The sequence below is a fragment of the Lutra lutra genome, unplaced genomic scaffold, assembly GCF_902655055.1.
Source record: "Lutra lutra unplaced genomic scaffold, mLutLut1.2, whole genome shotgun sequence".
NCBI classification, from domain to species: domain Eukaryota; kingdom Metazoa; phylum Chordata; class Mammalia; order Carnivora; family Mustelidae; genus Lutra; species Lutra lutra.
In genome coordinates, this window is record NW_025923841.1 from 257,726 (window position 1) to 329,814 (window position 72,089).

General features: G+C 39.1%; 1 protein-coding gene across 1 annotated transcript; it reads right to left on the reverse strand.

Moving 5' to 3' along the window:
• Positions 1-26,485: 26,485 nt before the first annotated feature.
• Positions 26,486-28,012, reverse strand: LOC125092682 (peptidyl-prolyl cis-trans isomerase-like 1). The gene has a single exon (XM_047717042.1). The coding sequence runs from the start codon at positions 27,997-27,999 to the stop codon at positions 27,499-27,501; it is 501 nt and encodes a 166-aa protein (XP_047572998.1). The 5' UTR covers positions 28,000-28,012; the 3' UTR covers positions 26,486-27,498.
• Positions 28,013-72,089: the final 44,077 nt, after the last annotated feature.

Here is a 72,089-nt window from a genome sequence, read left to right on the forward strand (position 1 = left end):
GACAGGTTTACCTTGAGGGTGTGACAGCTCCCTGAGCGATGAGTGACATCCCACTTCACACAAGCACCAAGCCTCTCTCCTGCATCTCTTCCCTCTGCCAGGCATTTGGGGGCTGCTTCCTGATGGCACTCAGGAGAAGAATGAGGAACAAACAAGTCACCTGGGAGAGGGAGGGAGCAGGGACGACAGCTGAAAGGACTGTCACCCCAAAAAACTCCTCAGTCCCGTATTTATTAGATACAGGATCACAACCAACAAAGGAGGAGGTTATACATTAGTCATGGGCCTTGTAGGTCAACCAGAAGGAATGGGAGTCCTACGTCGACCATAGTCTTGTAGGTAAACAGAGTAGGTTGTGCCTGGCCCAGCAGCATGGAATTTTTGGCTGAGCAAGGGCACATAAAGGGATTACTCTATCAGCAGGCTTTAATGGGGCAGGGGAGACAACGAAAAGGGAAACAGGCGATGTTCCACCCTGAGCGACCAGGGCATCCCCAGCTGCTGGGCTTCAAGGACGTGTATCCTCCTCTCCACCAGAGGCCTGCTGCTGGTACAGGTTTTCTCAAGGTCATCATCAAGCATGCTTGCGCGAACAGTACAATTTCTCATTAGTGGTATTTTAATCAGCCTATCATTCTGAGGGATGGTTCCACTTCCCCCTCTTCGTTAATGCAGAAGCAGCAACATCCATTTTGCAAGTTCTTGAACCATTAGTCGTCAGAAAGATTTTCGTGAGCATCTGAGGACTAAGCATAAAAAGATTATAGCAATAAAAAGTGTCATCATTCCACCTATAATGCCAAGACCAGTTTTTGGATCCAAGCAAAGGGGTTTACATCAGACAGGATATGATTAATCCTTTGTGTGAAACTCACTCTTGGAACTGATTGTGAGGATAGCGAGGAATGCCCTGAATAGTATCTTGAAGCTGTTTAATATCCACATTTAAATTACTGCCATAATGACTAGTAATATGTCATTATGTTGTTCCACGGTATTTCTTGTTCCACGGTATTTCTTGTTCCACGGTATTTCTCATTCATTATAGGTGTAGGGAGTAACACAGAAGGAAGAAACATTCTAATCCCACAGAAGGTGAAGCCTTATGTTTGGAAGATCCTCTCTCCTGTATATATTACGGCTTCTTCTAAATCAGAGACTCTTTCATGAAATCTTTGATCTAGGACTGTTTGTCGATTCCAAGCCTTGCTAGCATTCTCGTGCCATTTTTGCACACATTGTGTGGTTCGTACGGTCTGATGCAAGGCCATTCCCTCAGTGGTAGCCGTAACAGTAATGGCTCTAATTCCTAGAATAGTTCGGTCGGAGGCACAGGTGACAACCCAGATTTGTGATTCTTTTCTGAAGTGTGTAATATGTGTGTGGTGGGGCAGAGGTTGGGGGGACATTTTTGTGGGACTGAGCCCCTGCTATCTCCAGGTATCTATGTCCACATAGATAGTGTCAGATTTGAGTTACATTGTAGCACACCTAGCTGGTGTCAGAGAATTGTTGGTGAGTGGAACACCCTTCCCACACCCGTGGTGGAATTAGGAAGAGAACCCTTATGATTTCAAATATGAGAATGTACAAAAACAAAACAAAAACTTCGCACTTTTTACTAGTTTGGCTAAAACAGAAAGTCTAAAAGCCTGGTTTACAAATACACGATGTTATGAGAAATATTGTTTTATGAAGGTTTCATTTCACAGGCATGATTGATTACATTATTGACTATTTTCCATTGACCTTCATGTCCAGCCATCTTCTTTCCCCAGAGGTCTGGCTGGTGGGGCTCCAGGGTCCATGCCTCTAATCACAAGTTGACCCCACTGCCAACCAGCCCCAGTTCCTAGGTGAGATCCAAAAGCCACCTCATTTTCATAACAAAAGAAACCTTTACTGCTATCCTCATTGGAATTTACAGAGGTTTTGTGCCCGAAATGGAGACACAGAACAAATAGTTCTTTTATATTTCTATTTCAGAGAGATAGAAAGCCAAGGAATAACCTAAAGAATCTAAAAAAAAAAAAAAAAAAAAAAAAAAAAAACCCTAGATCAGTGAATAAACTTGATGTATTTTTCTAAGTTTTCAATAACTTTCTTTTTGTAGCATGCTTATAACATATTGTAAATGTAAATATAATCTCATTTGGTTATCAGTGATATTTAAAACACAGGGATATGAAGACAATATTAATTTAAATATTGTCTTAACTCTCCAGATATTTTAGTCCAAGAACATCCATTCTTAATTATATATGTTGTTTTCAAAATTTAACAACTGAACTAAGAAAAGAACTATGAGTTCTTTCAACAAAGTGAATATTTTGTTGGGAAAAAAAAAAAGACTAGAAAAGGTATATAGTATTATATACCAAAATCTTATCTCATAGAACTTACCAACTTAAAAATTCTTAAAAATTTAGAAGATTAAAAAAAAAAATTAAAGTGTGCCTGGGTGGCTCAGTGGGTTATAAGCCTCTGCCTTCAGCTTGGGTCATGATCCCAGGGTCCTGGGATCAAGCCCCACATTGGGCTCTCTGCTCTGCAGGGAGCCTGCTTCCCTTCCTCTCTCTCTGCCTGCCTCTCTGCCTACTTGTGATCTCTGTCTGTCAAATAAATAAATAAAATCTTAAATAAATTTAAAAGATATCTTTGATACTTTTATTTGTAGCTTCTTTTTATGAAAAATTAATTAAAAGTTACAGGGAGGGTTTTTTCACATGTACTTTTAAAATGACAGAGACTCCAGAAAATAATTATTTGAGATCTCCCATTCAAAGACGTTTAGATTTCAAATTTCCTGGGACCAAATGAGAGAAGAAAGCAAGATCCTTATATTTCTGAAAACCATCTTTGAATCTTCTTATTCGCTTAATAAAAATATAAATAGACTGAGTCCATCTCAAATGGGAAAACATAGGAAGATGGCAGAATTTTCTTCAAATATTCAAAAGTAACCAGAAATGTCAAAACTGCTAAGCAACAAACATTGAAATGAGTCAGTTTTAGAGATCTAATTGGTTTTATCAAATGATTCATGAATCAGCCAATATCCTATCTAACACTAGAAAGGCAATCCAAAGTCTACAGATAGGGAAAGGTTTTTAAAGACAAGTCAAGTCATAATTTTTTTTTTTAAATAATTGCTCCGGGTGAAGTCACCTTCCTTTTGAGGATAAAAGGGTATATTACGGGGATTACTTCATTTTCTTTTGAAGGATGGAAAGGAGCCATGTGGCAGATTACATTATTGGTGCTGACCATAAAATTCCACACTGACCAGTTAAGACTACATTTCTGAGGGAGGTTGAAACAGGAATTAGCTTAAGATATTAAGTCTTGGTGGGTCTAGCACAAATGACTCCATTTTGGGCCTGCTATTTTTTTTTTAAACAAAACCTTTATGTGTGCATTCTCGAAGCATGTAGTAAACAGTATACAATAATGAATTTTCTCCAGGACAGATTGTTTCTTTTTACAGATAAAAGGCCTTTGAAAATCAAGAATTGAAAACCAAGGGGGGGCACCTGGGTGGCTCAGTGGGTTAAGCCTCTGCCTTCAGCTCAGGTCATGATCCCAGGGTCCTGGGATCAAGCCCCACATCACGCTCTCTGCTCAGAAAGGAGCCTGCTTCCTCCTCTCTCTCTGCCTGCCTGTCTACTTGTGATCTCTGTCAAATAAATAAATAAAATCTTAAAAAAAAAAAGAATTGAAAACCAAACTTGAAACAGCCACAGTGACTTGTACTACTTTTTTAGACAAATAATTAAGCCTCATCGTTGTTACCTTAACTGTATCTGTGACAGTAAATAAACACAAAATCCCACTGGTTGAACAAAATAGATGTTAGTCTCTGGATGCTGCCTTCTGAGCACAACAGGAACTTTCCCCATCCTCCCTCCTCCCCATCTAGGTCTCTCATCTCCTCCTCCTCCTCCTCTTCCTCCTCTTCCTCCTTCTTCCTCTTCCTTTTCTTATTCTTTTCTCCTTCAGATTTATTTACTTGTTTGTTTGTTTGTTTGTTTATTTATTTTGGAGAGGGTGGGGAGGGCCAGAGGGAGAGAGAGTCTCAAGCTGACCACCTGCTGAGTGGAGCCCAACTTGGGGCTCCATCCCAGGACCCTGAGATCATGACCTGATCCCAAATCAAGAGTGGAACCCTTAACCAACTGAGCCACCCAGGTGCCCAACTAGGTCACTCTTTTGGAGGAGAGAGTGAGAGGAAATCTCAGAAAGCTGGTTTCAGTAAGATACCAACAGTGACAATAATAATGCAAATACCAACAAGAGGACATTTAACTGTCATCTTGCTATTTTAAGCACTTCATGTATATTAATTCACCCCTCTCTTATGTCTACCCCGGGAGGTAGGTACTATTATTATCAGCATTTTTCAGTTATAGAAAGTGGGACACTTAAATTGGGTAGCTCACTAAGGTCACAAAGGAAATGATGGGGCCAAGATTGGAATCCTGGTGGCCTGGATCCACAGTCCATTCTCCTAGTCACTATGCAAATGGCGCCACTCGGGGGAACAGTTGGCCTGGGTCACGCGTCATCCTCAGGGACCTCTGGGTCCCTGGGGCAGCGAGGTGGGAGGAGGCTCAGGTTACGTCTAATATATTTTCATCCTTTATTGTCCTTTTATTTCTGCCTGTGCAACTATTAATCTACTCTATACCATTTGATATGTTCTTGAAATATCTCTGCATTCCTCTACTGAGGCTTTTTCATAATCTCTTTTAGGATTTTAATTTACTGAGAGATGATAGCTGCTATTATTGTAGTGAGGACATTGGAGTCTGCATTTACGAGTGAGGCTGAGGGAGGGAGTCTTTCTCTACTTGGCTGTGTCCCGCAGCCTTCGTGATCCAGGCTACAGGGTTTCATTCCAAGAAATCGGGAGGTTTCCTTCCTCCTCTGGGTCTGGAATGTATCACATAGCACAGCATGGCCTGGGACTTGAGCATAAGTAGAAGTACTTGACTGTGACATTTAGATATGAGGAATGTGGCAAGTCTCTGGGTTTCAATGATATTTCTATATCCATCATTTTCATATATTCTCTACTCAATTTTAGTTAATGTCTAAATCTGCACTCTCATTCTATCTGTCCTTTTTTTTCCCTTGAGATTTCTTTAGATTGAGATCCTCTGTTTCTTGATCAAATAAATAAATTGAATTTTTTGTTTAATCATCAGTTAAAAGGGATTTTAACTTTCCCCGGTGCAAGTTTCCTGTCTTCATAAGAAAAATTTTAAAATACCCTCTGCCATATTAAATTGCTGATTTTATCTGAATTGCAACCCAGATTTCCTAATTTAAATGAGAATTGGTTGAACAAGCATTTTCTTGTTTATTTTTCATTCAATTTTTCATTTCATTTCATTTTTCATTTGCAAGCAGTCTGCGCTTTGGGTTCATCCACTTGTTCTGCTCTATTTCTCCTATGTAGCTGACATAGGATGTGGCCTCTTATCAGTCCACTTGGGAAATAATGAGGGCTTCTTGTGGCCCTGGGGGAACATGGCAAACTACCCGAAGCCTCCCTAGGACAGAGCTGTGACAATGCAGATCCACCATCTGGACCACTGAGTGGTGTTTCCATTCACTGGGGTGGGAACTGCCGATCTGTGTGGTCTAAAGTTGTTTAGGTCAGAAAGGGCATCTAACTTGGATCCTCATTTCCCAAAGAAAGGAAGGAGTTAAATCAATGGAACTAAGTCAGGAGGAGAAATTGAATGTGTATTAGTTGGCATTCTCCACAGAAACAACTGTTTATACCTACATCTCCATGTCATCTCTCTCTAGAGAGGGATTTATTAGAAACTGGCTCACGTGGTTATGACCGAGGCAGGAGAATACCAATGTCCCAGCTCAAAGACAGAGGGTTAGAAAGAGGGGCGTCTCCCTTACTCAGCCTTTTTGTTCTGGCTCAACCAGTTGGATGAGGCCCAGCAACATTGGGGTGGCAATCTGTTTTACTGTGTAACCAATTCAAATGTTAGTCTCATCCAGAAACACTCTCATATGCCCAAAGTTTCACCCAATTGGGACCTTGTGGTCCAGCGAAGCCAACACAAAAAAATGAACCATCACAGCATATTCCACAAGAATGAATGAAGCTTCTGGGTCATGGGGAAATAATACCAAATGAGGTCACAGAGGAAGAAAAGAGAGATTCCCATCTAGGAGGCTGTGCAAGTACATTTGAGGACCTTTTAAGTGCTTTGAAATTTCATGGAGAGTTTTATCCACATTTTCCATGTTCTAATCCTTGTGGCATCATTGAGAGTACCTTCAAATCTGCCTTCTAGTTAATTAATTCCTCTGTATCTGCTTAGCCATCTAGCTGAGTTTATAATCTTAGTTATTTCATTTGTCAATTCTAGAAGTTCCTTTTCAATGTCTGGACATTTTTGGTAATCTTTCATCTTGATGTCAATACATTCTTTTGAAAATATGCAGAGTTTGTTATTTGCAGTATGTAGTCTTTGCAAGCTTTTCTTCTCCTTCTCCCGCCCCTCTCCTCCCCTCCCCTCCCTGCCCCTGTCCCCTCCTCCTCCTCCACCTTCTTCTTTGGTTCACATTCTTCACTGTTGTGTGGATTCTGATTATTTCCTAAAAAGTTTTTCAATAGGAATATATTAATGCCTGGCTTTAAAGCACATTCCTGTAGAGTAAATTTTATACGTATTCCTCTAGGTACCTCCAATGCGAGTAGATGTAGTAAACTCACATTTTGGCTCAGATTTCTCAGTCCACACAGGCAATGTGTATTTCAGGCTATGAAAATTAATAAAGGGAATTTATAAATAAAATGAATGGAAATTGATATGTAAGGGCTTAATTGTTCATGTTAAAAATAACCATGCTTTGGGAGAGGAGTGGTTTCCCAGTGCATTTAAGGGGATGACCTTAAGCATCCCATCTTGCAACCTGGAGATCTTGTCTACTGGAAAAGAACTCCAGAAAAAAAAAAAAAAAAGCTTCTTCAAGCCCTTTGGAAAGGCCCATATCAGGTCTTGCTAACCAACCCTGTGCTGCCAAACTCCAGGGAATAGTCTCTTGGATCCACGTGGCACATTTGAGGAAATCTCCAGATTCTGTGGGACCTGCACACCATGCAATAACCTGAAAGTACAGATTTCCCAGCACTGAAGTGGATGGCATCTCAAGAGACAGCTTTGCCACGATGCCTGGAAGAGACCCATGTACCTTTTCTCACCCTTTCTTCCTCTGTCCTTCGTGGAAAGACAGTGCTCCATCCCACATTTACCAAACCCTTGAAAAAGGGGGCCGCATTTTTGTTGTTGTTGTTGTTATGATCTTTCAGAAACAGCCTCCTCATAATGCCATGACAAGTCAAAGTTTTCCCTTGTTTTTGCTGGAGGGCAGAAGTTCCTGAATCCACAAAAGTCTTTCTTTCATTGGAACCACTAACAGACTCTGGGTTCTTAGCCACATTCACGGTCTCCACATTTGCACACTTACAGGCTGTATCATTGGATAACGGTTTCTAAACAGTTCTTTGAGATAATACAATTCTAATGCAGCTTTGACATCTTGCTGTTTTGCAAATAGTTGTCCACCTGTTGTGTCATGTCTATACCTGCGCTGCATCTTCCCGAGGGCACTCAGTTAATTCTCTGATGGGCTGCTTGCAGGGCCCACTATTCTGTTTTCATGACTGTTTGAAGCAGGGACTCCAGGAGGCATGCATGGCTCTGTCTGGGTTGGCCTCCATAGGGAGAATAGTTCTCTCCTAAGTCATAGTAAGTGCCAATAACCATTTTCAGTTGGCTACTTTCTGACCTAGGGTCCTGATTTAGAACCACAATACAATTTGGAATTTTCATGTGAATTGTTATTTTTCTTACAGATTTTATTTATGTATTTATTTAAGAGAGAGAGAGAGAGAACATATGCAGTGGGAGTGGCAAGCAGAGGGAGAGGGAGAAGCAGACTCTTCTGCTGAGCAGGGAACCCAATGTGGGACTCTATCTGATCCCAGGACCCCAGGATCATGACCTGAGGTGAAGGCACATGCTTAACCAACTGAACCACCCAGGGGTCCTGGCTTTATTTATTTGAGAGAGACTGCATGTGCTAGCTCTTGTGTGAACAGAGGAAGGTACAGAGGGGGAGGGAGAGGAAGAGGGAGAGAGAATCCCGAGATAATGAATGATCACCCATGACAGAACAGGAACTACTTACTGACAACAGGAGAGTGAGTCAGGGGGGCACCTCCACCCCCTGCATTTGGCAGACTCAAGTCAAAGGCAGGCGGAGGAGCGGGAACGCTTTTCGGTGGTGAAAGGAGAAGGTCAGATGACAGGTTTTTGGGGTGGGGGAGCAGGACAGGAGCTGACAGAAGAGGGCTGTTCTATGTTATAGACCATATCTGAAGAGAATATCTACTTCCCCTCTTGGTCTCAAGTTCATGGGTGTGTGTGTGAAGTTGGGAGCCAGAACAAGAAAAGCTATCTGGGGCCAATCACTGCAGAGATGTGGCTTGGCTTTCCAGGAGGGCCTCTGCAGAGCTTGTGGGTCCAGTCCTGCCTGGTTTCTTGGAAGATTTAGAAAGTTCTGTAGGCTGGAATCTCTCTCCAAAGCTATCTTCAGACAACTGAACACCTTCTATGGATAGAGAAACTGTATTTCATAACAACTATGATCAGTACTGTACATAATAATGACAATAATGATCAATAATAATTATAATCATCTACATATCAATGTATAAATATTAATATGTATGAAATTATATAATCTATTTATCATGCTTATAGCATGTATGCAATTATACATAATATAATAATTATGATAACATAAGTGATAAACTAAATTAAAACATAATAAAGTAATATATTAACAAAGTATTAAATAATAAAAATTTTATGATAAAAATGATTGGCTCACTGGGAGCCAGAGATGCTCCTTTTCCTTATTGTGAGCTGGTTGCAATGCTTTAGGCTGCCAGGTGTCTGATCTCCAGATAACCGCTTGTTTCTGTACACGGATTATCAGTGTTTTAGAGCACTCTGTGCAAGGGACCATCACCTGCATGACCAGACTATGATCTTTGTGTGGGCCCCACGAACTCTGGCAACTCTTCTGATGTCAAAGGTCCTCAGTGAAAGCCCTGAGAATTTGATCTCAACTTGAAAAATTGTGTAATGAAAAATCAATGCACAGAGGCATGAGGGACAATGTTGGATTGACAACAGATTTTAGTATTTAAAAGCACTGGTATTATCCATTCATCCGTTGAAGGTCATCTTGGTTCTTTCCACAGTTTGGCAACCGTGGCCATTGCTGCTCTAAACATTGGGGTACAGATGGCCCTTCTTTTCTCTACATCTGTATATTTGGGGTAAATACCCAGTAGTGCAATGACAGGGTCATAGGGAAGTTCTATTTTTAATTTCTTGAGGAATCTCCACACTGTTCTCCAAAGAGGCTGCACCAACTTGCATTCCCACCAACAGTGTAAGAGGGTTCCCCTTTCTCCACATCCCCTCCAACACAGGTTGCTTCCTGTCTTGCTAATTTTGGCCATCCTAACTGGTGTAAGGTGATATCTCAATGTGGTTTTAATTTGAATCTCCCTGATGGCTAGTGATGAGGAATCTTTTTTTCATGTGTCTGATAGCCATTTGTATGTCTTCATTGGAGAAGTGGGTGTCTGTTCATATCTTCTGCCCATTTTTTGATATGATTATCTGTTTTGTGTGTGTTGAGTTTGAGGAGTTCTTTATAGATCCTGGATATCAATCTTTTGTCTGTACTGTCATTTGCAAATATCTTCTCCCATTCTGTGCATTGCCTCTTTGTTTTCGTGACTGTTTCCTTTGCTGTGCAGAAGCTTTTGATTTTGAGGAAGATGTGGTCCATATACACTATGGAGTATTATGCCTCCATCAGAAAGGATGAATACCCAACTTTTGTAGCAACATGGACGGGACTGAAAGAGATTATGCTGAGTGAAATAAGTCAAGCAGAGAGACTCAATTATCATATGTTTCACTTATTTGTGGAGCATAACAAATAGCATGGAGGACATGGGGAGTTAGGAGAAGGCAGTTGGGGGAAACTGGAAGGGGAGGTGAACAATGAGAGACTATGGACTCTGAAAAACAATGAAGGGTTTGAGGAGGTGGGGGTGTGGGAGGTTGGGGGAACCAGGTGGTGGGTATTAGAGAGGGCACAGACTGCATGGAGCACTGGGTGTGGTACAAAAACAATGAATACTGTTATGCTGAAAATAAATTTTAAAAAATGATTAAAAAAATAAAAGCACTGGTATTCTAGAATGCCATCTTGAGGGGTGTCTGGCTGGCTCATGGGTATAGCATGTTCCTCTTGATCTAGGGTTCATGAGTTCGAGCCCCACATTGGACGTAGCGATTACTTAAAAAAATGCCATCTTGAATGTAAAAGAACTTGAAGAGACTGATAATATCTGGAATACTACCAAGGATCTCAAGGGATCTGGAAATGCTAGAAAAGGACTCCAACTCAGCTCTTCAGCGCCCATGGTTAAGAGCTGTATCCTTTTTACTTTTTTAAAAATTTTTTAAAATAATTTTTTAATAAACATATAATGTATTTTTATTCCCAGGGGTGCAAGTCTGTGAATCACCAGGTTTACACTTCACAGCACTCACCATAGCACATACCCTCCCCAATGTCCATAACCCCACCTTTTTACTTTTGCACGTCATCAAGACAAGCCATCTGCTCACTTAGTACAAGAGACCAAAAGCTACTTGGAATCTGAACCACTTGCATGTGGAAAATGCTAGATCCTCATCCTTACTTGCTGGATGACTCGCATGTCCTGCAAGACAGCTTCTCTCAGGTGAGGAATTCGTTAGAAGGAAAACACAGGTTTGAGGCTGTGAGAAAATGAAATCTAATGAACACAATGGTTTCCCAAAGGCCTTGAACCTATTGTGATCTTTTCTCATTGCTATTTTATTTTGGCATCAAGTCTATAATAGCTCCAATATTCCTCTAGTTATCTCAGACTCTCCTTTCTAGTCAAGTGAATATTCTGTAAATCAGAAGAATGATCATTGGCCTTCACATCACGCACACACAACTGAGAGAGAATGGATTCTCTGTTTACCACTGGATTCTCTGTTTATCCTCAAAGCCTGCTTCCTCCTTCTGTTCTAACTGTCTCCTCTATATTCCGTGTGAAAGTGGATGGAATTCATGGCTCAGGGAAATCAATCCCTTATGAAAACTCAGCCTGAGTCTGAGGGCAGAGTGCTGTGTCACTGGAACTTTCCCTAAGATCTCTATCAGTTCCAAGATCTAAGGATTTTATTTTATTGTGTGTGTGTGGTGGTGGTGGGGGGGGTGTTTGTTTGTTTGTTTGTTGTATACTGGCCTTATACATTGGGGGAAAAAATAAGTACCAAAAACTTCAGTTAATCTCTTTAACAGAAAGGAGTAACCTGCCAATGTAAAATTAACCTAAAAAACTTAAAAACAACATGTATGTTTCTTTGATGACATCTGAAGCCTCATCCCACTCTTAAGAGCAAAGACATTGTTTTAGTTTTTGAGAGGAATTAGATGAAATTTAGGCACAGTGCAGGCATCACTGATTACTATTCTATCATTTTCAAATATTTTTAATGGAAGATTACTGTATAAAATCAAGATACAACATAACATAGGTATATTTTCCTACAAGTCTTAAGTGTTTGAAAAAAAGAAAAGCAATTTTCAGGTAATGGATACAAAATTTTCAAGCCAGCCAAAGAAGTATAGTTTATACCAGCTAAATGCAAGCTGACATGAATTTCACAAGATAAGAAAGCCCAGAATCATCTGTATATTCATCCATTAACTGCTCATGTGTCTTGAGCTCGCCTGCCCACACCAGCCATAAAGATACAACCCCAGCCACAGACGGAACCTTGGAAAATTTGTCCACAGGACTCTGGGCCAGGGATATCCGTCAGGTGAAGGATGGGCTCTCCCAGGCACCTCCAGGGCCAGGCTTGGCCGGTTCTGGGCTCCAGAGTGGAGTTGAAAATTTCACTAGGGGCACCTTGCCTGGGCTCCTCTCAGGCAGTGTGAGCGCTGCTGGTCTCACAAGTATGATTCAGAAATATCTGTGGACAAAAACCCATCCTACCTTTGTGGTCCTCAGTCCATTGGGCACCCTCTGTGGATAGAGGAACTATTCAAAAAATATAACAGTGGGGCACCTGGGTGGCCCGGTCTGTTAAGCACCTGCCTTCTGCTCAGGTCATGATCCCAGGGTCCTGGGATTGTGCCCTGAGTTGGGCTCCATGCTCAGCAGGAAGTCTGCTTCTCCCTCCCACCACTCATGTTCTCTCTCTCTCTAATACATAAATAAAATTTTTTTTAAAGATTTTATTTATTTATTTGTCATAGAGAGAGAAGCGAGAGCGAGCACAGGCAGAGTGGCAGGCAGAGGCAGAGGGACAAGCAGGCTTCCCGCCAAGCAAGGAGCCCGATGCGGGACTCAATCCCAGGACGCTGGGATCATGACCCGAGCCGAAGGCAGCTGCTTAACCAACTGAGCCACCCAGGCGTCCCAAAATATTTAAAAAAATAATAAATAGGTCAACTAATCTTCAACACAGCAGCAAAAATTACCCAATGGAAAGATAGACTGTCTCTCCAACAAATGGTATTGGAAAAATTAGAGAGCCACATGCAGAAGAATGAAACTGGACCATTTCCTTTCAGCAGACACGAAAATAGACTCAAAATGGGTGAAAGCCCTAAATGGGAGACAGGAATCCATCCAAATCCTGGAGCAGAACACAGGCATCAACCTTGGTGATCTCAGCTGCAGCAACATCTTGCTAGGCAGGTCTTCCAAGGGAGGGAAGGAAAGGCAAACCTGAACTATTGGGACTTCATCCAGATAAAAAAGCTTTTGCACAACAAAAGAAACCGCTGACAAAACCAAAAGACAATGGCACAGAATGGGAGGAAATGTGTGCAAATGGAAAATCAGATAAAGGGCTAGTATCCAAAATTTATAAAGAACATATCAAACTCGACACCTAAAGAACAAATAATCCAATCAAAAAATGGGCAGAAGACACCAACAATCATTTCACCAAATATGACAACCAGATGGCCAACAGACATATGGAAAAAAAAAAGCTATACATCACTCAGGATCAGGGAAATACAAATCAAAACCACAATGAGCTGACCACCTCATACCAGTAAGAAGGGCTACAATTAACCAGTCAGGAAAGGACAGATATTGGAGAGGATGGGGAGAAAGGGGAATCCTCCTCCACTGTTGGTGGGAATGTAAGTTGGAGCAGTCACTCTGGAAAACCATATGGCGGTTCCTCAAAAAGTTGGAAATAGAGCTACCCTACCGCCCAGCACTTGCACTACTGGGTATTTACCCCAAAGATACAAATGTAGTGATCTGAAGGGGCACCTGAACCCCAATGTTTATAATGTTTATAGCAGCAATGTCCACAATAGCCAAACTATGGAAAGAGACCAGATGTCCAATGACAGTTTAATGGATAAAGAAGATGTGGGATACACACACAAACACACACATACACACACACACAATGGACTATTGCTCAGATATTTTAAAAAATGAAATCTTGCCATTTGCAATGATGTGGATGGAACTAGAGGGATTTTGCTAAGCAAAATAAGTCAATCAGTGAAAGACAATTACCATATGACCTCTCTGATATGTGGAATTTAAGAAACAAAACAGAGGAGCATAGGGGAAGAGAAGGAAACAAGATGAAATCACAGGGAGACAACCCTTAAGAGACTTAATCAGAGGAAGCAAACAGAGTTGCTGGAGGGGAGGGGGATAGGATGGGGTAACTGGGTGATGGGCATTAAGGAGGCATGTGATGCAATGAACACTGGGTATTATATAAAACGGATGAATCACTGAATTTCACCTCTGAAACTAATAATACATTATATGTTAAATAATTGAATTTAAATTTAAAAAGAAAAAATAATAAATTTATCCATATTATTACAATAATGGTTAAAGCAATGACAAAAATATAATTATTCACTATTTATAGTAGCTCAAATTTATAGTTAACTTTATATTATAATTCATATATATGTAAAAAAATTTTAGCACTGGTGTCCTTATAATACTTTATGTTTCTATAAAAAGTATCATTGCTGTGAATCTCAGGACACCTATTCCTATTCCATCTGACAAACACCACAGATTAACCTGTTCATTTGGGGTTCCAGTCTGTCCATCTGGTTTACCCTCCGTGACACAAAAGTGTTCCAGCCCTCATTTTGGCGCCAGCGACCAAGTCCATTTATTCCCACGGCATCTTGGTGCCAGTTTTTAAGTCCGATTTTCCAGTCAATGGGGGGGGGGGGGGGAGGGGGGCTCTCATATCTGAAACCGCAAATTGATCCAAAAGCAATCCTGAGGTCCTGCTGGTCAACCTGGACCCCAGAAGGCGTCAAGACCGCTACCAACCGGCTCTTTCCTCACGCTCACTGGGTGCCCCAACACTTGGCCCGCCTCCCCCTTGCTCATCGTCCCGTTGCTGGCATCTCCCTGGGAAAGGGACTGCGAGAGTTGCCACGTCCTATCGCGTTTCTCGGTGTTTCTCACTGCTTCCTAAATCTGTCCCTGCCCTCGTTGAGACCTGGCGACGTCCTTTGCAGGTATGGGCGATGGTAGCAATCCACAGGGAACCATGGAGAACCCATGGCACCCTTTCCGCACTGCCAGGTCCCTATCTCTGGGTCCTGGGAGGCCCTCTCCCCATTACCCCGTGGCCATCCAGTCATTTCCTGCTGGCGGTTGGGCATTGGCACGTGCTGGTTGACCCCTCTGCGTTGCCCCACAACCCTCCTGGGAAATGCGAGGCCCGCCTCCTCCCCAGCAAACCTACTGGTATAACCCTCAGCGGATTGGAGACCTGCAGACACCGCGGCCCCTAAAGGAGATCCTGGGAGAGCTACGAGCCTTCTGGAATGCTGCTTTGAGAACTGCAGCCAAATCCCATGCCTTACTCCAGAGGAACACCATGATGGCGACACCAGGTGGCGCCAGACAACAGGCGCAAAAGTGTGGGCGCTGCTCCGGGTCACAGGTGCGCCAGGGGGCACAGGCCGCAGGCCGCAGGTTGGATCACGTCTGGTCTGGCTGGGGTCCCGCTTCTCAGCGCGAGGAGGGCATAGGGCGCTGGTCGTGGACCAGGATAGCCTGGCTTGGAGTACAGGGCCAGCGGGATCAGCAGGCCTGGCACCGTGCAACTCCAAATACAGAAGGAGGGCTTTGACTTTTTATCCAAGAGGTTTCCTGAGACAGCCTTTGCCTGCCCAGGACAGAGAAAGAGAAGGGGGCGACTCTTGGCGACTCCTGTGCCAGCAGAAAATGTCAAAGTTTCCTGGAGATGCCAGCAGCCCCCATGCCCTACCCCAGCTTCCCAGAGTGACAGCAGTGCTCCTCGATCTCCAGGGTGGACAGAGAAGATTCCACGGGGGCCCGGTGGGCCTGCCTGTGAAGCTGAAACCATGAAAATACTGGGCGAAAACGTGGATGGATCCATTTCAGTGTATGACGTTGGAGTGGACAAGGTCTTAAGAAGCATAAAAATAAGTCCAGAATCCATAAAGGAAAAATAATTGATCAACTTGACCACCTGAGTAAATACAGTTTACCTTTGCATAAACCACAAGGAAAGTCAGCAGACAGTAAATGGGTGCGGGGAGCATTCGGGCATATATGGATGTACTAAGAATATTGATTTCAGCATTCCTTGTTACAGGAACAAAAAGTTGGGAAAAAATAATAGCCATTCAGAGGAGCCAGATGAATCTCTGGTGTGTCCATACAATGCAGTAGTATCCGTGTGTGTTCTGGTTTATGAGCAGTCCAACTCAGTCAGCTGTGACAAGTGACTAGAAACCGGGTGACTTTAAAACAACAGAAATTCATTTCTCCCATTTCTGGAGGCGAGAAGTCCAAGGTCAGGGCACTGGCATGGTTGGGTGAGGGCCCTCTTCTGAGTCGCAGACTTCCCTTATAATCTCATATGGTGGAAAGATCTAGGGAGCTTTATGCAATATCGTTTATTTTTTATACTTTATTTTAATTTCAGTATAGTTAAGTTTCAGGTATAAAATATGTGGTTCAGTAATTCCTTACATCACCCAGTGCTCATCAGGACACGTGTCCTTCTTGGTCCCCATCACCTACTTCAACCACACCCCCCCACCTACCCCTGCTCTCCTCACCATCAGTTTGTTCTCTATAGCTAAGACTCTGTTTCTTCGTTTGTCTCTCTCTCTCCCCCACTTTGCTCATTTGTTCTGTTTCCTAAATTCTACATGAGTAAATCATATAGTATTTGTCTTTCTCTGACTTATTTCACTTAGCATTATATTCTCTAGTTGTAGCCATGTCACTGTGAATGGCAAGATTTCATTTTTGTGGTTGAATAATATCCCAATGTACATATATATGTCCCATCTTCTTATCTATTTCTCTCTCGACGGACACTTGGGTTTCATTCATCGTTTGGCACTGTAAATTTTAAAGAATACTACAGTAATCACAGGGATGTGTGTGTCGCTTTGAATTAGTGTTTTTGTATTGTTTGGGTAAATACCCAAATAGTGTGATTCCTAGATCAGAGGGTAGCTCTATTTTTAAATTTTTGAGGAAACTACATATTGTTTTCCAGAGTGGCTGCACCAATTTTCATCCCCCCCAACAGTTCAGGAGGGCTCCCCTTTCTCCCCATCCTCACCCAACACTTGTTTCTTGTGTTGCTGATTTCAGCCATTCTGATGCATGTGAAGTGGTATCTCACTGTTTTGCTTTGCATTTCCTTGATAATGAGTGACAGTGAGCATCTTTTCATGTGTCTGAGTCCATCTGCATGTCTTCTCTTGGAGAAATGTCTGTTCATGTCTTCTGCCCACTTTTTAATTGGATTATTTGTTTTTTTGGGTGTTGACTTGTATCAGTTCTTTATAGAGTTTGAATGCTAACCCTTTATCAGATTTGTCTTTTACAAATATCTTCTCGCATTCAGTAGGTTGCCTTTTAGTTTTGATGATTCCTTCCACATGCAGAAGCTTTTCATTCTGATGATGTCCCAATACTCTACTTTTGTTTTTGTTTCTCCTGCTTCAGGAGACATATCTAGAAAGAAGTTCCTATGGCCGACGTCAAAGAAGTTACTGCCTGTGCTCTCTTACAGGATTTTTATGGTCTCAGGTCTCACATTTTGGTCTTTAATCCATTTTGAGTTTACTTTTGTGTATGGTGTATGGAAATGGTCCAGTTTCATTCTTCTGCCTGTAGCAGTCCAGTTTTCCCAATACCATTTGTTGAAGAGACTGTCTTTTTCCTCTTGGGCGTTCTTTTCTTCTCTGTCAAAGATTAACAGAACATGTAGTTGTAGGTGTAATTCTGGGTTTTCTATTCTGTTCTATTGGTCTATGTGTCTGTTTTTGTGCCAGGACCAGACTGTTTTGGTTTCTACAGCTTTCTTCTATAACTTGAAGTCTAGATCCAGGGTCTCTGTTTAAAAAGCACTCATGCTACCCACAACTTGTACAAACATGAACTCCAAATATATCACATACATAAAGGTAAAAGGTAAAACTATACAACTTCAAAGAAAAAATTATAATAAAAATATGTGGACTCTGGGGCTAAGCAAAGAGATTTTAGAATTGACAAAGTGTGATTTATATAAAGGAATGCATCAGCTGGAAATCACCAAACTTAAAAATCCAGGCTCTGTGAAAGGGACACTTGAGAGCCTGAAACCAAGACTGAGAAAATATACATGATTTTATATATATATATATATATATATATATATATATATATATATGTAAACTCTATCAGTTTCCATGATAGCCTTGAAATACATGATTTTATCTCTCTCTCTCTATATATATATATATATAAATAGAAAGAGAGCAGAATCAGAGCACATATATACATATATATATAATCATATGTATATATAATCAAATCAAATCAAATAATTTAAGAACTCAATAGCATCAATAGAAAGTTGGGGCTATAGCTAAAGTTCTTTCCTTGCATTACAATGTCATGTACCTTTAATTGTTTTGAACCAAATAATACTTTCTTCAATATAAAAAATTCCAAGAGTCTTATTTACCTTCTAGTAAAGTACCTTCTAGTAAAGTAGTCATTTATCTTGAATTGTTCAATGGTAAAATGAGATATTCTATAGAAAGTACAGATGGATGAATGATAAGTACTAGGGTGAATGGAAAACATCTCAAGGCAAAAATGCAGAAGCCACACATAATAGAATAGGATGTTTATGGAACATAATCAATGACGTTGTCTTGAATTCTGTGTCTGAAAGAGAAATGTTCTTAGTAGAGGTTTCAACTAGAGACCATATATTGTCTACAGTCACTGCTAAACTTTCCATGGATGAGGACTCAGATTTAAATTTGATTAAATCAGATTTCACCCTTTAGTTAATTCTGACCCATACAGTATCATAAATGCAAAGCCTTCAAGTACTTTCTAAGAATACTCTTTGAACTATTATTTTTTAAGGATTTATTTATTTATTTATTTGACAGAGAGAGAGAGAGATCACAAGTAGACGGAGAGGCAGGCAGAGAGAGAGAGAGAGAGAGAGAGAGAGGGAAGCAGGCTCCCTGCTGAGCAGAGAGCCCGATGCGGGACTCGATCCCAGGACCCTAAGATCATGACCTGAGCCGAAGGCAGCGGCTTAACCCACTGAGCCACCCAGGCGCCCTGAACTATTATTTTTTACTTTTAACCTATTATCCCAAATTTATTGCTTTCTGTGTCTCAATATGACCACACATATGTAGATCAGAGATTCCCTTTCTATGTAAATGTATGTACATATGTATATGCGATCATACATAACACATATCATTAATTTACTATACTGTGTATTGTACTAAAATGGTTCTTGCTTTAAGGAGTAGCAAAGTAACCCAGCATACCTCAAAACAAGAAATTGAAAGAAAGAAAGAAAGAAAGAAAGAAAGAAAGCTAAACAGCAATCCCACCTTGCAAAATTAAAAAAAAAAAAAATTAAGCAATGGACGGTGTATTTGGAAAAACAAAGGCAATTTAGGAGTATTTTTTATACCTCAAAACTACAGGTAGAGCAAAAACAGTCATGATTAACTCCTTTAGCCCACTGGAGCCAATTTAGCTTACATGAGACAATTGTTAAATTCTCAGAAATTTGGACAGCCATTATTAAAAAGTAAATTGAAGCTTACAATTGAATAAGATATTAAAAACAAAGGTGATAGAAACTAAAAATTCATAAAATCCTAGTTATTTTGCTACATTTTACTATTATCAATGTGTTTGAGGTGGTTTAAGTCAATTATTATACCAGCCCCGGGGAAACACTCTATAATCATGTGTCACTTAACATCTCTTGGCAACACCTCTTTCACTGCTTTTAGTTGGTGCCTTAAAATCGACCATAGTGGAAATACTTAAGCCACAGAAATCAACTAAAGCTGCAATGCAAGGTGTTTTATCCCCCTCCATCCCAAAGGCAGCTGCTGCTAAACATTTAAAAGCACACCACTGATACTCTGAACAGGGATGAATGCAGCTTCATGGTTCACAACACAACCTCTGAATCTGAACGTGTCCATTAATATCTGTGTGCTCTTGCACATTGTTCTTAAATAAGTAGTGACCTAGTCTCTTCGTCTGCAAAATGGTTTATAAATCTTTTGAAGCACTTAACACTGTGTCTGGATTGGAAGTTTAAGTGACCAGTAAATGCTAACTGTAATCACTATCAACCACAAGATGGAGCAATGAACCACAGAAAGGGCCAGCAGAAAGGGTCTTATTCATGAGAACTGGTAAAATAGACAAATTAGGTTTTTTCATAATTTACAGAGTTCTTTATATAGAATTGTATGCCTGAGGAGCCAGAGTATAGGGAGAAATCAATTGCATTCTCTGAAAAACCTACAAAGAATAGGGTTTTTATACTTGTATAAAAACATATATGCTTTCCTAATATTTATTTTTTTATTTATAGGTTATTTTTAACTTTTAATTTTAATTCATAGGGTTCTTTAACTTTTAAACTTTTTTAAACTTTATAAACAGCATAAATCATCTAAATATATATGTGTATATATATATGTATATGTATATATGTATATATAGTAGTAATTTAACCAAATATCCATCATGATCCAGTAGAAAGGTTCTGACTCCAGGGCTTTGCAGAACTAACATTTTTATATTGATTCTGTTTTAATTTCCTGCATCTAGCAGAGAAAACCATCTATCTACCATGGATGGCCTCCACTTTCCTCAACTTTACGTTGAAGTTATTTTATAAGGTTAGATTAGTGGCTGAACTTGACTCCATCTTATTTTAAATTTTTGATTTATTCATTTGAGAGAGAGAGAGAGAGAGAGCACAAGTTGGGGAAGTCAGTGAGAGAGGGAGAAGCAGATTTTTTACTCTGTTTAGCCCTTAGAGACGAGTTTCAGTTTGACTATACTTTTTCTTTAATTCTAGTGTACTATGGTATTCTCTACTGCTTATTTTCACTCTCAATTTGTTTTATTCTCTCCTTTTAGAGTTCCCTTTTTAATTTTATTATTTTTTAATTAACATATAGTGTATTATTTGCTTCAGGGGTACGGTCTGTGAATCCTAAGGTTCAAGATGGTGACTTCGAAAGATCCTGAACTCACCTCCTTCCCCATACACTGAGTCTATATATGAAACAATTTCGGGGGAGGTGGGTTTAAAGGGAAAGTAAAAAAAGAAAAAGAAAAGAAAAAGAAAAACAAAGGAAAGAAAAGAAAGCCTAAAATCTGGCTGAGTAATATGAACACACCAGGTTAATGAGAAGAAAACCACATCAAACAGGGTGGGAGAGGCTGGGTCAAAATCCCCTAAACCCCCGCACAGGCAGCCACCTGCAATCAGGAAGGAGCTCAACACCCAAACTTCCCGGAGTATCGAGGGGTTTGAACCCCACACTGGGCACCCCAGCTTTTAAAGCCTGCACCTGAGAGGCAAACCCCCAAACATCTAGCTTTGAAAAACAATGGGGCTTCTGTCTAAGAGAACACAAGACTGCGGTGATCTAAGAAATGGGTCTTAAAGAGCTCTACCCAGGGACGCCTGGCGGTGGAGTGGGTTGAGCAGGAGACTCTTTAGTTTTGGCTCAGGTCTGGATGGAGCTCGCTTTTGCCGCAGCTTAGGACCAGTTTGCTTAAGATTCTCTTCCTCTCCCTCTGCCCCTCCCATTCTTGCTCTCTCTCCCTCCAATAAATAAATCTAAAAAAAAAAAAAAAAAAAAAGACCTCTCAGTCAGACTTACCCACCCAACTTCCTGTGAAAGAGGCTCCTTTGCTTAAAGGAAAGCATTGGCCTGTGGGGTCGCCTAATCCAGCACAAAGGCCGAGGCCTGCAAGAGTACTCCAGGGAAGGAAGCTGGTGAGGGCCAATTTTCCAGTTTTGCTCTCCTCCTCTGCCTTGATCTAGGTGGTGAGTGCCATTTTTTTTTTTTTTAAGACCTTTTTTCTCTGTCTCTCTCTCTCTCTTTTTGGGGCAGGTGGCATCTTTGCTTTCCCGCCTCAGGGTCACCATAGCCGGTGGGCGCCATCTTCCTGCTCTCACTGGGCTGTGCGCTGGAGCCCCCGTAGGTCCTGGAAGAGACTTTCCGCATGTGTTTGGCGCCTGGATTTTTATGGCTGCTGCCAAAGGGAACCTCCTTGCTCCCCTGGTTCTGGTTGACTGGGAGGGGCTTGGGTCCCACGGGATTATGACAATCACCAAGACAGCTCTTGGCAATTTAACCACCCTCAGGCTGCTGCCGAGCGCATGGACTAAACCACACCTGTTTCTCTGTAAAAGGGCCTGATTGGCTGCCCTGGAGCTTCGGCCTGAGGGACGGCTTCCTGCTCTGCACACACAGCTCCTGGTCTGGGGAGCTGCTCTCAAGCAATGTGGAACAGCCATTCATGCATCCTGCAGCATCCTGCTGTATCTCCTGAAAAGAGCGTATCCACTTGTCTGAGCCCTCCAGAAGACCACCGCCAAACCAAAATGCCACCGCCATCCAGAAAATACGTCCAGAGCACCTGGCTCTGCAGGCCAGGAAGACTGAGGCTGGTGGTCCCACCAGAATGCATAGATTTGCATACTTTTTTTTGTTTTTTTTAGAGATTTATTTGTTAGAGACAGAAAGGAGAGAGGGCATAAGCAAGGGAGGCAGCAGGTAGAGGGAGAAGCAGCCATCCTCCCTGAGCAAGAAGTGGGACGTTGGACTCTAGCCCAGGATCCCAGGATAATGACCCGAGTGGTAGGCAGCCAATGAAGGAGGGAGCCACCCAGGTGTCCCAGATTTGCATACTTTAGAAACCATTGTCTGAGGGTCAGGCTTCCAATCAGTCTGAGTCTGGGTTCTGGACATCCTCCCTTTTGTGGCACTAACAGGTCTTGGCATGCTTTCAACTGCTGGGAGCTATGAAAACAATATAATAGATGGCTTGGACAATCACAGAGGTGTGAGAGTCAACCAAGAGCTGGGGCAGGGTTGAAGGACAAGTTTCATCTCAAGGCCATTCCTTCAGGACTGGGAGAAGTGGTGATTTCATCTAATGCGTGGAAACCAACAGAGCCAAGTAAATTGAAGAAGCAGGAACATGTTTCAAACAAAAGAACAAGGTAAGACTTCAGAGTGGCTCTTGAATAAGCATTATAATTTCCTTGTCTACCTTTCATATTCTTAGCTTTACTTTCTAGACATTTTTATTGTTAAAAAAAAACAAATAGAAAAGGTTGAAAAAAGAACCTCATGTCCTTGGTTTGGTTTTGTGTGTGTGTGTTTGTGTGTGTTACGAGTTCTGTTTGTTTGTTTTCCTTCTATCACCTACTTGTGCATCTTTAAACAATATAGCCTAGCTTTTCCTCTTTTGGAACTTTTACATAAAAAGGAATAAACTGAATCCATTATTTGTTTTTTTTTTCCTCTATACATTGTATAATATGTTAAATTCAATCGTATTGTTGTATGTGCCTGCCATTTGTTCATTTTTATTGTTTTACAGTCTACCATTTTATAGTATACCAAAATGTACTGTCGACTGGCATCTAGTAGTTTCCAGTTGGAGATGACAAACAATGCTGCCATAAACTTCCTGGTTCATGCATCTTCATGCACATGAGACTTCACCGGTCTAGTCCATAGTTCTCAAATTCTTGCATGTATCAGAATCATCTATATAAGTTTTAGTCAAATAGATTGCTGGTCACACAGGTGACCATATACAGTTTATCCTTTTCTTACTCTATATTTGTTTCTTTTGTCAACTCTCTCGTGGATTTATTTTGCTCAACTTTTTTCTAAGGTCCTGAGACAAATTCTCTGCTAATCAATTTTTTTTTTAAGATTTTATTTATTTATTTGACAGACAGAGATCACAAGTAGACAGAGAGGCAGGCAGAGAAAGAAGGGGGAAAGCAGGCTCCCTGTGAGCAGAGAGGCTGATGTGGGACTCAATCCCAGGACCCTGGGATCATGACCTGAGCCGAAAGCAGAGGCTTAACCCACTGAGCCACCCAGGCGCCCCTCTGCTAATCAATTTTTAACCATTCTTCTCTTTAGTGTGCATTTTAGGCTGTAGGTTTCTCTGTATTGCTTTAACTGCTCAAACAATTTTGAGTAGTTTCTATTATCTTTGACTTCAAGGTATTTTCTACTTCCCATTAACATTTATTTCTAGATACACTGAGTTTTGTGCTTGTTTGTTTGGTTTTTAAACCTTTTAATTTTGAAATAACTATAAATTTACAGAAAGTTGCAAAGATAGCAGAGAGGTATAATTGTCACCCAAATTTTCTTAGTTTTTATATCTAATGTAACTTAAGTATCCTATGAAAACCAGGAAACTGATATTGATACAATATGTTTGATTAGTCCTGTGCCCTTTTTTGATCTCGTATGTAGATTGGTTTAACCATCACTGCAATCAAACTACAGAATAGTCCTTCACAGCAAAGATCTTCCTGCTGCCACTCCTTTATAGGCTAACCCGCCACTCATGCTCCACAACTACTGATCTGTTTTCAATCTCTACAATTGTGTCTTTGGTAGTGTTACAAATAGGGAATCTTATGATATGTGGGCTTTAGAACTTTTTTTTTTCCTCAGCATAATGTCCTGAGATCCATCCAGGTTGCTGCATGTATCAATAGTCCATTCCTTTGTATTGCTGATTATATCCCCTGGTATGGATGAACTACAGTTTATTTACCCACTAATATGTCAGGAGACTGTATCCTAAAGGGTTTGGGTATTGTGATCTGAGACTCTGCCTTCTATTTCAGTCTTTTGTTTAGCAGACACCTCCTGATAGTACAGTTAAGGGAAAGGTGGAAAAGATATCCCGGATTCTCACTTATTTTCCTTTCAGGCTCTTGGGGGAAAGGATACGGAGGTGGAAGTTCAGGATCCCCTTGAGGCCTCTGGTTGCATTACCCTGGCTGGGAAAGGTGCCTTATTATTGTTTCCACATGATCTCCACTGACACCCTTGTGCGTGTGGGTTTGGAGCAGAGGAGGGTTTCTCACCTTCAGGCTGGGATGAAAGTTTTGCTTTTCCACTGGGTCCTTTGTAATTGTCTTGAAGGGAGGAGAAGAATCATATTACAGTGGGATAATAGTAAAAGTCTAGGCTCCCACTTGGTCATGATCTTGGGGTCATTGGATCGAGCCCTGCATAAGGCTCTGTACTCAGTGTGCAGTCTGCTCGTCCCTCTCCCTCTGCCCCTCACCTACCCTACTGTCTCTCTATCTCTAAAATAAATAAATCTTTTAAAGAAACTGAATTTAAAAAAACACATACATATATATATAAATAAATCAAAACATGCATAAGTTCTATATGCTGAAAACTAAAAAAAAGTGATAAAAGAAATAAATGAGCCTTATCATGTTCATTAATCAGTAACTCATTAAAGATGCAAATTCTCTCCCAAATATTCTGTAGATTGAATACAGTTCCTATCAAAATCCAAACAGGATTTTTTTCCCCCAGTTATAAACCAACCAGTTCTAAAATTTATAAAGAAAAGCAAAGGAACTAGAATGACTAAAAGAATTATGAAAGACAAGAATAAAGTTGGAGGGGGGTACCTGGGTGGCTCAGTCATTGGGCATTTGCCTTCAGGTCAGGTCATTGTCCCAGTGTCCGGGGATCAAGCCCCACATGGGGTTTCCTGCTCAGTGGAAGGACTGCTTCTCCCTCTCCCACTCCCCCTGCTTATGTTCCCTCTCTGGCAGTGTTTCTCTCAGTCAAATAAATAAATAAGTAAATAAATAAATAAATAAATCTTAATTTAAAAAAGAATATAGTTGGAGGAGTTACACTGGCAATTTTAAGAATTACTACAAAACTATAGTAATTAAGTTAGTATGGTATTGGTGAAAGGATAGACATATAAATAAGAAAAACAGAACTGAGATATCACCTCACACCGGTCAGAATGGCTAAAATTAACAAGTCAGGAAATGACAGATGCTGGTGAGGATGCTGAGAAAGGGGAACCCTCTACACTGTTGGTGGGAATGCAAGCTGGTGCAACCACTCTGGAAAACAGCATGGAGGTTCCTCAAAATGTTGAAAATAGAACTACCCTATGACCCAGCAATTGCACTGCTGGGTATTTACCCTAAAGATACAAACGTAGTGATCCGAAGGGGCACGTGCACCTGAATGTTTATAGCAGCAATGTCTACAATAGCCAAACTATGGAAAGAACCTAGATGTCCATCTACAGACGAATGGATAAAGAAGATGTGGTATATATACACAATGGAATACTATGCAGCCATCAAAAGAAATGAAATCTTGCCATTTGCGACGACGTGGATGGAACTAGAGGGTATCATGCTTAGCGAAATAAGTCAATCGGAGAAAGACAACTATCACATGATCTCCCTGATATGAGGGAGAAGAGATGCAACATGGGGGGTTAAGGGGGTAGGAGAAGAGTAAATGAAACAAGATGGGATTGGGAGGGAGACAAACCATAAGTGACTCTTAATCTCACAAAACAAACTGAGGGTTGATGGGGGGAGGATGAGGGGGAGGGGGGTTGGGAGGGGGGTGGGATTATGGACACTGGGGAGGGTATGTGCTATGGTGAGTGCTGTGAAGTGTGTAAACCTGGTGATTCACAGACTTGTACCCCTGGGGATTAAAATATATTATATGTTTATAAAAAATAAAATTAATTAAAAAAAAGAAAAAAAAAACAAACACATGCAAAATACTTACTGTATCTGAAATTCTCACATGATACTAATAAATAAAATTTCCATTAATTACTCAGAAAAAAAAAAAAAGAAAAACAGAACTGAGATTCCAGAAATAGATCCAAATAAATATGACCAATTGATTTTTTTTTTTCAACCATCAATGGCATTTTATTTGGGAAGTTTCTATGTATTCCATAGACATTCACTTCCTTTCTCTTACCACTCTCCCCACTCGTAAAAAAAAAAAAAAAAAAAAAAAAAAAAAAATCATAAAGACTTAAAAAAGTTAACATAAAAAATCTCTTATCTAGTTTCTCTAGTCTTAGGTTAAAAAATCTTCAGTGGGGCCTCCCCTTTATGACAATACTGCTTTTTAAGGAGAATTCATAGTCTGTCCTTAAGCTCGCTACAGATTTCTACTCCTTCCTAGGGAAAAAGTGGTCAATGTTTCTGCTGCCTTTTAATAAATTCCTTTCTTGATTATTACACATTATCATTCCCCACTTGACACCTTCTTAGAAACTTGATTGTTGGATGCATTTTTCATTTGGCAAAAATTCAATGTGGCTTTGCGTGGGATGTCTCAGTGTCAGAAACAGCAGTGTTGACGTTCTGGTTTTGAGAGGGAAAATATATATAGAGATGCATACATTCCCGGAAGAACAAATGTAGGAGACTGAAATAGGGTGTGCACAGAGTTAAGAAGGCTGATAGACACTACTTGGTTTTGAATTCTGTGGCTGTCAGCCACCAAAGCCTGCGGTGTAGGCCAGAATAGAAATCCCTGCAGGAAGAGGTTTGGTTCGGGACTATGGAATGACAGAGTCGGCTTCCTCTTGTTCCAAGTGCATCAGCACAGACACGCGTGAGGAGGAGCAGTATATGCTCATTTACAATGAGCGGTTCACTGTAAGTGATCACTTATGAGCATTTCTGCAAACCCTCTGTCAAACCTAGGCACTGGGGAAAGAGAAAAGAAGCATCCTCTTAAAATATACTTCCAGCTCTAACTCACCCAAGACCCCAGGTCTCCTTAGCTCTGTGATTCGCAAGGCCAAAATGAAGTTTAAGTACATGTCACTCTAGGTCATCCAGAAGCTGGTTCACTGGGGCCATCCCGGAAGATCCAGGGGTGCCCTCAAGAGCAGCAAGCCTACCCAGAAGGGTACGCCTTAACGATCTTCACATCGTCCACAGGGCGGTCCTGGGAGTTTGTTTCCACCATTCCTACTCGATTCACCATTCCTATACCTTGGCAGACGCGGCCAAAAATGGTGTGCTTGCCATCAAGCCACTGGGTAGGGGCAAGCGTCATGAAAAACTGGCTGCCGTTGGTGTCTGGCCCTGCATTGGCCATGGCGAGGATTCCAGCCCCCGTGAATTTCAAGTCTGGGTGAAGTTCATCCTCAAACTGCTTGCCATAGATAGATGCACCACCTCGACCTGTTCCTGTTGGGTCACCTCCCTGGATCATGAAGTCTTTGATGATCCTGTGGAACTTCGTGCCATTGTAGTAACCTCGACGTGCCAACTCAGCAAAATTCTTACAGGTCTTCGGAGCATGCTTCCAGTACAACTCCAGCACAATGATCCCCATGCTGGTCTCCAAGTATACGTTGGGAGGCTGCCAGGAGTCTGGGGGGATCGCCGCCATAGCGCAGCCGACGGAATCTTCTGACCAATTGATTTTTGACAAAGGTGCAAGAGCAATTGAAGGAATAAAGACTAGACTTTTCCACAAATAGTGTTGGGACAACTAGAGATTCATAGGCAAAAGAAATGAACCTTGTTCTAAATTTAATATCTTATACTGAAATTGCTCAAAATGAATCATATATAAATGTAAAATATCTAAAACTTTTAGAAAGATAACGGAAAAAAATCTGTATATTAGGTTTAGACATAATAATAAAAAATAAAATAAAATAAAATAAAAACCCAAACCTCCATAAAAGACATTGCTGAGAGGTTGAAATGTTTAGCCACAGAATGGAAGAAAATATTTTTATATCACATACCCACAAATAACTGGTGTACAGAGTATATTTAAAGGAAGCTCAAAACTCAAAAATAAGAAAACACATTCCAGTTTAAAAATTAGCAAAAGACATGAATACCCACTTCACCAAAGAGATAAAGATTAACAAAAAGGATAGTCAACATTGATAGCCACTAAGGAAATACAAAATGAAACATGCTGAGATGCTACTACACAACTATTAGACGGCTTAAATTTGTATGTATGTATGTATGTATGTATGTGTGTGTGTGTGTGTGTGTGTGTGTGTTTCCATGTATGTGTTTAAATGTTCACAGTGTGACAGTATACACAGCAACTGGAACTTCCACAACACTGCTGGTGGGAATACACAATGGCACAGCCTTTTTGCAAAAGGTTTGGTAGAATGGTAAACATAAACTTACTTGTGACCCAACAACCCCATTCCCCTCCCCACTTTTTTTTTTTTTTTTTTTGTGAAAGAGAGCATGTGTGTGTGTGTGTGCTCAGGCACATGTAAGCAAAGGGAGGAGCAGAGAGAAATGGAGAGAGAGAATCTCAAGCAGGCTCCATGTCCAGGGCAGAGTCTCACACAATCTCAGGACCCTAAGATCATAACCTGAGCCAAAATCAAGACATGGAGGCTTAATCAACTGAGCCTCCAGCAATCTCATGCCCGAGTGTCTATTCTAGAGAAATGAAAATGTCCGTTTATGCATTAACTTGAACACAAATATGCATAGTGGTTTTATTGATAACTGACAAAAGATATCAACAACCCAAATGTCCTTCAAGGAATGGATGAATTGTGGTTTGTTTATCCATGCAGTGGAACACTATTCAACAAGAAAAAGGAGTAAGCTTTTGAAGTATGCAAGACTTGGAATGTATCTCAAATTGTTAACACTGAATAAAAGAAGTCAGTGTCAAAAGGTGTGATTCTAATATTATAGCATGATTGAAAAGTCATATCTATTGAGATACAGAAGCAATCGGTGATTGCTAGGGACTATGAAAAGTATGATGATCTTACCTTAAATATATGATAGTTATCTTAAATATATGATACCTTAAATATATGATAGTTCCAGAGGGATTTTTAGGGGGTGAGTCAACTTTTATGTAACTGATTAGGATGGTGCTGACATGAATCCAGTCGTGTTAAAATGCATAGAACTCTACACCAAGGAGGGGAAAAAAAAAAGTTTTACTCAAGGTGAAAAAAGCAAGATGATTTTTAAGTATAATTAAAATGTTTATTTTTCAAATCTGAAATATATTGTGATTTTTTAGTTATCTGTTCTTCTGACATAATTGAATTGTGATCAGAGAATATATTTTATAATGAAACCCATTCATTAGAATTGATGGAGAATTGCTTTACAGCCCGGATGTTATCAATAGTTCCAAATACTCTGTGTATATTGATAGAATGTCTATCTATAAATGTTTAATTCAACAATATATGACTTTCATTAGAGAAGTTTTTGAAACTATGTTAATCAATGTCCTTGTTAATTCTGTTGCTGTTTCCTCTTCTGTTACTGAGGGGGATAATATATTCTTTTTCTTTTCATATTTTATGCAATGTTATTAAGTGGCATACAAAGTTAAAATGGTATAGCTACTTGGCAATTGACTTTTTTCATTAGAAAACAATTCTTTTTTATCTCTGGTAGACTTGTTGTTTCTTATTTTGTTTTAAAGCCTTTTCTGGTTTGCTGTTAATATATCTGTACTAGTATTGTTTTATTAATGTTTGCATGATATATTTGTTCTGTCCTTTACTTTCAGCCATTCTGTTTTAAAACATAAATAGCATATGAGTTTTATTTCCAAGCTGTTTATCTTCTCATTTAACTGAAGAGTTTAAGCTTTTGCATTCAATAAATTTTCTAATATACTTAAACTTAGATCTGCCTATTTGTTTTTTTGTGTTAGCATATCTGTTCTAGTTTGTTTTTCTCTTAATTTTTAACACTTATGGTTGATTGTTATTCTATTTTTCTTCTCTTGTTTGGAATTTCTATAGTCTTTATTGTTTTAGGATTACTCTTGAAATTATAACATAATAATTATCAAATGTAATTATCCAATGTCGTTAGTGTCTCTTCAGGTTTCTCTAACAAAATAATAATAGGTAGCTTATGAACAACAGAAATTAATGTCTCACAGTTCTGGAGGCTGGAAATCTAAAATCTGGGTGTCAATGCAGTCAGATCATATGTCTGGTGAGAGCCTGCTTCCTGATTGATTCATGGCTGACAGTCTTCTTGAAGTAACCTCACATGGTAGAAGGAGCAAAGGAAATTTTTCTTGGTCTCTTTTATAAGGTCACAAACCTACCCATGAGGACTCTGCCCTCATGATCTAATCACCTTCCAAAGGCCCTACTTCCTAATACCATTGCATTTGGCATTAGGTTTCCACATATGAATTCTGGGGGACACAAATAGGCCTTCCTAATACTGTTGCATTGGGCATTAGGTTTCAACATATGAATTTTGGGGGACACAAATATGCAGGCCACAGCACTTATATTATTTAACCTAGCATCTTACTATTAATATTTTTTCAGGAGTAACCACAAATATATAACAAAGTCTTCATCACAGTGCTATTCAATAGTGTAAAAAATTAAAAAAAATTAAATATCTGGTATCAGGTGGTTAGTTAAATAAAACTTTACAATGAAATAACATTCTGCCATTTAAACTTGTATTTTAATTTTTATTTCTTTACTTTTTAAGACTTTCAAATTTATTTTGGAGAGAGAGAACATGCACTGGCACACACATGGACAGGGGTAGGAGCAGCAAGATGGGGAGCCCAAAGCAGGTCTTAATCTCATGACCCTGAGATCATGACTTACGCTGAAAATAAGAGTAAAATGCTTAACTGACTGAGCCACCAAGGCACCCCAAAATTGTATTTGTAAATGATAAATAATAAAATAACTGTTATCATAATAAAACATTAACAAAAAAGGAAAGGAAAAATCCAGCTTAATTTCAATGCATGTAGATGCCTACATGTGTATGCATATGCATACAGGAATGTCCATAGATGAATATACACATGCATTTGATACATGAAGATCATAGGAAAAATATTACTACTAATAACTATCACATTGTGGGGAAGTTAAGAGCGATACAGTTTTTTTTTTTCCATTTGACCAATATTTTATATATTTTCTAAGAGAATACACTTTTGTAATAACAGAAACAGTCATAAAATACTATTAGGAAATACAGAGCACAGAAGAGTGTTAGCAGTAAAAGTGTAAGTGAAAAAATGTTAATTCTGTCTCCACTATGATTACAGCAATCTAGATTCTGCATATGCATATGAAAAATACATTTCTGAAGAATGCAGAAAAAATGAAATTAATTTTGTGTGATTTTTAATTGCTTCCATTTTTCAATTTTTTATTATTTTTTTTAAATTTTTTTAGATTTTATTTATTATTTGACAGAGAGAGGGACAGCAAGAGAGGGAACACAAGCAGGGGGAGTGGAAAGGGAGAAGCAGGCTTCCCACTGAGCAGGGAGCCTTACGTGGGGCTCGATCCCAGGACCCTGAGATCATGACCTGAGCTGAAGGCAGATGCTTAACAACTCAGCCACCGAGGTGCCCCGCTTCCATTTTTTAAACAGAAACAATTGCCTTTCCTTAAAATATAAAATAAAGCACAGACTTCACTGACAAGAGACTATGATGACAGCCCAAGCACCAGAAGGGGACATTGTATATAGATCCAGTATAATCCAACTTCAAATACAGAGTTTCTCACTGCCCACATCCAGTCCTGTCTGTCAGATACAAACTGTTATTGTTATCATTAGCCAACAAGTAAATCCTTGATAAATTAGCATGCCAGAGGGTGCCCCTTCAGTCATCTTTGGCTCATCCCTGCCATTAATCTCAGAAAGACTTTTCTGTGATCTTGCAGCCCTACTCATGTACTGTGACCTTGGGCTACAGACTCTGACATTGAACTTAGAACAGGAAACTGAGGTTTCCTCATTGACTGAGAATTCAGGCTTGACATAACTTTTGTGAATCATTTTACCTACTCTTTTTTTAAAAAAGATTTTATTTGTTTATTTGACAGACAGAGATCACAAGTCAGCAGAGAGGCAGCAGAGAGAGAGAGAGGAGGAAGCAGGCGCCCCGCCAGGCAGAGAGCCTGATGTGGGGCTCGATCTCAGGACCCTGGGATCATGACCTGAGCTGAAAGCAGAGGCTTTAACCCACTGAGCCACCCAGGCACCCCCATTTCACCTACTCTTAAGTCACAGCTTCCATTTCTGTTCTAAGCACTTCCACAAAAGCACACAAATGTAAACATACCCAAATCATTCTTGGCATAGAAACAATGAAAGTCTTGGAAAATGTGAATGGCAAGAAATAATATTCTTTGATTATTTTTGTGTTTTTGACCTTTGTCTTGATGGGTGTCTTGATGTGTGAAAAACTACTTCTAACTTGACCCAAAATCTGAATGTTAAAATGAAAAAAGAAAAGAAAGAAAAGAAAAAGTTATTTATGGATTCCCATTTTACTTCCAGAATTACCTGGTTATTATCTAAAAACAGTACATTCTAATTTTTTTTTCAGTAGAAGTTATCTGAGAAGAAATGTTTCTCATCAGTGATTCTAGACATTTCTTATCTGGTGAAAATAATTTAAAAATATAAAGCCCTCACAAAACTAAATGCCTCCTATGGCAGGAGACCCCAAGGAGAACCCATTGAATTCTAGCTCCTAGTGTTCACTCCTTTGTCTAATTCCATCCCTGTGAAGATTATTTACATGTCAACTTGCCTGAGCTATGGTAATACATTATTTGGTCAAACATTAATCTAGGTGTTGCTGTTAGGGTATTTTGTAGATGTGGTTGACATCTATATATAACTAGTTGACTTCGAATAAAGCCAAATACCTCCACAGTTTTGGTGGACCTTGTTTAATTAGTCAAAGGTTTTGAGACCAAAGATGAGATTTCCTAGAGAAAAAGAAATTCTGCCTGAGGGCGCCTGGGTGACTCAGTCGTTGAGTGTCCCACTCTTGGTTTCAGCTCAGGTCCTAGCCTTGGGGTCTTGAGAACAAGCCCAGTGTTGGGCTCTGTGCCTAGCACAAAGTCTGCTTGAGAGTCTCTCCCTCTCCCACTGTCCCTCCTCCATCCCTGGGATAAATAAATAAATCTTAAAAAAATAGAAATTCTGCTCAAAGACTAATATTCCAACTGAGTTTCCAGCCTGCTAGTTGACTCAAGCCCTACAGATTTCAGATGTGTCAGCCCCACAGTCTTATGAGCCATTTTCTTAAATTTTCTCTTTCTTTCTCTCTCTCTCTGGGTGTCTGTGCATACACACACACACACACACACACACACACACACACAATGTATAAAATATTGTGTATATATAGTATATACCTATATTCTATTACTGCTGTCTCTTGGGAGAACTCTGGTTTATACAATGTGTACATATATTTTTTTTTAAATTTTTAATAATGTCATTATAACACATAATCAGTGTCCCAGGTCTTGTTTACTAATTCATAGTGTGGTTTGGACACCTATTTATAAATCAGAATGTACATATCTGCCTTACTACTACAGATGGTCAGTGGCCATCACACTTACAAACCATGATTTATCCATTAGCATGGATAAAAACGTAAGCTTAGTTGGTCTTCCAGCTTTTCATTTTCAGTTTTAAATCTTAATTATGACCTAATTAATCCAATATAAGGTTAAAAGTTTGGAGATAGGGGGGCGCCTGGGTGGCTCAGTGGGTTAAGCCTCTGCCTTCGGCTCAGGTATGATCTCAGGGTCCTGGGATCGAGCCCCGCATCGGGCTCTCTGCTCATAGGGAGCCTGCTTCTCCCCCTCTCTCTCTCTCTGCCTGCCTCTCGGCCTGCTTGTGATCTTTCTCTCTCTCCATCAAATAAATAAATAAATCTTTAAAAAGTTTGGAGATAGGATGTTTTAAGTTGTAATATGTCTAACATGGGATAATTTAGCTTTAGTGATACATTCTGGGTTTTACCTCCCCCAGAAGAAAATGAAAGTTGGGTGTTTTAGGGAGAGTCAAGATTTCATTTTTTTCTCTGCTGTGACCTTGTTTTGAACTATCTCACAGGAGTTGTCTTGCCCAGAGGTTGTTCTTTGCTTTGCAAACATTTTTCTTTATTCACAAGATATATACTCTTAGGAGGTTGAGACCCAGACATCATTTGTATCTTCTCTTTTTCCCAACATTGTTATGCATAAGATAAAAGTCATTTTATAAAATATCATTTTAAAATTAGAGAAGTATGTTACAGTTGGGATAAAAAAATACCTAAAATGATCTTGGATAATCAGGAAGTGATTAGTTCACGCAATGGAACATAAAATGCTAATGTTTAAGGCTTGAGAAAATAACATAAAAGTTAAAAAAAAAAACAATAAAATGGAATAAGTTTTAAATTTGTAGATTGACAACTTCCAAGATGTAAATTTATTAAGACTTATCATAGCATGAACTTTCTCTGATTATACTATTCTCTTTTTTACTAAGAGATTCCATTTATGTATTTTAATTTCAGAGTCACAATGACTACCATATGTGAAATACACTTTCTTGAGTGTTCTGAATTCCATTTGTTATAAAAAGGCAAAAAGAAGAAACTTGAACAATAAGATACATATGCTGCAGGCCCTCCACCCTGGACACAAGATAGGACCCTTGAATTCCCTGTAATATGGCTTTGGGATGATGCCAGTGAGGTTTCCCAGTTCTCTTTGCCTGAAAACCTCCTATGCAGTCACCCCAGCTTCCCAGTTCTGTAGCTTTTGCTTGACAGTGTGAATCCTACTTGTGAATTCAAAGTGGGAAAGTGGGTTAGTAAGTATAAAGTATAAATTCCTCAGTGTAAGGTTAGAGCATGAAGGGGGTTTCTGTAAGTGATTGTAGGAGGCACTGTCTGTAAGGAGATAAAATCAGTCAAGAAGTTCAAGTCATAAATGGGGAAGGCACCAATGCACATTAAATTTGAAAGATGAAGCATGGCTTTAAAAGGAGAAAATCATGGAAGAATTTGTGGATAAGACATGAGAGACTAGAAGACTTGCAGAATATAGGAGTTTTGATGGTTGAGAAATTTGGGAAGGTGGACAGTACTGCTTAAATGATCTGGACCAAATATTCTTTATTCTCTTTCCTCCTTTTAAGGTCTGTTTCTAAGCAGGAAAATTTGGAAGAATTTTTCAATCTATTTCCAAGATACTGACTGTCTCACCTGGTGTCTGGAATATAAGAGTAATCCATTAGAGGAGTATTAAGTGAATTTTCACTAAAGTGTGAGTGATTCGTAACCATATTCCATAGGAATTTATAAAACTAAAGGGAGTTAGAGGTGTTGGAGAGGGTTTAAAGGTCTAAAATCTTGTGAGGCTCCCTACTACCATGATGGAATCTCAGATATTCAGAAGCAGATGGCCAGCATGTATTTTGAAATGAAAGATTATGAATTCACCTATTTAGCCAAGAGATGAATGATAAGTCACTGCACCCAAACTTCATCAAGTCAATATCATTGCTCTCCAGAAAATAACGCAATAACGACTATGTCAAAAATAGAGATTCTGAGGATACCTGTGTGGCCTAGGTGGTTAAGTGTCTGACTCTTGATTTCAGCTCAGGTCTTGATCTCGGGATGCTGAGTTCAAGCCCCTGCATTGGAGCAGAAAGGAAGGAAGGAAGGGAGGGAGGGAGGGAGGGAGGGAGGGAGGGAGAAAGGGAGAAAGGGAGATAGGGAGGGAGGGAGGGAGGGAAGGAGGAAGGGAGAGGGGATGAAAGAGAAAGAAAAAGAAAGGAAGGAAGGGAGGGAGGGAGAGGGCCAGAAAGAAAGAACATAGGGATTCTGGACCCATTTGACTGCTTGTCATCTCTAGATTGGTATTATAATCTCTACTTAAAAAGATAATGAAATTAAAAAAATATAAATGATGAAATAATGATCAGCATTCAAATTTATAGGTATATGCCTTCATGCTCCTTCCACTACACCACTATCAACAAATAGAAAGGAAAAAGGATATGGAATATTTTTGCCATAAGCCATGGAGTTTATGTTAACATTCTGAGAATGATCTATATTGAACACCATTAACATGTACCTGGAGCCCAGTAATGTGATTTCAAAGACTTAACTCAGAAGAAAAAAAAAAATGCACATACAATTCATGCCAAAAAGTGACAGATGAGTGAATAAAGACTCACCTAAATGGAAAGGACATGTGAGGACAACATCTCTAAGGCTCTGTGACATGATGAGAGGAACTCACTTGAGTTTGTTTTTGGCCATGAATGATCAATGTAGTTTTAACAATACGTTTCAGCTAGGCAAATTTAAAACTATTTCTCACGCATCTATGTGTTCATGCATGTACATATTTGTCTATGGACATATATGTGCATAATTTGTACCTATTTATCTATCCACATGGTATGTAAAGATATATGTTTGTATGCCTGATGTGTTGTTAATGAATATTGCCTGAATTAACATTCTGACTGTTAGAACAGTAGTTCTTAAATATTTTTTGTGGATTTTAAGTTTTGAGATACATGTGATTTAACCAAAGTGCACTTTTAAAAGCAGGTATTAACTAAGAATAAATGTAACAAGATGGGATTGGGAGGGAGACAAACCATTAGTGACTCTTAATCTCACAAAACAGAGGGTTGATGAGGGGAGGGGGGTTGGGAGGGGGGGTGGGGTTATGGATATTGGGGAGGGTATGTGCTATCGTGAGTGCTGTGAAGTGTGTAAACCTGGCGATTCACAGACCTGTACCCCTGGGGATAAAAATATATGTTTATAAAAAATAAAATTAAAAAAAATAAAAGCAGGTATTACTTAGTAAGTGGATTATAGTTGACCAAGAAAAAAACATATTTCCTTCCTAAAGTATTCCTAAGGTTGATTAAGTGGCATTTCTCAAATTATAAAAACAATTTACTACTGGCTGACAAGACAGAAACTTCCCCAAACCAATGAAATCCCAAGAAAAGACCCAAGTGAAACATGACACATGGGTATCGAATTGTTTGAACACATCAGTTAGAATGAAATGGAAGCATTTAGAGTATCCTACAAAATGGCCACTTCTTATTCTAGTTGCCCTATAGAAACTCAGCACTGGAAGTTACCCATTGTGCTTAATCTCCAATGAGTGTTTCCATAACTTAGAAAACTAAGCACTTGGTTTAATTATATAATCTCTCAAGAGATAGTAGAGTACTCTTTAGTATGAAAGTTCTTAATTTCAGAACTTTTAGATTTTTCAAATTTCTTTCATACCCATCTCAAATGACTCGGAATAGCTTCATGAGGAGGGCAGGTAGAGATCATTATCAGTATTCTGAAGAGGAAAATAAAAATCAAGGCACACATCTGTGAAGATAGTTGAAAACACAAAGTTTAAAATTTGCTTTTTGTGTTAGTGGATCTATTTTTTTTTTTTCCTAACGGATTATGAAAAAGTGCTTTTCTCAAAATCTTTGGCACTTATAGTTGTCAAAATAATAACTGAAGCAATAAAAACAACCTTCAAGCACAGAAAATAAGTTTTCCCCAACCTTCAAATTAATATAAAACGACACTAAGTTCATAAGTGTGCCTTTTAGGGACAAAAATTAAATATATTGTCACACTTAAAAACATGTTAAAGACACATGATTTCTCCATTATTGTCTTTAAGTTCTTTACAGGAATCTTGAGCTTAGGCTATTCTTTTACCCTAAACTGATAAATACCCACAAATAATAATTAATTCTAAAAGTAATGACAAGATGTAGCTTGCTGCACATGCACTAGACTCCATAACCGTTGCTTCCTGCCCATCCAATAATTGCCTATTCTTTGTTTTTCACTGATTATCCAGAGGGAGACAATGGATTACTTCTTTTTTTTAAATGCATATTTAAATTCTGTATAGTTAACATACACCATATTTTTATATTCTGGGTAGAATTTAGCGATTCATCTGTCTTAAATAACATCCAGTGCTCATTCCATCAAGTACCCTCCTTAATGCCAATCACCCAATTACCCCATGCCACCACACAGTTCCCCTCCAGAAACTCTCAATTTGTTCTCTACAGTTAAGAGTCTGTTATGATTTGCCTCCCTCTTTGTTTTCATCTGATTTTATTGTTCCTTCCCTTTCCCTGAGTTCATCTCTTTTTTCCCCCTTATATTCCACATATGAGTGAACTCATATGGCATTTGCCTTTCTTTGTCTTACTTACTTCGCTTAGCATAATACTGTCTAGTTCCATTCACATTGTTGCAAATGACAAGATTTCATTCTTTTTGATGGCTGAGTAATATTCTGTGATGTGTGTGTACATGTATATACCACATTCTCTTTATCCATTCATCTGTTGATGGACATCTGGGCTCTTACTTAGTTCAGCTATTGTGTGTGTTGCTGCTATAAATATTGGGATGCATGTGTCCCTTTGTATCCCTATGTTTGTTTCCTTTGGATAAAGACTTTGTAGTGCAATTGCTGGGTTGTAGGGTAGCTCTATTTTTAACCTTTTCAAGAACCTCTATACTGTTTTCCAGAGAGGCTGCACCAGTTTGCATTCCCACCAACTGCGTAAAAGGGTTCCTCTTACACTCTGCATCCTTGCCAACACCTATTGTTTCTGGAGTTGTTAATTTGTTCTGGAGTTATTAATACCGACTGGTATGAGGTGGTATCTCATTGTGGTTTTGATTTGTATTTCCCTAATGCCAAGTGATATTGAGCAGTTTTCCATGTGTCTGTTGGCCATTTGGGGAATGGTCTTCTTTGGGGAAATGTCTGTTCATGTCTTCTGCCCATTTCTTAACTGGATTTTTGGTTTTGGGGTGTTGAGTTTGATAAGTTCTTTATAGATTTTGTGTTACTTCTCTATACATGTTTAGTTAATTTGAGCCTTTGTTCTTTGCTCCCACTTGGGATTCTGAAGAGGTGGGAGAATGTTATACTCCTGTCAGTTTCAATTTCATACCTATCCCTGATAACATGCAATAACTAGAAGTCTTAACTAAATTAAATATATGGGTGAATTTGATTGAAATTGATGTTGATATCTTCCTTGTTTTGAAATCACAGATACAGAAGTCTTGGTATCATATACGATAAAAAGGGCTTTCACAGTAGTAATAAACCAAATAACTAAAACTAATATTTGAATGAAGAGGTGCAATAAAACTTAGCCTAAGTAATATACTATGAAGCTGGAAGAATTGCTTTACCTCTTGTAAGGTTCTCTGAAAGAAACTTATACCCTTACTACCAATGCCTCCTCATCTATACATGTATTTCAGTATGTAGTCAACGGAATAAGATCTTTTTTTAAAAAATTGAAAAATGGTGGGCCCTGTGTATACCAGAAAAGTATAGGAGACAAACACAAAAAGATTAGTTTAATTATAATGGACAAAAATAGGAAACTCCATGCTTAAACAGCAAATCCAGTCTGGGGCACCTGGATAGCTCAGTGGGTTAAAGCTTCGGCCTTCGGCTCAGGTCATGATCCTGGGGTCCTGGGATCAAGCCCTGCATTGGGCTCTCTGCTCAGCAGGGAGCCTCCTCCCCCACCCCTGCCTGCTTCTCTGCCTACTTGTGATCTCTCTCTCTCTCTCTCTCTGTGTCAAATAAATAAATTAAATCTTTTAAACAACAAACCCAGTTAATACAAATTGAGATATGTGCTTAATTATTCATGTATTTGTGACTGGTATTTATATCTTCTATGTGCCGTACATTCTGCCTCCTTGGTGCCAGAATATTAAAATATATTAGTTATGGTCCTGGAGTTGAGGTCCTCAGATGCTGGCCGGGGCCCAGGTAAAAACAATAACAACAACACTGAACCATAATAAAATGAGGAGACACATATGAGATGGCCACAGCAAAATGGATGCAAGGAACAGTTGGGAGTAGTGACTTCTTATAATAACTGCATCAGGGGCTGGCATTAAAAAGAAATGAAACTGAGGGAGAAGTCAAGATGGCGGAGAAGTATAAGGCTGAGACTACTTCGGGTGGCGGGAGATCAGCTAAATAGCTTATCTAAAGATTGCAAACACCTACAAATCCAACGGGAGATTGAAGAGAAGAAGAACAGCAATTCTAGAAACAGAAAATCAACCACTATCTGAAAGGTAGGACTGGCGGAGAAGTGAATCCAAAGCGACGGGAAGATAGACCGCGGGGGGAGGAGCCGGCTCCCGGCGAGCGGCGGAGCAACGGAGCACAAAATCAGGACTTTTAAAAGTCTGTTCCACTGAGGGACATCGCTCCAGAGGCTTAACCGGGGTGAAGCCCGGGTGGGGTCAGCGCGGCCTCAGGTCCCGCAGGGTCGCAGAAGGATCGGGGGTGTCTGAGTGTCGCAGAGCTTACCGGTATTAGAATGGGGAAGCCGGCTACAGAGACAGAGCTGAGGAGTGACTCTCAGCTCGGGGTTGCCTTGAACTGGTCGCAGGCTCAGTCAGCACAGAGCGCGGCTGGAGGCCAGGGTGATGGGAGTCATTGGGTGCTGTTCTCTGAGGGTGCACTGAGGAGTGGGGCCCCGGGATCTCGGCTCCTCCGGGCCGGAGACCGGGAGGCCGCCATCTTCATACCCGTCTTCTGGAAATCTACGGAAAGCGCTCAGGGAACAAAAGCTCCCAAAAGCAAACCCAGCAAACCCGAGCGGATGACTCAGCGCGGCCCCGGGTAAGGGTGGTGCAACTCCGCCTGGGGCAAAGACGCTTGAGAATCACTACAACAGGCTCCTCCCCCAGAAGATCAACGGGAAACCCAGCCAGGACCAAGTTCACCTACCAAGGAGTGCAGTTTCAATACCAAAGAGAATGGTAGAATTCCAGAGGAGAAGAAAGCAAAGCATGGAACTCATGGCTTTCTCCCCATGATTTTTTAGCCTTGCAGTTAATTTAATTTTTTTTTCTTTTTCAATTTTTTTTTCTTTTTCTCTTCTTCTGCTAATTTTTTTTAACTTTTACCGTTTTCTTTTTTAACGTTTTTTATATAGTTTATCTAATATATATATATATATATATATATTTGCTCTTTTTATATTTTTTATCGGCTTTCTTTTTTTAATAGTTTCTTTTTTTTTTCTTTTTTTTTTCTTTTTTATTTCTGAACCACTTTTTATCCCCTTTCTCCCCCCTCACGATTTGGGATCTCTTCTGATTTGGTGAAAGCATATTTTCCTGGGGTTGTTGCCACCCTTTTAGTATTTTACTTGCTCCTTCATATACTCTTATCTGGACAAAATGACAAGGCGGAAAAATTCACAACAAAAAAAGAACAAGAAGCAGTACCAAAGACTAGGGACCTAATCAATACAGACATTGGTAATATGTCAGATATAGAGTTCAGAATGACGATTCTCAAGGTTCTAGCCGGGCTTAAAAAAGGCATGGAAGATATTAAAGCAACCCTCTTGGGAGATATAAAAGCCCTTTCTGGAGAAATAAAAGAACTAAAATCGAACCAAGTTGAAATAAAAAAAGCTATTAATGAGGTGCAATCAAAAATGGAGGCTCTCACTGCTAGGATAAATGAGGCAGAAGAAAGAATTAGCGATATAGAAGACCAAATGACAGAGAATAAAGAAGCTGAGCAAAAGAGGGACAAACAGCTACTGGACCACGAGGGGAGAATTCGAGAGATAAGTGACACTATAAGACGAAACAACATTAGAATAATTGGGATTCCAGAAGAAGAGGAAACAGAGAGGGGAGCAGAAGGTATATTGGAGAGAATTATTGGAGATAATTTCCCCAATATGGCAAAGGGAACAAGCATCAAAATCCAGGAGGTTCAGAGAACCCCCCTCAAAATCAATAAGAATAGGTCAACACCCCATCACCTAATAGTAAAATTTACAAGTCTTAGTAACAAAGAAAAGATCCTGAAAGCAGCCCGGGAAAAGAAGTCTGTAACGTACAATGGTAAAAATATTAGATTGGCAGCAGACTTATCCACAGAGACCTGGCAGGCCAGAAAGAGCTGGCATGATATATTCAGAGTACCAAATGAGAAAAACATGCAGCCAAGAATACTATATCCAGCTAGGCTATCATTGAAAATCGAAGGAGAGATTAAAAGCTTCCAGGACAAACAAAAACTGAAAGAATTTGCAAACACCAAACCAGCTCTACAGGAAATATTGAAAGGGGTCTTCTAAGCAAAGAGAGACCCGAAAAGTAGTAGATCAGAAAGAAACAGAGACAATATACAATAACAGTCACCTTACAGGCAATACGATGGCACTAAATTCATATCTCTCAATACTTACCCTGAATGTGAATGGGCTAAATGCCCCAATCAAAAGACACAGGGTATCAGAATGGATCAAAAAACAAAACCCATCTATATGTTGCCTACAAGAAACTCATCTTAAACCCGAAGACACCTCCAGGTTTAAAGTGAGGGGGTGGAAAAGAATTTACCATGCTAATGGACATCAGAAGAAAGCAGGAGTGGCAATCCTTATATCAGATCGATTAGATTTTAAGCCAAAGACTATAATAAGAGATGAGGAAGGACACTCTATCATACTCAAAGGAACTGTCCAACAAGAAGATCTAACAATTTTAAATATCTATGCCCCTAATGTGGGAGCAGCCTACTATATAAACCAATTAATAACAAAATCAAAGAAACACATCGACAAGAATACAATCATAGTAGGGGATTTTAACACTCCCCTCACTGAAATGGACAGATCATCCAAGCAAAAGATCAACAAGGAAATCAAGGCCTTAAATGACACACTGGACCAGATGGACATCACAGATATATTCAGAACATTTCATCCCAGAGCAACAGAATACACATTCTTCTCTAGTGCACATGGAACATTCTCCAGAATAGATCACATTCTTGGTCTTAAATCAAGTCTCAACCGGTATCAAAAGATTGGGATCATTCCCTGCATATTTTCAGACCACAATGCTCTGAAGCTAGAACTCAATCACAAGAGGAAATTTGGAAAGAACCCAAATACATGGAGACTAAACAGCATCCTTCTAAAGAATGAATGGGTCAACCAGGAAATTAAAGAAGAATTGAAAAAATTTATGGAAACAAATGATAATGAAAACACAACGGTTCAGAATCTGTGGGACATAACAAAGGCAGTCCTGAGAGGAAAATATATAGTGGTACAAGCCTTTCTCAAGAAACAAGAAAGGGCTCAGGTACACAACCTAACCCTACACCTAAAGGAGCTGGAGAAAGAACAAGAAAGAAACCCTAAACCCAGCAGGAGAAGAGAAATCATAAAGATCAGAGCAGAAATCAATGAAATAGAAACCAAAAAAACAATAGAACAAATCAACGAAACTAGGAGCTGGTTCTTTGAAAGAATTAATAAGATAGATAAACCCCTGGCCAGACTTATCAAAAAGAAAAGAGAAAGGACCCAAATAAATAAAATCATGAATGAAAGAGGAGAGATCACAACGAACACCAAAGAAATACAGACAATTATAAGAACATATTATGAGCAACTCTACGCCAACAAATTTGACAATCTGGAAGAAATGGATGCATTCCTAGAGACATATAAACTACCACAACTGAACCAGGAAGAAATAGAAAGCCTGAACAGACCCATAACCAGTAAGGAGATAGAAACAGTCATCAAAAATCTCCAAACAAACAAAAGCCCAGGGCCAGACGGCTTCCCGGGGGAATTCTACCAAACATTTAAAGAAGAACTAATTCCTATTCTCCTGAAACTGTTCCAAAATATAGAAACAGAAGGAAAACTCATTCCAAACTCATTTTATGAGGCCAGCATCATCTTGATCCCAAAACCAGACAAGGATCCCAACAAAAAAGAGAACTACAGACCCATATCCTTGATGAACACAGATGCAAAAATTCTCGCCAAAATACTAGCCAATAGGATTCAACAGTACATTAAAAGGATTATTCACCACGACCAAGTGGGATTTATTCCAGGGCTGCCAGGTTGGTTCAACATCCGCAAATCAATCAATGTGATACAACACATTAATAAAAGAAAGAACAAGAACCATATGATACTCTCCATAGATGCTGGAATGCATCTATGCATCTATGCATCTATGCAAAATGCATCTATGCAAAATGCATCAAAATGCATCATTCATAGATGCTGAAAAAGCATTTGACAAAGTACAGCATCCCTTCCTGATCAAAACTCTTCATAGTGTAGGGATAGACGGCACATACCTCAATATTATCAAAGCCATCTATGAAAAACCCACCGCAAATATCATTCTCAATGGAGAAAAACTGAAAGCTTTTCTGCTAAGGTCAGGAACACGGCAGGGATGTCCGTTATCACCACTACTATTCAACATAGTACTAGAAGTCCTCGCCTCAGCAATCAGACAACAAAAGGAAATTAAAGGCATCCAAATCGGCAAAGAAGAAGTCAAACTATCACTCTTCGCAGATGATATGATACTCTATGTGGAAAACCCAAAAGACTCCACTCCAAAACTGCTAGAACTTGTACAGGAATTCAGTAAAGTGTCAGGATATAAAATCAATGCACAGAAATCAGTTGCATTTCTCTACACCAACAACAAGACAGAAGAAAGAGAAATTAAGGAGTCCATCCCATTTACAATTGCACCCAAAACTATAAGATACCTAGGAATAAACCTAACCAAAGAGACTAAGAATCTATACTCAGAAAACTATAAAGTACTCATGAAAGAAATTGAGGAAGACACAAAGAAATGGAAAAATCTTCCATGCTCCTGGATTGGAAGAATAAATATTGTGAAAATGTCTATGCTACCTAAAGCAATCTACACATTTAATGCAATTCCTATCAAAGTACCATCCATTTTTTTCAAAGAAATGGAACAAATCATCTTAAAATTTATATGGAACCAGAAAAGACCTCGAATAGCCAAATGAATATTGAAAAAGAAAGCCAAAGTTGGTGGCATCACAATTCCGGACTTCAAGCTCTATTACAAAGCTGTCATCATCAAGACAGCATGGTACTGGCACAAAAACAGACACATAGATCAATGGAACAGAATAGAGAGCCCAGAAATGGACCCTCAACTCTATGGTCAACTCATCTTCGACAAAGCAGGAAAGAATGTCCAATGGAAAAAAGACAGCCTCTTCAACCCTCAACTCTATGGTCAACTCATCTTCGACAAAGCAGGAAAGAATGTCCAATGGAAAAAAGACAGCCTCTTCAATAAATGGTGTTGGGAAAATTGGACAGCCACATGCAGAAAAATGAAATTGGATCATTTCCTTACACCACACACGAAAATAGACTCAAAATGGATGAAGGATCTCAATGTGAGAAAGGAATCCATCAAAATCCTCGAGGAGAACACAGGCAGCAACCTCTTCGACCTCAGCCGCAGCAACATCTTCCTAGGAACATCACCAAGGGCAAGGGAAGCAAGGGCAAAAATGAACTTTTGGGATTTTATCAAGATCAAAAGCTTTTGCACAGCAAAGGAAACAGTGAACAAAACCAAAAGACAACTGACAGAATGGGAGAAGATATTTGCAAATGACATATCAGATAAAGGGCTAGTGTCCAAAATCTATAAAGAACTTAGCAAACTCTACACCCAAAGAACAAATAATCCAATCAAGAAATGGGCAGAGGACATGAACAGACATTTCTGCAAAGAAGACATCCAGATGGCCAACAGACACATGAAAAAGTGCTCCATATCACTCGGCATCAGGGAAATACAAATCAAAACCACCATGAGATATCACCTCACACCAGTCAGAATGGCTAAAATTAACAAGTCAGGAAATGGCAGATGCTGGCGAGGATGCGGAGAAAGGGGAACCCTCCTACACTGTTGGTGGGAATGCAAGCTAGTGCAACCACTCTGGAAGACAGCATGGAGGTTCCTCAAAATGTTGAAAATAGAACTACCCTATGACCCTGCAATTGCACTGCTGGGTATTTACCCTAAAGATACAAACGTAGTGATCCGAAGGGGCACGTGCACCCAAATGTTTATAGCAGCAATGTCTACAATAGCCAAACTATGGAAAGAACCTAGATGTCCATCTACAGACGAATGGATAAAGAAGATGTGGTATATATACACAATGGAATACTATGCAGCCATCAAAAGAAATGAAATCTTGCCATTTGCGACGACGTGGATGGAATTAGAGGGTATCATGCTTAGCGAAATAAGTCAATCAGAGAAAGACAACTATCATATGATTTCCCTGATATGAGGGAGAGGAGATGCAACATGGGGGGTTGAGGGGGTAGGAGAAGAGTAAATGAAACAAGATGGGATTGAGAGGGAGACAAACCATAAGTGACTATTAATCTCACAAAACAAACTGAGGGTTGATGGGGGGAGGGGGTTGGGAGAGGGGGGTGGGGTTATGGATATTGGGGAGGGTATGTACTATGGTGAGTAGTATAGTAGTAGTAGTAGTAATAGTATGCTGTGAAATGTGTAAACCTGGCGATTCGCAGACCTGTACCCCTGGGGATAAAAATATATGTTTATAAAAAATTGGTTTACCTAAAAAAAAAAAATTGTTTTACCTATAGGGGTAGCATTGATTGGGGAAAGGGGGTTACCTTGAAGTTTAACTCTATATGAATATTAGAAAATAAAAATTAAAAAAAGTAAACTAGACTTAACTAAACTAAAATTTAAAATAAAAATTTTTTAAATAGAAAAGCAAAAGAAAAACACGGGTGTATGTATCAAAAAGTTCAGTTTAGAAGGTTATTATGGAATTTGATGTACTGGACATCTCACTGTGATGGTAAATAGGTTAAAAATTATCTATATTAAAAACAATGAACCAGAATATTGATAACAAGTTAAAGATAAAAGTTGTATCTATGAAGTAGTGGTGGTTGTTCTCTTGTCATTTTTTTTTTCTTTCCTGGTTTGTTTTCTGGGGAAGGGCCCTGCCACATAGGTTTTCAGTCAATGATTTTCCCTGAGTTAAGACCTCCCACCCCCCTCAAGGGGGTGGGCTCTGAGGAAACCGGTTTTTCAGGCTTTTGTTCTCTGGAGGTTTTTATGTTTGTTTGTTCATTTTTTGTTTTGTTTTGTTTTCCTCTCTCGCCTTGACCGGTTTTTATTGTTGTGTAGGTTTAGAGGAAAGCAAACTGCACCCCAACCTCCCTCTCAGAGAGAAGCCTCAGTCTGCTCCCCTGTGGGTGCTGCAGAGCTGCTGGCAGAGCAGGTTCCGAGTCCAGGTCCCTGGGGATGCAGGATCTCCTGCTTGTACCCAAAACCACGGCAGCGGAGGCTGTCTGGGCAGCTCCAGACCTCCAGAGAGGTCCTAAGCAGCGATCACACACTGATATTTTCCCACTGGCCCGGGCTGGGACTGCCTGGTCTTTCCGGGTCTGAGAGCACTGGGCTGTCACCTGTGCACACTCTCCCAGGGGAGGGTGTGTGGCGCACGTGTATCAGGCTCTGATAGTATGGCACGGGTCTAAGAGCACCAGGCTGGGCCTTCGCGCACCTCTCTCAGGGGAGAGTGTGGGGCGTGCACGTCTCAGGCTCTGATAGCATGGTGTGGCATTCTGCCATCTGGCGAGGCTCGCAGCCCCTCACAGGAGCCAGACCCCACACTTTCTTGGGTGTGCTGGCGGCTCAGGGACCAAGACCTGGTTTCTCCACTGCACTCTCTCTGGCTCAGAGCCAGGGAAGGCCGTCCTGGGTCCAGGGACTTAAACCCCTGTCCCTAGCTGCCCCAACTCCCACAATTTCCCCCAGTGATCCTTTGCTCTTTTTGAGTGCTTTCAACCAGACTCCAAGTTAATGCTCATCCGCAGTCATAGGGCACTCTCATATTGGGGTATTACTTTCCAATCGGTTGCCTCTGGTGACTCCCTCCCCTTTTTGTTTATCTCCCGATATCAGTCCGACGTTCCCACTCCACTTTACCTGCCCACTGACATCTTCTGCCCCTGTAGAGATCCAGACATGTATAATTCTGATCTCAGACTGATTTCATGGGTGATTGGAGTTCTTTGGTAGGTAATCAGCTCACTTTAGGGTACAGGTTGAAATGGCGCCTCCTCCTACTTCCCTGCCATCTTGTCTCCCCCATTGGCACTCCTTCCTAACAACTATAAAGCATTACGGACTCAGACTCTAACAAATCTTGAATTTATAAGAGAGGAAAGGCCGTAAAAATCACTGCTCAAGACTGAAGAGGCAGAGACTAAAGGGGGTTGGGGGTTATTGGAGCAGAGACTGAGAGAGGAATAGCTATGGATACCTGTGCTGAGATAGGAAAACATGAAGTGTAACTGAGGAATGGCTAGAGGCTCAGTGTAGACAAGTCTGAGAGTTAAAATCTTCCTGGGAAGATAGGGAAGCAGAGAGGTTCCCACAGTTTTGTGAGATTGACCAGAATCCCACAGTCAATATCAGAGAATATTCCCCCTTTGCTTCTGGCAAGGAGAGAGGAAAGACTCTGAACACTCCAAAACACTTTGAAATACTCCAGAACATTCTAGTCTTTTAATAAGGCCTTTCCTTAGATAACACTGGTTAACTGGAACCTAAGCTGCTGGGCTGTTATCAGCCTAAGAGACCTGTGGATGGGAAATACCAAAACCCAGCTCACCCTGCTGGCCTCTCCCACATTAGGGGTGAGAAAAACCTAAGAAACACTTGTGACGTTCACATTCCAGAGGCAGAGACTCACTAAAAGCCTGGGACTTAACCACGGCCTACAGAACACTTCCATTCCCCATACCTCAACACCATATTGCCGATGGCCTATTTACAGAAATTCCTTTTACCTGTTTTATCATGGAGAGCTATTAGAAAAAAAAAAATTACAATGTATACCTAATGGCAAAAAATACCATTTGAAGTGACAGAGCAAGCATAAGAACCAGACATGGCAGAGATATTGGGATTATCAGACCAGGAATATAAAACAACTCGGATTAATATGCTAAGGGCTCTGTGGATAAAGTAACCAGTATGTAAGAACAGATGGGCAATGTAAACAGAGATTTGGAAATTCTAAGAAAGAGTCAAAAAGCAATGCTAGAGATAAAACCACAACAAAAACAAACAAAAAACAAACTGCTCTAACAGAAATGCAGAAAGCCTTTGATGAGCTTATTAGTAAACTGGCCACTAATACATCTGACTAAAGAATCTCTGGGTTGGAGGGTATCACAATAAAAACTTCCAAAATGAAAAGCAAAAGGAAAAAGTCTGAAAAACCAACCAACCAACCAACCAACCAACCAAACAACCAACTAACCAACCAACAAACAAAAAATCCAACCACAGACTAACCAGAGACTGTGGAATAATTACAATAGGTAGAACATCCAAGTAATGGAAATACCGGAAGAGGAAAAAGAGGAAATATAAGAACTACCTGAAACAATGACTGAAAACTTCCCCAAATTAATACCCGATACCAAATCATGGAAATAGAAAGCAGGATAAATACTAAAAACTACATCAAGGCATGTCATAATCAAACTACAAAAATCAAAGATATAAAAAAATTTCAGAAAAAAGCCACAGGGGGGAAAAATTAATCTATAGAGGGATAAAGATAAGAATTACATCCAACTTCTCAGAAAACCACGCAAACAAGAGAGTGGAGTAAAATATTTAAAGTGTTGAGGGGGGAAAAAACCCCATCAATCTATAATTTTGTACCCTATAAAATTACCTTTTAAAAGTGAGAAGAAATATTTTCTCAAACAAAAATTACAGAAATTCATTGCCAGCAGACCTGCCTTGCAAGAAATATTAAAGATATTTCTAAATAAAATATTTCTAAATATTTCAAAAATAAATACCTTAGAGAACTTGGTATTTTCCCCAAATAAGCTTAAAGCAATGCCTACAGAACAACTTACACACAAATGTATAAGTTTTATTCATAATTACCAGAATGGATAGCAACCAAGATACACTTCATGAGGTGAATGGGCAAATAAACTGTGATACATCCAGACACCAGAATGTTTACTGTAAATAAATCAGTGGCTTCTAGAAGTGAGGGGGAAGGGAAAGATAAATAAGCAGAACACAAAAGATTTTAGGCTCTGAAACTATTTTGTATGATACTATAATGGTGGATATATGCATATACCTACATATGTATAATGGTGGATACTATACATTTGTACAAAATCATAGAATATGCAATACGAAGACAGAATTGTAATGTAAATGGTTGGTTTATGTGATAATTATGTGTCAGTGTAGGTTCACAGATTGTAACTAATACACCACTCTTGTCAAAAAATGTTTACAGGGAGGGACAGATGGGGTATGTGGGAAATATCTGTACCCTTGCTAAATTTTGCTATGAACCTAAAACTGCTCTATAAAAGTTTAGTTTTAAAAATCACAAAGTATTTTTAAAACCTGTCAAGTTCAACACTTTGAAGATCAGAAACTATTGTTCTGAAGAATACACTTGTAAGAAAATAAAAGGCTAAAAAGAGTTGGGGAGAAAATATTTGTAAACCATAGATACAAAAAGGATTTGTATCTAGAATATGTAAAGAATCATTTCAACACAATAAAAGAAGCCAGGTACAAAACCACATGTTATATGATTCCATAAACTACAGTGTAATGTGTACAGAAAGATAATTATCTAAGGACACTGAAGACTCAGCAAAGCAGAGAGAAGTTACAGGTAAGTCAACACTTGCTAGAAGAAAATAAGCTTCCTAATTTTACCACTCAGAGCCTGAGGGCAGACGCCATTAGTGCAGTATGGAAGGTATAAGACTTATTTATTAGACTGATGAACCAAGAAGGGCAGAGTCTGGGACAACTACACAGCTGAAAAATTAAGAGGGGGCAGAGTGGAGTGGGGATGGGATCTCTAAAGAGAGATAAGGTAGAAAGACTGCATTATACCTAAATATTTGGCTGAACTTGCCATGTACCACATGGAAAAAATTGTAGTTTGAGTTCTATCAAACTGAACACTCAAAAAAAAAAAAAAATTCTTTAAAAGTATACAACCTAATCCAGAATCTCTACAATGTATACTTCATACCCAGAACACAAATGCAAATAACACAAATTTCAACAAAACAGAAAAATGCCACACTCAAAGAAAAAAACAATCAACGAAGACAAAACTAGAGATGGTTCAAGATGTTGGAATCAGAACAGATTTTAAAGAAACTACTATAATTATCTTCATGGATATGGAAATAAATTGATGATGAACAAAAAGACAAATCTCTCCAAAGGAAAAGAAGCTATAAAATAAGAATAAAAAAAGAAATTAAAAAGTGAAAAATACAATCTGAAATAAAAATTTCACCTAATGGGATTAACAACATATTAAAGATAAAGTAAATGAACTTTAAGACAGATAAATAATAAGTTAGATAAGAGAGAAAATTAAATGCAAAAAATGAACAGACTCAGAAAAACTGCAACAATTGAAGATGGTCTAACATATATGCAGTGATATTACCAGGAAAGAAAAAAAATAACAGAACAAAATGAATGTATGAAGAAATGTGGCTTATTTCTCTAATTTGGTGAAAAACATAAATGTACAAATTCAAGCTCATTAGAAGACAAGCATAGTAAATGCAAGGAAAATAGCATCTACTCCCATACAGTCAAATTTACACTTAATTTGAAAGTTTTGAAAGCAGCCAGAGAAAAATAACATATTAAACAACATTCAGAAGAACAAAATTTACTTGAGATAAGTCAAGGAAACTCTTCAATCTCCACTATGTAACACAGAGATGTCAGAAATACTAGAAATCTTGTAGATATTTATTGAACAATAAGAGATTTCTTGAGATGTCCAAATGAGGCAATTAATTATTTCAGTTAGCATAGGTACTGGAAAAGCACTATACTTGGGGTAGAAGAGCTCAGTTAAGGTTCACATTGATCATCAAGTAGCTGAGATTCTGAACAAGCTCCTTAGACTTTTAAGTCTAATTTGCTTATCTTTAAAATTGAAACACTTGGGGCACGTGGGTGGCTCAGTGGGTTAAACCCTCTGCCTTCAGCTCAGGTCATGATCTCGGGGTCCTGGGATCGAGCCCCACATCAGGCTCTCTGCTCAGTGGGGAGCCTGCTTCCTCCTCCTCTCTCTCTCTGCCTGCCTCTCTGTTGGCCTTGTGATTTCTGTCTGTCAAATAAATAAATAATATATTAGAAAAAAATTGAAACACTTGCTCCACAAGGTCCTTGTGAAGATGACCTAAGATAATCCACATGAAGAGGTGCCTGGGTGGCTCAGTCTGTTAAAGTGGCTGCCTTCAGCTCAGGTGGGATCCCAGGGTCCTGGGACCAAACCCTGCATTTGGATCCCTGCTCAGTGGGGAGTTGGCTTGTCCTTCTCCCTCTGCCCCTACCCCTGCTCCACCCTGCTTGTGTCTACACTCTCTCCCTCTCAAATAAACAAATGAAATCTTGAAAAAAAGATGATCTATGTGAAAATGCCTGTTTTTAACATATACAAATTATAATATTTATAATATTTAGTTGAATCTAAATGATGTTTCATGTTTGAGTACTTCTTACAAAGATACACTGTTTAATATCTGCAAGGAAAAGCCAAAATTTTTGTACCATTTTTCTGTATCAGTGGTTGATGGACTAAAAATAATTGTCCAATATAAAGGCAAATTACCTGTTGACATCTGCAAAATTCCTTAAATCTTTAAAATCTTGTCCATATGTCCTCTCACTCCCCAGCATGGTGACAGAAATTTTAATTTAATGCTTCTAGTCATTTATTTTCTACAACTGACCATCCTCCAGAATTTCCTTACATGGACTTTTAAAAATGTGTTATATTAAGATTTCTAATAAATTAAAATTAATTTTCCTTAAAATTATTTGAGAATTTTATTTTGCATTTGCCATTCATTCCATCTCATTAAACATCACTATCTAATATCTACCTCCGAATAGCTACTAGTATTTTTAACATCTGTACCACAATAAACTTTGATGGTTTAATAGTTTTAAAACTATACTGTGATGTTTAGCTGTACTGTTATTGCATATATAATCAGGATTTGGTAAAGCATATCAAATATACACAAATGTACTTTTTTACCTAGCAAGATTCAATTTATCTGAGGTAGGCTGTTTTATATAGAAATATCTCACACATATAAGAATATGTTTTCTTCTTTTATGGATTAATATTTCCAAAAAGAGATACCTTATTTGACAAATTTTCTGAAACAAACTAGGACCTCCTACAAAACTGAGGTGGTCGAAAAGACAAAATATTACTAAGTCACCAACAATACTATGGTTTTATTCCCTGGAATCTGGAGATTAAGAAAAAAATACACTGTACTCTAAGCTATGTTAGGTTGGGATTATTATCCTAATACTGTAAAGAAAATTTTCATTAAGTCATGGATTTTTATGTGTGCAGTACAAGCAGAGAATTATCTTTAGGAAATGAGAGAAAAATGCAACTACTTTTCAAATGTAACCTTGACATTCTGGAAAGTGCAGTCATGGATCTGTCCCCATGGAGACAAATATTTTACCCTTTGTTTCTGCACCAAAATTCAGCATATTATACCCAGATCTGATCTAGTCTCCATGGTCTTTCTTAGGAGGGTTATATGCTTATAAAGATGTGTCCCAATGAACAGCAAAAATTCACTGAATGTTTCTGTTCTCCACCCTTTCAATTGATACTGACAGTAATCCTTTTTTTTCCCTAAGCCTCAGGTTTTTCAAGATAAAAATTGGTTTTTATGCAGTAAAATAGATGATTCAGTCAAAAGAAAAAGTGTGTGAGAACTTCAAAGCAATCACAATCCCTGGGACTGTGAATTAGACCTGATGGCCCCATTCTCCTAGTAGGACACACTTAACAGAAATCAACATTACTTACAAACATCCAGAGTTTGCCTTCATTTTATCCCTTATTAATGATAAGTGGAAGAAAGGTTTTTTTTTTTTAAGATTTTATTTATTTGTCAGAGAGAGAGGGAGAGAGAGCAAGCACAGGCAGACAGAATGGCAGGCAGAGGCAGAGGGAGAAGCAGGCTCCTGCTGAGCAAGGAGCCCGACGCGGGACTCGATCCCAGGACGCTGGAATCATGACCTGAGCCGAAGGCAGCTGCTTAACCAACTGAGCCACCCAGGTGTCCCAGAAGAAAGGTTTTGAGTCACAAAAAATCCACCATTATGTATGTCATTATTTTCTTTTTTTCTCCTCTTTGCATTGAGATAATCTATGCAAAAGTGCTTTACCTGGTACCTAAATTAAATTACTTGTCCAATAATGTGTTCACTTTGGTCTTTTAATTGTTTTGTTTATTCATTTTTCCCTTTACACCTTGAAAAGATACTAATTAAGAAATTCTAATCAATGCAGTCAAACAGCAGACCTCATGTTTATTATCTGCAGAACTTTCTAAATCTCTAGAGCAAAAACAAAACTTTTCAATGAATCTCATCACTGGCAAGTTCTTACTGGTAATTTCATTCATGTGACTCATCAAAAGTTTGCCTCTCTGTACGCTGAGGAATAGGAGAACTTAGATTTTTGTCACTATGCCAATGTCCTTGACTTAAGCATTATCTCTTCTTATATTCCAATGTTGTTGTCTATCATGGAGTCAGAGGACCTGGCCTTTGAAAGCACTCTAGAACTTGCTTTCAATGCAAACAGAGTAATTTCACTTCAACACCATGTCACAATATATCTAAACAGCAAAATCACATAGTTAACCCAATCTAACTCAATAACTTACTCATTTCATGGTTTTATTTTTCTTAATCACTTTATATTTTTACTGTCCACATGGAATTTTGCCTTTATGTACCTCAATTTCCATAGAAGGCATATCAAACATTAGTAACACAGTTCACTCACAAAGGCAAAAACTTTCTGGTAATTCATTTCATGTATTACTGTTTTTAACATAATTGATTTTTCCTCATGGAAAATTTTAACACCTAAAATCACATAGTGCATTTGTTTGTTTACTTACTTGCCATCTCTCTTCTACACTAGAATATCAAGTTTAGGAGGGCAGGAATTATATTTCTTTGCTGCTATATCCTCATTGAATATAGTACCTAGCACACATCAGATGTACAATAAAGATTTGTTGGATGAATGAGCAGATAAACAAAAGCACAGTGAATGTCTGTCTGTACTTGTTTAATCTTATGGAAGGTCAGAAATTTACACTATTAGGTGGGACAGGATGGCTCGAATGGAAAGCAATTGAGTATTTTGCTTCTCTTAGGTCAGTTAGGCTCTGTTAAAGGACCAGAAAATTAGGGTGTGGTTAAATCCTCCTGAGGGCTAACATTGTGAAAAACAGAATGCACATGGTTTCCATGAGAACCTGGTAGAACTTCAGGAGATCAATGTGTGGGGAGTAGGGGGGCTATGACTGGGTCCCCGTGGACTTTTTGTCTCTTAGACTTGTCCATACTGAGCTTCTAGAAGTTGTCAAAGTTCAGCTTTCTCTACTCCAATACTACTCCTAGTTTTCTGCTGGTGGATTTTTGCCATAGTAATCTATGATTCTCTGTATTCACCTGTCTTTCCAATTCTCGGAACAGCAATCTTGCTTGTAAACTCACTTCTCTCAAAGATCTCAGAAGAGCTGTTGACTTTTTAGTTTGTTCGCTTTTTTACCTCTTAGAATACAGTGGCAACTTCCCAACTTCTTATATGGTGGACAAGAAATGGGAAGTCCAACTATGTGTTCTTCATTCTATTTAAGACATCTTTGCCAGACTGAAAATCAATTTCTCCTATTCTTTTTTCTAGAAGTTTCATAATTTGGGGATTACAGTTAGGTCTATGACTCATTTTGAATTTGTTTTCGTGTATGATGTGAGGTAAAATTTGAGATTCATTTCATTATTTGCATGTGGCTAGCCCCTATTTTCAGCATAATTTGTTGAAAAGATGACCTCTATCCTCACTGAATTGCCTCGGTACCTATGTCAAATGCCAATTGGCTTATGTATGTGGTTCTATTTTTTGTCTTGCTATTCTGGTCTATTCAATTTTATCTTTTTTATTTCTTTTAAGATTTAATTTGTAAGTAGTCTCCATACACACCACAGGGCTTGAACTCAAAACCATGAGATAAAGAGTCACATACTCCACCAATTGAGCCAGCCTGGCACCCCCCCCCCCATTCAGTTCTGTCTTACCTTTATGCTCATGCTACACTGTCATGATTTTTGACCTTTATAATGAATCTTGAATTTAAGTGGTGTAAATCTCCAAAGTTGTTCCTATTTTATAAAATTATTTTGGTTATTTAAGTTCTCTTCATTTCTTCATGTATTTTGAATGTACTTTTCAGTTTCTGTAAGGTGTCTGCTTGGAATTTGATGGAGACTGATTTAATTCATAGATAAGTTTGGGGACAATGTACATTTTAACTGATTACTTTGGTCTGTTGGACACTTCTTTTTGAGCTTTGTAGGGAAGGTCTAAAATTGCCCTTACTCTAGATTAGTTCATTCCTGCTTTAAAAAAAAAATCATTTTATGTGTCTCTCCTGAACACCCCAGTTATCCTCCCAGGCCTGTGTGATCTCTGAATTATCCAGCACAGAACTCCTGAGAATTTTCACCTCCTTAGCCAGATGAAGGTTACTCCTCTGTGTGCACAGATTAATATGCACCCACAATTTAAAAGGATACCTCTGCCTACCTCCATCCTTTATAATATTCTGCCTTGCATGACTAGCTGGCTCAGGCTCGCCCAAAAGTAATTTCTGTTTTCTCAATGCAACAAGACAATACAGTTACCATTGGATTTCTCCTCCCAGTGCCATGATCCAGAAAGTGTTTTTAGATAGCAAATGAAATAACCATGACTTTAACATCTTTTTTTTTTTTCTTGTCTTATGTGTCACACTCCCATGCTGTATTTTCCAATTTCTGAAAACAACTCTTTTATTTGGGTTATCTGGTTTTTAATAACAGAAAGGAATATTTGGTTCCAGTTACTCTAATATGGACAAAACTTGAACTTGTGAATATTTTAAATAAGAATTCTCTTCTCTGATTTTGCTTATATAATAATACGAATGAACACTGATTTGTATGGAGGCTTTGTAAAAGATTGTTATGTGGAACCTTTACTCTTCTGTTTTTCTTTTCCCTTTTTCTTTTACATTTCTCTCCACAGAAATGACTTTTATTTAATCATATGCTTCATGGTACCCCATCATCATCCTGTTAAGGGTGATTATTGCTAGGTACTCTAACGACACCACATCTCACTAGCTTAGCAGCCTAAATGATTACTTCTCACCTAGTCATAATCCAGTGTGATGAGCCAGGCAGACTCTCCATGGGAAGTCAGGTATCCAAGATCTTTTCATCTGTGATGCTGAATTCACAAACAGAAGAAGAGAACAAAGGTGTGATTATGCACAAGGTGTAACGATTAGGCTAAAAGTGCTGTTTTTCATTTCATCATTCAGAACCCACTTACATGGTTGTAATCAACTCATATGGAATCTAAAAGACACGATCTTCCATTGTGTTCATAGGAGGCAGTGGTGTGGGTGAATGATGACTCAGTCTTTACCACAAATACTAACTCGTGCACAGTGTCTCTATTATTTTATTTTATGTTATGTCTCCCTCTCTATCTCTGATTACAAGGCCCATTATCAACCCATCATCATAGGCAACTACTCTGGTGGATTTCCTTTGCTATGACTTTTACTCAAAACTTTGAGTTATATATATGTGTGTGTGTGTGTGTGTGTGTGTGTATGTATATATGTATATATATGTATACATGTATACATGTATATATGTATATATCTATATATAGATATATATGTATATGTCTATATGTCTATATATCTATATATCTATATATTTAAATTGTGTTGTGCCTAAGCATTATTTATACTTAATAATATGTTTTAAAAAGTATTTCTGTTGTCATATGTATCTTTATAGAATACTAGAGACTTAAAACTTTTAATTACATAGTATCATTACTTGAGATTCTGATTTAGTAATTATAAGGTAAGGAAAACATTCAAAAAAAAAGGAAAAATAAATCAAAACACTAAACAAACAGACATAAAATAAAATAAAAACAAAATTTTTTAAAAAAAGCAAAAATAAGCTTTCAACAGAACTGAGATTCACAGCTATGATAGAGACACAGTGATCTAGTTTTCACAACTTATAAGAAACATATTAAGAACTGTCATTATTGGGGCACCTGGGTGGCTCAGTGGGTTAAAGCCTTTGCCTTTGGCTCAGGTCATGATCCCGGTGTCCTGGGACTGAGCCCCGCTTTGGGCTCTCTGCTCCGTGGGGAGCCTGTTTCTCCTCTCTCTCTGCCTGCCTCTCTTTAAAATAAAAAAAAAAAAAATAAGAACTTTCATTGTTATTTGTAATCTCAAGGAGTCCAAATTCTGCTTATTTCTTCCATTTGTATCTTCCTTTCCCCAGATTATTTTATAGGCATCTGTCTCATTTATTGATCAGAGATCAACACTCTATGTCAGAAATATCCTAATAGAATCTGTATTCCTAATATTTCTAATAATGTTTTCTAAAAATAAAACCAAAAACAAGGTACTCACTAACATCATTTGAGAATCATAAATTTATGACATTTTCTCTATTCACATAATATGTGCACATACATGTTTACTATAGACTCATATTATAAAAACAAGAATATAAAATGCATATACGACTTGAGAAACAAACCATGAGGATATTTACAAATAAGGAATTGTTAAAATCAATTAAAATTGCAGTTTTTCATAAATTTCTAGTTGGCCTATTAGCAAACTGGAGGTATTTTGGATGGCTAATTATCTCCTTAGAAAGTATATATCTCTTCTAGCCTCCAAAGGTGACAGACAGGACCAAAACAGGGAATATTATTAGCTGAATGGTATCAATGAGTTCCGAGTTCCAAGGTTGGAAAGTAAACTAGAGAGATCCAAATGTGGAATTCCTGAAAAGGCAGAGAAACAAATTCAACAAAAGAGCAACTGGTAAGGGATGGAATGTCTTAAAATTTGTTCATTACATATATGATGTCTTTAAATATGCAGGTTTTCTTGTGCTAAAAAAGGTCCCTTTCATGCCTAGTGTTTTAAAAGTTTGTAATCATTGAAAATACTGAACTTTATAAAATGTTGTTATGGAGTCTGTGGGTGGCTTGGTAGGTTAAGCATCCATTTGCCTTTGGCTCAGGTCATGATTTGGGAGTCTTGGGATGGAGCCCCATGTAGGGCTCCCTGCTCAAAGAGTCTGCTTCTCCTTCTCCTCTGCCCCTCTCCCCACTTGTGCTTTTTCTCTCTCTCTCAAATAAAATCTTAAAAAAAAATGTTATGACATCTATCAAGTTACATATGTTTTTAGTGACACATTCCCTGATATTCTAATGATAAATCATCCTTGAATATTTGGATTAGATCTTTCTTTAATGTAATATGTTACTGTCATGTATTTTACACAGTAAACATACTATTGAATTTATATTATTTTACTGACCTTTTCCTTTATTACAAGTTTTTTTTATTACCTTTATACTGTTGGACTGATTTCATTGTACAGGCTATCCCAAGTCATTTTTCGGATCAGGCGGGGTAAAAATAATCACACATTTATGGCACCAGAAGCATAAACAGAAAAGCGACTTTGACTCTCATGCTTCCATCAATGAGAAAATAGTTCTATTTGTATATATATATATATATATATATATATATATATATATATATATATGTAATTATGTATATATTTGTACTCATATGAAATGTTACTATCAGTATATTGAGCAGTGATTCTTTTTTTATAAGATTTTATTTATTTATTTGACAGAGATCATAAGTAGGCAGAGAGGCAGACAGAGTGAAAGGGGGAAGCAGGTTCCCCACTGAGCAGAGAGCCTGATGCTGGGCTCGATTCCAGGACCCTGAGATCATGACCTGATCCAAAGGCAGAGGCTTAACCCTCTGAGCCACCCAGGCACCCCCTGAGCAGTGATTCTTAACCACTCCTTAGGGCATGCCTCCCTGTTCTACTGATATGACTCCTGATTACCTGCTAAGGACAGTGAAGGCAAGGACATACAAAGTTGAGAATAAGGCTTAAAGGGAATTGCTCTTCAGGATTAATGTGAATAGCAAGAAGATACCTAGATTTAGGGCAAAGGAAGTAGAAGGTGAATGGCTAAGCTCCTCAATTTTCTCTCATGCTATGTGCAAAGGAGTTTAGTATAATTTCCTTTTTAAAAAGATTTTATTTATTTATTTGACAGACAGAGATCACAAGTAGGCAGACGGGTGGGGAGCAGGCTCCCCACTGAGCAGAAAGCCCAATGTGGGGCTTGAACCCCAGACCCCAAGATCATGACCCAAGCCAAAGGCAGAGGCTTTAACCCACGGAGCCACCCAGGCACCCTGAGGTTAGTATAACTTCTAGTTCAAATTTAATTTCTAAATCTATCTTTATTAACATATCAAACAATCAGGGTTTTTACACAAGAAGTAAAAATAGTACAGGTGCTTAGCTATGTTTTAGCCCCTCTATACATATATATTTCTGCTGTTAAAGGCTCTAGATATATTCCTTCAGTATATAGACAGAGAGAGAGACCTAGCCCTAGAAATAGTAGTTGTAACATCAGAATCATACAGTAGCAATGCTTGTAAGTAAAAGGGTAGAAAAAGGGCTCAGTGGATTAAAGCCTCTGCCTTCAGCTCAGGTCATAATCCCAGGGTCCTAGGATCAAGCCCCGCATCGTGCTCTCTGCTAAGCAGTGAGCCTGCTTCCTCCTCTCTCTCTGCCTGCCTCTCTGCCTACTTGTGATCTCTGTCTGTCAAATAAATAAAATCTTAAAAAATAAAAAAATAAGTAATAAATAAAAAGGTAGAGAAATAATCTTAATTGAGAATGTCTTCTACCCTTCTATCGGCAGACAGTCTCAACTATTAGCCTAGCATCTTATGTAGTAAAACACCAGGTACACAAGGTCAAATAACATTACTGATCATTCATATATATATATATATATATATATATATATATATATATATTTCTATTTTTAGAAGAATACTTCTCAGCCTATCTGTACATTTTAACATATATTCAATCCCTAATTTGGGGATGAGATAAATGACTGAACCATCTGAATCAACAGTTGTATCAATTTCTATCACAGTCATCATAAACTATGTGAGCAAGTGGGAGGCTATCCACTTAAATTATTTCATATTCTTTGTTCTAGGCTGAATTCTGTCCTCTATATTCTACAAAAAATATGTTAGAGTCATAATCTCCAGCACCTCAGAAGGTGATTCTGTTTTGGAAATAGGACCTTTGCACAGTTAAGTTAAAATGAGGCCATTAGGGTGGCCCCTAATACAAAAGAACTATTATCCTGATAAAAAGGGGAAATTTAGACAGAGAGACAGAGACACATAGATGGAAGATGATATGAAGAGACATAGAGACATAGAGACATAGAGAAGACAGCTACTGACAAGCCAAGAAGAGACACCTAGAACAGACTCTTATTTCATAACCCTCAGAAGGAATCAATCCTGCCAACACCTTCATTTTAGACTACCAGCTTAAACTCTGAAACGGTATGTTTCTTTTGTCTAAGACATGCAACTTGTAGCACTTTGTTATGGCATCCCTAGCAAGGAATTCACCATTGTATTGATACCAAATGAGATTATTAGACAGTACAGGAAGTCCAAAGTGAATTCATCCAGTCTCTCCTACACCCTTTCAATACCAGGAAAACTTACACTCATGACCCTTGATATGGCAATGTGATGGCTTTGGGTGTGGTGGTAGAATCTATGAAATTTGGTCATGTGTGTGCTCCTTGTCACAGATGTCACTTGCCTATAAACTACTTAATTGCCTGAATACTTCTCAATAAAGCAGTCTGTGCCGGGGGTAGGAGTCCTAGACCTAAGTGTTGGTATATTCCATTCTGAGTCAATAGGAAGGCCAAATGTGAAGAGTAAAGCCAGGAAGGAAGACACTGAGTATAGGCAGCCCCCAAAGTATGCAGATATCTGTGATGGGTGCTGATGGGAATTGGGCAGCAACAGGAAGTGGATGCAGAGAGACTGATATATCTTGTCTCTCTGGGTGAATTTTGATTATGAAATACATCTTTCGTGTTAACATATGAAAAACATATGCAAGATTAGATATCCTCCCCTCAATAAAACACTAGAGAAGCACAAAGATAAAATGGAATCTGTTGCAAAGAACATCAAAATGGGAATGAAGGGGCTTGGTATTAGAGTTTATGTGATTTTGGACTGCCAATGTAAGGGTCATCCAGACCCAGGCCTACAAGTAAAGAAAAACATTCCATCTGTAGTCCATCATCAAGAAGAGTAGCACTGCTACCCCTGAAACTAATAATACACTATGTGTTAACTAACTTGCATTTAAATAAAAGAAAAAGAAAAGACTTCTATTCATGGAAGAAGATGTTAGTTGAAAGATGTTTTCAAAGAAGGAAGGAAGGAAAGAAAGGAGGAAAGGAGGGAGGGAGGGAAGGAAGGAGGGAATGAGGAAGGAAGGAAGGAATGAAAAGGAAAGGAAGGAAAGAAAAAAGAAAGAGAAGCACTGAAAGATGCTATTAAATAATATTCAGGCTTAGGGCTCTAAGTATATCTTTTTTGCAAGTAATGCCAGCCAGAAGACCCTGGTATGTAAAAGTCTTGGGAAAAGCATCTATGACTCCTGATCATATTAACTCATCATATTTGTTAAATGTTATGACCTTTCAAGGCTGAAGATTCCATAAATGCCTAAGAGACTGCACCAACAATTCTAGATCACCAGAACCCACCAGATAAGACAGAGAGAAGGTATAGTCTTGAGGCTGTGAAAGAACTCCCTAACACCCTTTGAAAGTTTTTTGTCTGAGATAGCACACTTGATATCCAGAATCTAATGGCTCATATTCTTGTTAACTTTTTATCCAATAGTTCAAGTTATTTGTGAACTACTTTGAAATATCAGAACGTAAATGTGCAGAAGACAGTGTAATGGAGGTCAATGGCCTAAATTTTCTTCCATTTCTACGGTTTCCTACATAATATCAGAAGCCATTATGAGATGTAAAAGGACCATAGCAATTGTAAAGATATAGAAGCAGATGTTTACTTGAGGTTGAACAGCAGATAAAAGATTTGAAACAGGGTCAAGGTTGTTTGGGAGTGAGAACAAACATCAGGTACAGAGAAATGGAGGCAAGTCCAGGGATTTTTGTAATCAACAAGGAACATCCACCTGTTACTTTTTTTTTTTTTTTTTTTTTTTTTTTTTTTTTTTTTTTAAAGATTTTATCTATTTACTTGACAGACAGAGATCACAAGTAGGCAGAGAGGCAGGTAGAGAGAGAGTAGAGGACGCAGGCTCCCTGCTGAGGAGAGAGCCCGATGCGGGGCTCGATCCCAGAACCCTGGGATAGTGACCTGAGCCGAAGGCAGAGGCTTTAACCCACTGAGCCACCCAGGTGCCCCCACCTGTTACTTTTTTAATTCACTGATTGCTAATATACTTGGGGTCCACTTAAACAAATTAAAGAACAGACGTTTAGATGGGATAAGATTCTATTATGTGCAGCTTTTCTTGCATTCCCATCTACTGGGTTTGTATGAGAAGATAGTTCGATTTGATGCTTCTCTAAAGAGTAGTAGGTTCTGGGCAGCTGGTTGGCTCAGTGGGCTAAGCCTCTGTCTTTGGCTCAGATCATGGTTCCAGGGTCCTAGGATTGAGTCCCGCATTGGGCTCTCTGCTTGGCACAGAGCATGCTTCCTCCTTTCTCTCTCTTTGCCTGCCTCTCTGCCTACTTGTAATCTCACTCTGTCAAATAAATAAAATCTTAAAAAAAAAAAAAGAGAGAGAGAGAGAAAGAGAGAGAGTTGTAGGTTCTGGCGGGGGAGGGTAGTTAATAAATACTCTCATCTATGCATATAACATCAGAATTAAGTACGCCATAATTCTGTGAAAGACAGAGTATAGCATGGGATGTAGTCTTCCAGAATTGAGTTTCCTGGTTCAATCTGGATGTCCTAGTGAAGGTGATGGACAGAGGTTGGAAGGAGACAGGTAAGAAAGATTTTTGTATAGTGTTCTTCAGAGTCAGGATTTGAATTCAGGATGCTTTCAGACACTTAATGTAGTGAAGGCTAAAACTCAGCACGGGAGCAAGACTGTCTGGGTTTGAATCCTCACTGTGAAACTCACTACAGAAGCAATAACATAAATTAAAACAAAGTCATAGTATTCTGTTGAGTGACTACAACAAAACTTATTTATCTATTCCATGTTGATGAGCAGAGTTGATTCCAGCTTTTGCAGAGTATTGATAAGAACACTAATATATACATGGGCATATGAACACTTTTTGTTTTGTGTTTAGAAGAGAAATTCTCTTAACTACAGAGAACAGAGAATATAAAGGAGAGTAGTTAGCAGAGGGGAGATTGGCGGCGGGGGGGAGATAGCTAAAAGAGGCGATGAGGATGAAAGAGCATACTTATCATACTCATCACGATGGAACACTGAGTAACGTATAGAATGTGGAATCACTATGTTGTACACCTGAAACTAATAGAACACTATACGTTAACTATACTGGAATTAAAATTAAAAATTTAAAAAGAAGAGGAATTCTGTGATAAGAGGCTATGTATAATTGATGGACGTAACTCCATTGCAGGACTGAAGAATTACTTCAGTAAACTATGACATTAGGTTGCAACATCCTAGCTCTGTTCCTTCTGACTTTGACATGATGTGTCCTCTTTACCTAGTTTTTCTAATTCTCAATCCATAACTATGGACTTGCCTGTCCTTCTTTATTTCCTAATAATTATCACTTTCCAAACATGCAAATACTAATGACAAAATCCTTGACTATGATCTTAATACTTTATTGTTCATCTGATCAAGTCCTACTTAAGTTTCATTTCTTTTTTTTTTAGAAATTGATAGAACTACTTTATTAAAGGAATATTTTAACACAGCATCTCCTAGTATTTGAAACAAGAAACAGCTATACAGCTATCACACTGTACAAATGGAAAATACACACTTTTCTCACATAGAAAACATTCATAAAATCTAACCACACACTGATCATAAGGTTATCCTCAACAAATTTCAAAAAATTTATATCATATAGACCATGTACTCTGACCACAACATAATTAAGTTAGAAACAAGTAATAAAACAGATAATGTAAAATACGTTTTAAAATTATATAAAGACATATTCCTAAATAAATCATAAACATATATTTTTATCCCCAGGGGTACAGGTCTGCGAATCGCCAGGTTTACACACTTCACAGCACTCACCATAGGACATACCCTCCCCAATATCCATAACCACACCCCCCTCTCCCAACCACCTCCCCCCATCAACCCTCAGTTTGTTTTGTGAGATTAATAGTCACTAATGGTTTGTCTCCCTCCCAAACCCATCTTGTTTCATTTACCCTTCTCCTACCCCCTCAACCCCCCATGTTGCATCTCTTCTCCCTCATATCAGGGAGAACATATGATAGTTGTCTTTTTCTGATTGACTTATTTCGCTAAGCATGATACCCTCTAGTTCCATCCACGTCTTCGCAAATGGCAAGATTTCATTTCTTTTGATGGCTGCATAGTATTCCATTGTGTATATATACCACCTCTTCTTTATCCATTCGTCTGTTGATGGACATCTAGGTTCTTTCCATAGTTTGGCTATTGTAGACATTGCTGCTATAAACATTCGGGTGCACGTGCCCCTTCAGATCACTACGTTTGTATCTTTAGGGTAAATACCCAGCAGTGCAATTGCTGGGTCATAGGGTAGTTCTATTTTCAACATTTTGAGGAACCTCCATGCTGTTTTCCAGAGTGGTTGCACCAGCTTGCATTCCCACCAACAGTGTAGGAGGGTTCCCCTTTCTCCGCATCCTCGCCAGCATCTGTCATTTCCTGACTTGTTAATTTTAGCCATTCTGACTGGTGTGAGGTGATATCTCATGGTGGTTTTGATTTGTATTTCCCTGATGCCGAGTGATATGGAGCACTTTTTCATGTGTCTGTTGGCCATCTGGATGTCTTCTTTGCAGAAATGTCTGTTCATGTCCTCTGCCCATTTCTTGATTGGATTATTTGTTCTTTGGGTGTTGAGTTTGCTAAGTTCTTTATAGATTTTGGACACTAGCCCTTTATCTGATATGTCATTTGCAAATATCTTCTCCCATTCTGTCAGTTGTCTTTTGGTTTTGTTCACTGTTTCCTTTGCTGTGCAAAAGCTTTTGATCTTGATAAAATCCCAATAGTTCATTTTTGCTCTTGCTTCCCTTGCCTTAGGTGATGTTCCTAGGAAGATATTGCTGTGAGGCTGACGTCGAAGAGGTTGCTGCCTGTGTTCTCCTCGAGGATTTTGATGGATTCCTTTCTCACATTGAGATCCTTCATCCATTTTGAGTCTATTTTCGTGTGTGGTGTAAGGAAATGATCCAATTTCATTTTTCTGCATGTGGCTGTCCAATTTTCCCAACACCATTTATTGAAGAGGCTGTCTTTTTTTCCATTGGACATTCTTTCCTGCTTTGTCGAAGATGAGTTGACCATAGAGTTGAGGGTCCATTTCTGGGCTCTCTATTCTGTTCCATTGATCTATGTGTCTGTTTTTGTGCCAGTACCATGCTGTCTTGAGGATGACAGCTTTGTAATAGAGCTTGAAGTCCGGAATTGTGATGCCACCAACTTTGGCTTTCTTTTTCAATATTCCTTTGGCTATTCGAAGTCTTTTCTGGTTCCATATGAATTTTAGGATTATTTGTTCCATTTCTTTGAAAAAAATGGATGGTACTTTGATAGGAATTGCATTAAATGTGTAGATTGCTTTAGGTAGCATAGACATTTTCACAATATTTATTCTTCCAATCCAGGAGCATGGAACATTTTTCCATTTCATTGTGTCTTCCTCAATTTCTTTCATGAGTACTTTATAGTTTTCTGAGTATAGATTCTTAGTCTCTTTGGTTAGGTTTATTCCTAGGTATCTTATAGTTTTGGGTGCAATTGTAAATGGGATGGACTCCTTAATTTCTCTTTCTTCTGTCTTGTTGTTGGTGTAGAGAAATGCAACTGATTTCTGTGCATTGATTTTATATCCTGACACTTTACTGAATTCCTGTATAAGTTCTAGCAGTTTTGGAGTGGAGTCTTTTGGGTTTTCCACATATAGTATCATATCATCTGCAAAGAGTGATAGTTTGACTTCTTCTTTGCCGATTTGGATGCCTTTAATTTCCTTTTGTTGTCTGATTGCTGAGGCTAGGACTTCTAGTACTATGTTGAATAGCAGTGGTGATAATGGACATCCCTGCCGTGTTCCTGACCTTAGCGGAAAAGCTTTCAGTTTTTCTCCATTGAGAATGATATTTGCGGTGGGTCTTTCATAGATGGCTTTGATAATATTGAGGTATGTGCCCTCTATCCCTACACTTTGAAGGGTTTTGATCAGGAAGGGATGCTGTACATTCTCAAATGCTTTTTCAGCATCTATGAAGAGTATCATAAGATTCTTGTTCTTTCTTTTATTAATGTGTTGTATCACATTGATTGATTTGCGGATGTTGAACCAGCCTTGCAGCCCTGGAATAAATCCCACTTGGTCGTGGTGAATAATCCTTTTAATGTACTGTTGAATCCTATTGGCTAGTATTTTGGCGAGAATTTTTGCATCTGTGTTCGTCAAGGATATGGGTCTGTAGTTCTCTTTTTTGATGGGATCCTTGTCTGGTTTTGGGATCAAGGTGATGCTGGCCTCATAAAATGAGTTTGGAAGTTTTCCTTCTATTTCTATTTTTTGGAACAGTTTCAGGAGAATAGGAATTAGTTCTTCTTTAAATGTTTGGTAGAATTCCCCCGGGAAGCCATCTGGCCCTGGGCTTTTGTTTGTTTGGAGATTTTTGATGACTGTTTCAATCTCCTTACTGGTTATGGGTCTGTTCAGGCTTTCTATTTCTTCCTGGTTCAGTTGTGGTAGTTTATATGTCTCTAAGAATGCATCCATTTCTTCCAGATTGTCAAATTTGTTGGCGTAGAGTTGCTCATAGTATGTTCTTATAATTGTCTGTAATTCTTTGGTGTTCGTTGTGATCTCTCTTCTTTCATTCATGATTTTATTTATTTGGGTCCTTTCTCTTTTCTTTTTGATAAGACTGGCCAGGGGTTTATCAATCTTATTAATTCTTTCAAAGAACAAGCTCCTAGTTTCGTTGATTTGTTCTATTGTTTTTTTTGGTTTCTATTTCATTGATTTCTGCTCTGATCTTTATGATTTCTCTTCTCCTGCTGGGTTTAGGGTTTCTTTCTTGTTCTTTCTCCAGCTCCTTTAGGTGTAGGGTTAGGTTGTGTACCTGAGACCTTTCTTGTTTCTTGAGAAAGGCTTGTACCGCTATATATTTTCCTCTCAGGACTGCCTTTGTTATGTCCCACAGATTCTGAACCGTTGTGTTTTCATTATCATTTGTTTCCATAAATTTTTTCAATTCTTCTTTAATTTCCTGGTTGACCCATTCATTCTTTAGAAGGATGCTGTTTAGTCTCCATGTATTTGGGTTCTTTCCAAATTTCCTCTTGTGATTGAGTTCTAGCTTCAGAGCATTGTGGTCTGAAAATATGCAGGGAATGATCCCAATCTTTTGATACCGGTTGAGACTTGATTTAGGACCAAGAATGTGATCTATTCTGGAGAATGTTCCATGTGCACTAGAGAAGAATGTGTATTCTGTTGCTTTGGGATGAAATGTTCTGAATATATCTGTGATGTCCATCTGGTCCAGTGTGTCATTTAAGGCCTTGATTTCCTTGTTGATCTTTTGTTTGGATGATCTGTCCATTTCAGTGAGGGGAGTGTTAAAATCCCCTACTATGATTGTATTCTTGTCGATGTGTTTCTTTGATTTTGTTATTAACTGGTTTATATAGTAGGCTGCTCCCACATTAGGGGCATAGATATTTAAAATTGTTAGATCTTCTTGTTGGACAGTTCCTTTGAGTATGATAGAGTGTCCTTCCTCATCTCTTATTATAGTCTTTGGCTTAAAATCTAATTGATCTGATATAAGGATTGCCACTCCTGCTTTCTTCTGATGTCCATTAGCATGGTAAATTCTTTTCCACCCCCTCACTTTAAACCTGGAGGTGTCTTCGGGTTTAAGATGAGTTTCATGTAGGCAACATATAGATGGGTTTTGTTTTTTGATCCATTCTGATACCCTGTGTCTTTTGATTGGGGCATTTAGCCCATTCACATTCAGGGTAAGTATTGAGAGATATGAATTTCGTGCCATCGTATTGCCTGTAAGGTGACTGTTATTGTATATTGTCTCTGTTTCTTTCTGATCTACTACTTTTAGGGTCTCTCTTTGCTTAGAGGACCCCTTTCAATATTTCCTGTAGAGCTGGTTTGGTATTTGCAAATTCTTTCAGTTTTTGTTTGTCCTGGAAGCTTTTAATCTCTCCTTCGATTTTCAATGATAGCCTAGCTGGATATAGTATTCTTGGCTGCATGTTTTTCTCATTTAGTACTCTGAATATATCATGCCAGCTCTTTCTGGCCTGCCAGGTCTCTGTGGATAAGTCTGCTGCCAATCTAATATTTTTACCATTGTACGTTACAGACTTCTTTTCCCGGGCTGCTTTCAGGATCTTTTCTTTGTTACTAAGACTTGTCAATTTTACTATTAGCTGATGGGGTGTTGACCTATTCTTATTGATTTTGAGGGGGGTTCTCTGAACCTCCTGGATTTTGATGCTTGTTCCCTTTGCCATATTGGGGAAATTATCTCCAATAATTCTCTCCAACATACCTTCTGCTCCCCTCTCTGTTTCCTCTTCTTCTGGAATCCCAATTATTCTAATGTTGTTTCGTCTTATGGTGTCACTTATCTCTCGAATTCTCCCCTCGTGGTCCAGTAGCTGTTTGTCCCTCTTTTGCTCAGCTTCTTTATTCTGTGTCATTTGGTCTTCTATATCGCTAATTCTTTATTCTGCCTCATTTATCCTAGCAGTGAGAGCCTCCATTTTTGATTGCACCTCATTAATAGCTTTTTTTATTTCAACTTGGTTCGATTTTAGTTCTTTTATTTCTCCAGAAAGGGCTTTTATATCTCCCAAGAGGGTTGCTTTAATATCTTCCATGCCTTTTTCAAGCCCGGCTAGAACCTTGAGAATCGTCATTCTGTACTCTATATCTGACATATTACCAATGTCTGTATTGATTAGGTCCCTAGTCTTTGGTACTGCTTCTTGTTCTTTTTTTTGTTGTGAATTTTTCCGCCTTGTCATTTTGTCCAGATAAGAGTATGAAGGAGCAAGTAAAATACTAAAAGGGTGGCAACAACCCCAGGAAAATATGCTTTCACCAAATCAGAAGAGATCCCAAATTGTGAGGGGGGAGAAAAGGGATAAAAAGTGGTTCAGAAAGAAAAAAGAAAAAAAAAAGAAAAGAAAAAAAAAAGAAACTATTAAAAAAAGACAGCCGATAAAAAAATATAAAAAGAGCAAAAAATATATATATATATATTAGATAAACTATATAAAAAACGTTAAAAAAGAAAACGGTAAAAGTTAAAAAAAATTAGCAGAAGAAGAGAAAAAGAAAAAAAAATTGAAAAAGAAAAAAAAATTAAATTAACTGCAAGGCTAAAAAATCATGGGGAGAAAGCCATGAGTTCCATGCTTTGCTTTCTTCTCCTCTGGAATTCTGCCAGTCTCTTTGGTATTGAAACTGCACTCCTTGGTAGGTGAACTTGGTCCTGGCTGGGTTTCCCATTGATCTTCTGGGGGAGGGGCCTGTTGTAGTGATTCTCAAGTGTCTTTGCCCCAGGCGGAGTTGCACCGCCCTTACCGGGCGCCACGCTGAGTCATCCGCTCGGGTTTGCTGGGTTTGCTTTTGGGAGCTTTTGTTCCCTGAGCGCTTTCCGTAGATTTCCGGAAGATGGGAATGAAGATGGCGGCTTCCCGGTCTCCGGCCTGGAGGAGCCGAGAGCCCGGGGCCCCACTCCTCAGTGCGCCCTCAGAGAACAGCGCCCAATGACTCCCATCACCCTGGCCTCTGGCCGCGCTCTGAGCTGACCGAGCCTGCGACCGGTTCAAGGCAACCCCGAGCTGAGAGTCACTCCTCGGCTCTGTCTCTGTAGCCGGCTTCCCCGTTCTAATACCGGTAAGCTCTTGGACACTCAGACACCCCCGATCCTTCTGCGACCCTGCGGGACCTGAGGCCGCGCTGACCCTGCCTGGGCTTCACCCCAGTTAAGCCTCTGGAGCGATGTCCCTCAGCGGAACAGTCTTTTAAAAGTCGTGATTTTGCTCCGTTGCTCCGCCACTCGCTGCTCGCCGGCCCCTCCCCCCGCGGTCTATCTTCCCGTCGCTTTGGATTCACTTCTCCGCCAGTCCTACCTTTCAGATAGTGGTTGATTTTCTGTTTCTAGAATTGCTGTTCTTCTTCTCTTCAATCTCCCGTTGGATTTGTAGGTGTTTGCAATCTTTAGATAAGCTATTTAGCTGATCTCCCGCCACCCGAAGTAGTCTCAGCCTGATACTTCTCCGCCATCTTGACTCCTCCCTCAGTTTCATTTCTTTTTAATGCC

Excerpts from the sequence above, each read along its gene's own strand:
- LOC125092682 (XM_047717042.1), bottom strand. The coding sequence starts at position 27,999 with ATGGCGGCGATCCCCCCAGACTCCTGGCAGCCTCCCAACGTATACTTG.